This window comes from Acomys minous (assembly GCF_964271855.1).
Source record: "Acomys minous genome assembly, chromosome: 9".
Lineage (NCBI taxonomy): Eukaryota > Metazoa > Chordata > Mammalia > Rodentia > Muridae > Acomys > Acomys minous.
This window is the reverse complement of record NC_140490.1, coordinates 7,922,087-7,975,791: the sequence shown is the minus strand read 5'-3', so window position 1 is coordinate 7,975,791 and position 53,705 is coordinate 7,922,087. Positions and strand designations below refer to the sequence as shown.

Below are 53,705 nucleotides of genomic sequence, written 5' to 3'. Positions count from 1 at the left end.
TGGCTTGCTCCTAATGGCTTGTTTACACTGTTTTCTTATAGAACCCAAGACCACCACCCACAATGGCCTGGGCCCTCCTCCATAAATCACTAATTAAGACAATGTCCTACAGGCTTGCCTACCACCTGGTCTTATGAAGGCATTTGAGGTTCCCTCTTCTCAGATGACTTTAACTTGTATCAAGTTAACATAAATCTATCCAGCATGATTGACCCTTTGTCAACTTGACACACAAACACATCACACTACTTTTTTTATATAACCCAGGGCCACCAGCCCAGGGATGGAACCAGCCACAGTGGGCTGGGCCATCTCCCATCATCAGTAAGCAAATGTCTTACAGGCTGGCCTACAACCTGGTTTTATGGAGGCATTTTCCTCATTGAAGTTCTCACCTCTCAGATGCCTTTAGCTTGTGTCAAATTGACATAGTTTTATTTTTTAAAGATTTATTTATTTATTATGTATACAATGTTGTGTCTGCATGTGTGCTTGCCCATCAGAAGAGGACACCAGATCTCATTATAGATGGTTATGAGCCACCATGTGGTTGCTGGAAATTGAACCCAGGACCTCTGGAAGAACAGCCAGTGTTCTTAACCTCTGAGCCATCTCTCCAGCCCTTGACATAGTTTTTAAAACTCAGCATAAGCTAGGCATGGTGGTGCACATCTGCAATCCAAACACTTGGGAAGCAGAGAATTGAGAAAGCCAATGGTGGATAAGAGGGGCAATCAAATTTAAAGGTCAAACAGTCAGAAGAAAAAAGTACATCTCCCAGCAATACGGACCTTCATCTTCAAGATATGTAGAGCTCTTGATGGCCGGTGCTCATTAGAGCATCAGTAGGTAGGAAGTGACAGTTTGTTGATGACTACCTCAGCATCCTCTCCCTTCCTGGTGACTCAAGGCCTTTGCTCTCCATTCAAGGACCCACAGAAACTGCCCAGGAGTAATCCTAGCCCTTTTTATCTGTGAATATCATGTGCCTGGCTCCTCCACTCAGTGCATCCCATTCCCAGGCCTGGCTGAAGAAGAGGCATGTGTCTAAGCTTCTGGTGGGACAGGGACACATGGACTTTCCTTCCTTGCAGGACCTCTGGATGGCCACTGGCAGAACCCTGGTCAGAGCTAGGAAGAAATTCCAGGGAATGAAGCCAACAGCACTGAGAGGCAGGGCCAGGAAGTGAGAGGGAGAGAGCAAGCTCCAGGACATCAAATGCCGCCTAATGCCCATCTCTGTTAACTGCACTGAACCAAGAAAATTTGCCTTTTCTCCCCTGTTTCTGTCACTTGTGACCAAACACATCCAGATTACTTGTCTCATAAGGGTCTCTGTTGCTGTGATAAGCCATCTTGGCCAAAGCAACTCAAGAAACAGCAAATGGTTTATTTCAGTTTACAACTTTCACACTCCATTACTGAGGGAAGGTAGGGTGGGAACTGAAGCAGAGGCCATGGAGGAATGCTGCTCACCAGCCTGCTCTCCATGGTTTACTCAGTCTGCTTTCTTTTACCATCTGGGACCACTTGCCCAGGTGGGGGCACCACCCACAGTGGACTGCCCTCTCCAACATCAATCATTAGTCAAGGCACTACTATCTCACAGACTTGCCTACAGGACAATCTCTCAAAAACATTCTCTCAATTAAGAACTCCTCTTCCTAAATATATCTATGTTTGTGTCAAGTTGACCAAAGAAAACAAAACAAAGCAAAAACAAAACAAAACAACAACAATGACAATCAGCACACTAATAGAAATGACATAAAGTCCAAATGGATATGGGTCTCCGTGCCACCTGCTCAGCAGTGGTCAGACAGTTGCTTCTGCACATGCCCGTGAGTAGGTAAGGAAAACTCATGGAGCCCAGCCAGACATGTTCCTTTCTCAGAAGCTAAGAAAGCCCCTTTCTCTGACTTCTGCTCTCACTTCCCTGACACTCCTCAGAGACCTAACTCCCCACACGTTCACTGACAGAGTGAGGAAATAGACTTAAATGCCACTTAAACTCTTGGAATTGTCCCAGTATGATCGATGGGCTTGCCTCAGTAGCAAAATGTGTTCTGCACAGGCGTGCCTGAGCCAAGCACTCTTGAGTAGCTTTGGGAGATATCTAGAATGCAGGTGCCTTCCTCCTGGCTTGGATTGAAATAGAACAGAGAGTTTTCTGGCACAATGCCACTATAGTGGAGGAAGAAGGCATGGAGGGCAGGTGTCTTCGCTACTATTCTTTGCTGTGAAGACACATCATGTCCAAGGAAATTTTTATAAAAGAAATCATTTAATTAGGGGCTTGTTTACAGTTGTAGAAGGTTAGCCCATGATCATCAAACCAGGGATCAGATGGCCATGGTGCTGGAATCGTAGCTGAGAGCTTTACATCCTGATCTGAAGGCATCAAGTGAGGGAAGGGGGCCAAGGGAATGGGCCTGGCATGGGCTTATGAAACCTCAAAGCCCACCCCCAGTGACACACCTTCCCCAGCTCCTCCTAACCCTTCCCAAATAGTTCCACAAACTAGGAACCAAACATTCAAACATATGGGCCTAAGACAAGGAGGCCAATCTTGCTAGCCATCAAGGCAGCCACTTCTGTTGTGCTAGGCCAAAATGAGGCCTTCTCTGTGCACACAGAGTAGTTCATACCTCAGCCACAGACAATGCAATCAAAATATCTTGGATAAACCCTGCACTGGCCTCCCACATAGACCCATGGTACAGAGTCCACAGCAGATGAAGTCTCAGCCTCATAAGAGCAGCATTGGCCCAGTGAAGACCCAGGTTCTCTCCATCACGGGGAGACTTAATGATCTGAGCCAAGGGCTTGACTTGGGGGCCTAGAATGCTCAACGTATATTCTATATTATTATATTACTTCCTGAGACCAAGGATAGAGTATGCAGGGCCCTAAATTCAACCCAAAACAACAAACAACAACAATAAACCTAAATTACTTCCTTGTTTCATTGGGGGGTTTGTTTTGCATTTTTTTTCTAATTATATTTGAATAATATTTGACAGCAGCAACGGAAGAGTGAAGTTTGCAAATGCAGATTAAACTACGTGATACTAAGATGGCTGTCCTTCGACTCTCTATCCCACTCAAGACCTAGAGTGTCACCAGTCACTTGTATGCATCTACTCCATCCTCATGCATCCCCTACACAAAGGCATCAAATTCTAAATTTTGTGTGTATCATTCCTTAGTGTTTCTAAGATGCAGCCATTTTTTTTGAAGGCTAAGGCTGATTTCTTTTTATTGCTCTTTGACAAGTTCATGAATGTATATAATATATTTTGGTCATTTTCTGTCCCCATTGCCCTGTCTCACCTCCACTCCCAATCCTGACAAATTCTTCCTCCCCATCAAGTCCCCCTCCTACCTGTTATTGTGTTGTTTAGTCAGGGACCTTTGGGTTTAATTAGGGTTGCCTGCATGACTATTCTTTCATTTTAGTTGCTAAGCATTCTCTTTCCTAATTCCTATATCCATTCACTCGTGGACAGGTATTTGAGTGAGTGGCGGAGTTCTGTGTGGCCTTCTAAGGATGTTGTAATCTCATCTGTACATCTCTCAGTGGTACCCATACATCAGGGGCTCTCAGGTTACCACATCAAGGAATGGCATTGCTGGGCCTTTAGATATTCAAATGTTTGCTTTCTCAAGGTAAGGCCTTTTTGCATCTCCATATTCTCTCTTAAAATATGTAGCTACCTGTATGTTACTCCTTGTTATCATGCTTCAAGCATTAAGAGCACAGATTATCTATCCCTGAACATGCCTGGGGCTTGCAGTATGCCTCCCTGACATGTAGCTCATATTGGTCAGGCGAACATAAAGAAAAGTAACAAATATCTAAGCAGAAACATTAGAAGGAACCCCCCAAGCTTCCACCTGTACTCCCTTTCCCCTCTGCCCTAAATAGGAATTATTTTACCAAGCTGAGTCCTAGGGTGAGGAACTCGGAGCAGAAGCACGGTCAGCAAAAATGACAGCAGATAGAAGCAAGGGATGCATTGAGTTGGGGAGGCATTTGTTACAGAAACACAATAAAATAGCCATATCAAGACGTTTAACAGAGATTTAATATCTTCAACTTGTCAGATGTCAAACTAGTTTTAAGAGTTGCCATTTTAGCTTTCACTGCCCAATGCTGCCGAGAGTGCACATGTGAGGCCTGTCCCCTGGTGCCGACATGCCTTACGCTGCCTCTTACCTGCTGGCCACGAGACAACTCCTCTCTTAGCATCAAAGACATCGAGAAGATTCTAGACAGCACGGACATCAAGGAGGACGATGACCGGCTCAACAAGGTTATCAGTGAGCTGAATAGAAAAAACATTGAGAATGTCATTGCTCAGGTGTTGGCAAGCTCGCCAATGTGCCTGCTGAAGGGGCTGGAGCTGTTTCTGCTGCCCCTGGCTCAGTAGCTCCTGCTGCTGGTTCTGCTCCTGATGCAACAGAGGAGGAGACCAACTAGAAGGAGGAGTCAGATGATGACATGAGATTTGACTTGTTTGATTAAATTCTTGCCCCTCTGCAAATAAAACCTTTCTATGTATCAAAGGAAAAAAAAATTCTGCCTGTCATTTTAGGCAGGATTCACGGCTTTGAGACACTAACCCTCTGGCCAATCAGCAGGTTCCAAAGACTCTAGAGATTTTCTAGTATAGACCCCAGAGGCAAACTTGTCTCTTAGGACCCTGTCAGGAGTAAAGCAGTTAATAAAGAAACAAGGGATTTTTATTGATTCTGTGAAATAAAAAGTCCAGAAATAAAGCTTGAAGCATAAGTTGATCCAGGAGCTCCTCTTCCCTGTATCTTGCCTTTATTTTTCTCCCTAGGACAAAGTGGCCACCAACAGATCAAGCACTCTACAGATCTACAGCTTCCAAGTCCCATCAAAGTGTTGGTTAAGCCTGACACTCAGAGTCACTCTGGGTCACAGGCATTCCTAAACAGTCACTGTGCAGAGAGATAGCATAAACTGACTGACCTGGTGATGGAGTCACTCCATACAAACATAACAGGCAGAGCAGAGGGTACCCCAGGAACAACCAAAGCACTCTACCCAGGATGGGGAGCAGGTACTGAGCAGACATGCCACAAATCACATCAGCATCCTCAGGTCCCTAAGGAACCCCAGAGCTGGCTCTGCCAAACCTCCTGCTCAGGGTCATCCCATCAGCCACAGATGCAGTATTTACACCATGGAAATGGGCAAGTACTTCAAGGCAGGGCTGCAACTGTCCCAGAGAACCAATTGCCATCCACTTACCAGCAGAACCCAGTGCAATTGGCTAAAGTTCCAGAACCTCCTGACTGTGTCACTCAGACACAACCCTGAACCCCAGCCACCTTCATCTTTTGCTACTGTAAAGTGTGAAACTTGGCCTCTTGCCTGCCAAAGTTGTATTCCATCTCTGCCAGTTCGAGATTTTTCAAAGGTGTGTTTACATATGTATGTATACATACACACCCATGCATGCACACTCAAGTTTAAATTTCTCTCTGCATCAGAAATCATAAGTACAGGCACCTACTATAAACTCCGGTGTGATTTGGAGAGCTGTACCTCCCCTCTCTTGGTCTATTAAATCATTTCCCCTCCAAAGGTACACATGTTGTGGCATAAGGAGCAAACTGTTGACAGATGGTGGAGAAACTTCACAGGCCCATAATTGAGACTTATTTTCATACATTCGTGCCAGTTTGAAATCTAATTGCCAATAAAACAATACTGTGATACTGCCACATCTAATACCTCTACCACTCTCCAAAGTTACACTTGAATCCACTAGTAAACCTTAATCTCCCAGAGAAAAATATTCCATGCTCTCCGTCGGAAAAGCAGTGCTATAAATCCGCATACAGTGGTTCATTTTCAAATGCAAACCTCCTTTCCCTGGTCCCCGAAGAGCTCTTACTCAGCTAATGTTAGTGCCTGCCTGAGAGCAGTACATTTTCTTTGTTTACTTGACAGAAGCACAGATGTGGCTGAGCAAGCCTGCGATGGGCTCTTCTGCAGAGAAATGCAGAGGGCGTCTCTGGGCCAGCTGACTCGGCTTGGATCTCTGGTCGTAATCTGTCGCACTAGTGGGAAGTTGGCCAGACACCCATGCACCACCCTCAGAGGGAGGGAGGAGGTAGGAACCCCAGCCTTCTCTTGCTTCTTTGTTTTCACTCTCTTGATGAAAAGGTTTGAGAACAGATCGATCCGGATCAATCTGAAGCCGTAAATAAAAAAAAAAAAAAAAAGGCAAGCTTTCAGTGGGATGATGGAGCTCAGACACTGAGTTTGTTTGTGTGGACTGAAAAAAATGCCACCTGTCACCTCAAACGACAAGCCTGCTAAAAACTAGCAATGGCTATCCTTGCCCAGGCAGAGTCTTATCCACTACAGAGAGTACAGGTGGGCGGTGTCCTGAGATGCTGTCCCCTCTGTCGTAAGTATAGTCCTTGCCTAGATCAACTCTGGAAGCATCCTGGGCAGCAGCGTATTATAAACTGAGGTAAACTGAGGTGGATCTTAAACTGGGCTGGTGTCAGAAAGATTGTAATACACAGAGGGAGTAGACATCCTCAGTGAAACAGTATTTACCAAACCTCACAGGGCCATTGAACGCACAAGCCTGTGCAGCTATAACTGTATGCATGAGACCTGCATAAGATCAAGCCAACCTAAATCTGGGCCAGGATACGGGAGGGGTTCATGAAGACCTGCCCTACCTGAGAAGCTACTGGCAATTGATCGATACTGTAAGAGAGATGACTTGGGGATGTGGTCCCTGAGGGGCTTTTCGTGTTCCAGTAGGTGGCCCCACATCCATGCTCATACAGAGAGCACTAACTGGACTCAGTGGGCTTAAAAATATAGCACATGCCTGGCCTTAGTGGATGAGGATGAGCTCAGTTCTGATGAGACTTCATGCGCTGGAGTGGGTTGTGGTTGTGGGGCTCCCCTTTTCTGAGAAGAAGGGGAGGGTGGGTAGGAGGAAGAGGATGGAAGAGAAAGACTGGGAAGAGAGAAGAGAAGGTGTTACGATCAGGATGTAAAGTGAATATATAAATTTAAAATATTTTTTTTAAAAAAAACAGTGCATAGAGTTGGAGAGGAAATGTGGCAGAGGTTATAGGGGAGGAATTTTAAAGGAAAGAATGAGAGGGTAGACTTGAGCAAAATATAGTATATGCATATAAGAAGTCCATAAACAGCCAGGTGTGGTGGCACACACCTTTAATCCCAGCACTTGGGAGGCAGAGGCAGGCAGATCACTGTGAGTTTGAGGCCAGTCTGGTCTTCAAAGGGAGTTCAGGAGAGCCAAGGCTATACAGAGAAACTTTGTCTCAAAACCCCACACACAACAACAAAAAAAAAAAAAAAGAAAAGAAAAGAAAGAAAGAAAGAAGGAAATCCATAAACAATAAAAAGAAGAAAAATTAACTAAAACAAGAAAATATTTTTCACTAAATACAACTGTCTTCATTTATGACAAAATACTGTGTCAAAAACAATTTACAGAAGAAAGGGTTTATCCTGGCTCACAGTTCAAGGGACCAGTCCGTTGTGATGAGGGAGGAAGTCAAGGAAGTATATGGTACAACCACAGCCACAATCAGGAAGCAGAGAGCAACAAGTGCAGGCTGCCTCTCAGCTCCCTTTCTCCACTCACCCAGGGTAGGGCTCCAGGCAGGGAGTAGTGATGCTCAGCGTGAGCACGTCTTCTCACCTCAACCATGGCATGGTGAGGCATGCCCACATCTCCCAGACAACTGTAGCTTCTGTCAAGCTGAGAACAATAACTCATCATATTAACTTACTTTTTCACTAGACTGTATTTCATTTGAACCACTGAAAATCCAGGGTCTGAACTGAGACATAGGGAAGTAGAAAGCACATACTGGTTTTCAAAACCTAAAAAGAATGGTCGCAGTGGGAAGCCTGGGTAATGGACGCCAAACTATACATACTTGAAAGAAATTAGGTCTAGTGTTCTACAGCACAATGGGGTGACTATAATTTATGGTCACATTATATAATTTATAAAGGACTAGGAAAAAGAATTTCAAAGTTTTCCATTTGAAAGAAATGGCGTTACACTTACACTATATAGATATGCTAATTACCCTGATTTAGTGATTATACATTGGACATGCATCAAATTATACAGTATATCACATAAATATTACAATTATTAAATGTTTATTTTATAAGTGTACATAGAGAGGAAATAATATCCCTTACTAAAAATGTGTTTGTATTGACTATATATTGAAATTACAGTTTGGACATGTTATCTAAAATATACTGCTGGCCATGAGAAAAATGTAAATTATGTGTGTGTTGTAACATTTTGATATGCTGAAATACGTATTTGTTCTTTGATCTTGTCCTAGTATGTAATTACCAAAATCTTTGGACTGTCGCAAGTCTTTGGGGATTATTAGCCTATTCCTTAACCTCCATTTCTTAGGGTTTTATTGCTGTGGAAAGACACCATGACCAAGACAACTCCTTAAAGCATTGAACTGTGGCTGGCTTAAAGTTTCGGATGTTTAGTCCACTGTCATCATGACAGGAAGCATGGCGGCATGCAGGCAGACATGGTGCTGGAGTGCTATGTCTGGATGCACAGGCAGCAGGTTTTCCTGTGGTTGTGAGCCAGTGAGCCTGGGCTTCAGTTTCTGAGACCTCAGTGACCACCCCCAATGACACACTTCCTCCAACAAAGCCACACCTACTCCAACAGTGCCACTCTCTATGGGCCTATGGGGGCCACTTTTATTCAAACCACCACAGGCCACAAAGGAAAAAGAACTTAAGATTCTGGTGGTCACCAATGGCCAGCGATGAAGTCAACCATGCCTTCCTCTCATATCTCTCTCTCTCTCTCTCTCTCTCTCTCTCTCTCTCTCTCTCTCTCTCTCTCTCTCTCTCTCTCCTTCCTTCCCTCTCACTTGTGGACCAAAATGGAAGCTCTCAGCCACCGCTCCAGCACCATGTCAGCCTGCCTGCTACCATGTTCCCTATCACAGGAACCACAGACCTAAATTCTTCCTTTATTAAGTCGCCTTGGCCATGTTTCGTCACGGCAATAGAAAAGCAACTAATATACTTGGGTTCTGTGGACCACTCCAACCACAGGATGAACCTGAGGATGTGGGAGCCCTGCTTCAAAGCTGCCCAGCCAGAAGCCAGGAAAAAGTAATCATGGGCCTGTGACTGGTATGAGAAGACAAGTAGTCTTGAGAACTGAGCTACCCACCTGGGAGATCTGATGTTATTTTCAGACAGCTAGAATCATCTATTTCCATATTAGCTGGTGTTCCCTACAGAATTTGTTGTTTGCTTGATGGGAAACCACACACACTACCAGTGTGTGCGTATTACTGAGTGAGAATACAGGAGAATGGAGTTCGTGTGCTCGGATGGATGGATAGATACAGCTTCATTTGTATTTCTTTCAAGCAGCCATGATATAGATCATGCACCTGCTCTCTTTTTTAGTTTAGGCCAAGTACCAACTTACCTATATCCAAATGGACACAGCTTGAGGTTGTTGGGCCCATATGACTCTGGAGGGTGACTTGCATCCTCAGCAATCCCTTTGTCCATTTTGGAGGACCTGATGTCCATCCAGGGATGCTCTAGCCTCTACAGGCATTATCTAGAAAATTTCTGAACCGGTAGCATTGTGGCAGCAGTAGAGTTTCCCCTTTCCAAACTTACCTAGTTCTTCTATCCCATTCTTCTGCCAGTCAGGACCTCCTTGCGTCTTGGTCCTGTCTTCCTGTACAGCCCTCTCAACTTCACAGCTCCTTCACATTCAGTCAGCTTGCCTCCAAGTCCTGAGTGAAGACAACAATTAGATGGCCCCACATCTAGAACTTCTCTCTGGTGTCTGAATTCTGCATCCTCCAGGTCCTGTCGGTGCCATTTCCTTAAATGGCACTCCTTCTGTCTTTCACTCAAATGTACTCATCCACACCTTGGATGAAATACCATTGCATATGAAACATTCCAGAAGACACAGCTATGGGCACATGTGAGTACACAGCCCCTGGGAAGTGGATTTATATCAGACAATAAGCAAGCACTTGCACGCTGACAAAAATATGAATTGGTTAAAACAGAGTATATGCCCACCTACTGGAATGGCCTGCAGACATTCGTTAATGGTGTTATACAATAGTACATAATGACTTGGAAAATTGCCCCTAGTACATATTTAAGTGCTAAAAGCATATTATAGAACAGTATGTGAAGAGTGATGCTATTTTTGGAGTGTTTATTTATATATTTGGGGAAAGACTGCAAAAAAAAAAACCTCATTGAAATTATCAATATGGCTATGGTGTGTAAACAAACACACCTTGCAGCATACAGACATGTTTTCCTTATTTTGTCTTTGATGCTGTGGACTGGATCCAATGCCTAACACGTGCTAGTCAGGCGTTCCACCAAGGAGCCAAATCCTCAGCCTCACTTTTCCCTCCAGTAGCCACTCCATTTCTCTTCTTCCCTTTTCATCAAAACTCCTTGAAAGAGAATCTCACGAGTGAGTTCAGTGAACGACAGCAATTATTAGGAGTCATGAAAGCCATTAGACATGGTGTGACAATGACCTCCAGGAAGGCTCAGAGTCAGAATCAGTTCGAAATGCCCGGAACATGTTAGCACTGTACAGGACATTCTCAAGGAGAAGAAGAGGAGAGTGTGAGGATGTCAGGAGCAGCTCGGCTCTCATATCTCCCGACTCTCAGCAGATGCCTATGAAAGGTGTGTGATGGAATGCCCGCAATCCAGACCCAGGTCACAGCTATACATTGCAGCAGCCATGGCCCCCCACCAAACAATGAGAATAAAACCTAAACTTACCATGTGTGCAAGTCACAGGATCATCCGTGACCTTTTGGATTCTCCAGGCACCTGTTGCTCGACTTAAACGAAAGTGTGTTGTGGTCTCTGGGTCAGACAGATCTGCATTTGAACCCTGATGGATACTTACTAGCTATGCGACTTTGAGACAAAGCCGTCCAGTTTCTCTGAGTCTTCATTCCTTCTTCATGAGTAAATACCAACAGAGACAGCTAAAGCATGGTGTTAGTAAACTAGGTGCCTAGCACAGGTTCCAGGTTCAGTACTGATTAGGCTACAGATTGAGAAGGCCTGCAATGCCAGAGGTAGCATTCTGCCTCCCAAACAAAGGCCAGATTGTGAGAAGTTTCCCTCTACATACTCGTCCTGCATCATTTGAAGCCTTGCTCCAGGTCATATTGAAGAGCAATAGCCTAGCAGACAATGGGTTGAACTTACTTAAAAAGTTGTCATGGGAAAGTAATAACTGTCAAGATTCCATAGCACAGTTGGAAAGAGTGTAGGGCCTGGTTTCTATGTTCCCTGGCTTATGAGGACCTGGCTGTCTCCCTCCACAAAAGCACAGGTATTCCCAGGGTACCCCACAAGGAAGACTCCTCTGCAGGGCACCCTAGTGATGTACTAGACACAGCCCAGCTGGGCAGCTGCTGATGCCCCTGAGACCACATGGAGGACACAGCCCTTCCTTGGCAAAAACCATCCTGATTCACAGATGATAGACAGGCTTTCTAACTCTTTACTACCACATCCCAAGAAGGGGGCTCCTTCCATCCCTGCCTGCATCTAAGGAGGCAAGAGGTATTGGCTTCAGCCATTCCTGGAGAGGGAATGTTCACCAAGGGTGGGTAAGACACACACACATACACACAGACACACAGACAGACACACACACATACACCCATACACACGTGTACACACACACAAACACACATGCATGCACACACACAAAGATAGAATTATAGATGCTTGTGAGCCACCTTTGGTGGGTACCAGGAATCTCGCCCTAAGCCATCTCTCCAGCCCCTTATTAGGCTTTTACTGGTAAACTCAATGCATGGACAATACACTGACCAGGTGATGGGGTATTTCTGGAGTAATAGTGGATAGCCGGGGACTGACCTGTGCACTCTGGGGGCTTTGTAGATCCCTGAGTTTATACCATTTGGCTTGTGAGGCAAATCTCAACTTTATAGCGCTTTTGACTGGACCTTGTTTCTTAGCTTGAATTTCCTCTTTTGATTCCCTTGCAGTACTGTGCCTGTGCTGTGCTTGAGATATAACTCAAAAATTAATCCTGAAGCTAGGTCATTACGAAGCTTTTTTCACTTATCCTAGCTGCAAGAGCATGGCAAGTTTCATACTAATCTGGTCTCATTGAAATAAAAACATTCAAAATAAAGAAGCACAATACCATTATCTTAAATTTATACTTAAGAGTTTACATGTTTTAATATCATGAATACTCCCTTAACGTTGGTGCCAGCAGGTCCCAGCTCCTGGATTCTTGAGAACAGAGCTTACCTGATCTCCTGCTATACCTCAGAGCACCTGATCCCATAGGCTTTAACCCTTCCCTAAACATCCAGACGGCACCCCCACCCACCCATCTACCTTTACCTCTCTGATCTTCCATCAGCACATTCTCTTGAGCACAGCACATTCCTAAGTGACCATCAACACGTCAGTGCTAGAGACATCCTTGTTTTCTCCCTCATGTGGGAGCTCTGTGCCCTCTCCTGCTTGGTGGAGCATCTGCATAGAAGCTATGTGTCTTAACTTCACGCTCCGTAAACTTAATGCTGAGCACCCCACTTGCTCTCTGCTCGTGTTCTCTATCCTAGTCACCCAACAGCATCCCTCAGTCAACTGCACTCAATATTCCTGTCACTTTGGTCACCTTCTTTGTTACTTACCACATATGCCCATTAGTATACAACCCTGCAATCACTTCTGTCCACTGCTCACCTCTTCCAAGTCCCCTCTCACAATCTAACCTTCCCCAGCTGCATTCCCTGATATAACACTGTCATTCAACAATCTCACTGTCATCTTAGAGTTCCTTAGGTCTGTACAGGACTTGGCATATCTTCTTTAAGGCTCAAAACACAACTTAGGAAGTGGCAGCCCAGTGATTTATTAACCTTTCCCAGGCAGAGGTGAACAAACGTCTACTTAGTTCAGTTAAGAGTGCCAGTAATGTTGAGGTGTGACACACACCTTTAATCCCAGCACTTGGGAGGCAGAGGCAGGCGGATCTCTATAAGTTCATGATCAGCCTGGACTACACAGCAAGTTCTAAGAATTCTAGTGACAGAACAGAGGGTCATTCGATCCAAATCCAGGTAAAGCAATGAGTTTATTGGGTGTACTTATAAGACCTTGGGTGAGGGGTCAGCTGGAGGAGCTGCAGCTCAAAACAGCTGTAAAACGGAAGTCCCACCCAGCATGGATGATGACCTCCCTACAGCTGCAGAGATGGAGGCCTCCCACCAGCTAACCTAACACCCTGATGACCACGTGCAGCAGGACCAGAATTACATCCAGCGAGAATGGGAGTGCGCACAGAAGAGAAGCTCACAGAAGAGTGGAATGCCTCCCACCTCCTTCTATAAGGAAAGGTCAGCAGGCCTGATCCTGAAGGTCTCCTGTGGGTAATCACAGTTACTTTGGTTACGATGGTGATAGCTGCTATGCTAAAGGCATTAATTTAGTTTCCCAAAGATACACCGGAAACGTCATCCAGATCCACCCACCTCCAAGTTGATACTTCCCACTTAAAAGTATAAGTGGCATCATTAGTTACAGATGACAAAGATGACTAAGCTATCATCTTTGCCTCCTGAGAGTTCACCATTTTAATCAGCGACAAGACAAACAAGACAGTCTGTTCTAAAAAAAAGATTTAAATCTCAAAAAAAAAAAAAGTGACAGCAGGAGTCAAGAAAAGAATATGTCTCTCTTTTTATTCCTCATTGTACCAGAAATGGAACAAGAGACATTAAATATTTTCCAAAAGCCTCATGTGTGGCAAATGATGCTACCAGTGTGCTAATTCAGGTGGTCTGACCCCAGAGTCTGTTTGGTCTTGACTAATATACTCTCCTACTCCCCTGCACTGGTCCTTATGCAGTTGCCATGCCTACTCTAAAACTGTTTCCCTGTTTCATATGGACTCAACTTTCTCTCTAGTCATTCCCATGGCAGGAAAGTACAGTATTGAGTGTGACTTTGCACTCTCTAGGGTGAATGAGGTGTCTGATAACACCCCCTAAAATGACAGTGAAGAGATTTGAAAGACATACAACAAAGAGAACAATGTTAAAACATCAACTGAAGACAATTTGACATGTTTCTAGAATACAGACACTGACTGGAAATCGATAAGCCCGAGGGAGATGAGACAGCCCAGAGCCATTTGAGAATGGATTCAACCAATGGAGAAAAAACACGCCATGTGTCCTACCCTGAAAAGGGTGAGACTCGGAGAGAGCAGGAAGTCAGGATGAGGAATAAAAATGTCAAGTCAAAAGCCTTATAAAGAAACATCACTCGTGCCTCTCCAATCAGTGCACCCTAAACTACAGCATGGGCCACCCAAGCAAAAGGAAGAATGCACCCTCTGGAGGTAGGGTGAACTTCATGGGAAGCTCTGTCCCCAAGGCCCTCTCTGGGCAGCAGTAGCCTACTGGCCAGCCACCACAGATGTCACCCAACAAGCTCTCTGTCCTCAGAGCTTCAAACTCACTTCCTTATATGCCAATGAACAGCAAAGCAACAAAAGACATCTGAGGCAAGCCTCCACTATGAAAGTAGGAGACCAAAAAATACAGGAAAATAGATCCATGGACTGGAGAAGAGGCTCATGGCTAAGAGCACTTACTTCTTTTGCATAGAACCAAAATTTGGTTCCCAGCACCCACATGTGGGGACCCACAACCACCTAACTCCAGATCCAGAAGATCTAACCTTCTTCCAGTCTCCACAGAAGCCTGAGCTCACATGTATACAGACACACAGAGACACATACTCAAAAATGAAAAACAAGGGTCTGAGCCAGGCACAGTGGCGCAAGCCTGTAATCCCAGCACTCAGGAGGGAGAAGCAGGCAGATCTGTGTGACTTTGAGGCCAGTCTAGTACACAAAGCAAGTCCAGGATAGGCAAAGCTACACAGGGAAACCCTGTCTTGAAAAAAATCAAAAAAGAAAGAAAGAAAGAAAGAAAGAAAGAAGAAAAATGAGGGTCTAGCGAGACAGGTCAGCAGTTAAGAACACCTTTTCCAGGAGACCTGTGTTGGAGTCCCAGCACTAACTGGGTGTCTCACAACCTGTTTGCAACTCTACTTCCAGAGGATCCAACACCTCTGCAGGTCCCTGCACATACATGGTATACATACGTGTACTCAAGATCACACACAGAGAATAATACATATTTTAAATGAAAATAAATACTTAAAAATCTGTAAGATGGGGGCTGGAGAGATGGCTACATGGATAAGGGCACTGTCTGCTGTTCCAGAGGTCCTGAGTTCAATCCCCAGCAACCACATGTCCCCAGCAACCACATGGTGGTTCACAACCATCTATACTGGAATCTGATGCCCTCTTCTGGCATGCAGATGTATATGCAGATGGAGCACTAATATATAAAATAAATAAATAAAATCTTTTTTAAAAATCTACAAGACGCATTTTTAAAGAAGCATGCCCATATGGCAGTTAAAGGGGTGCATGAGGGAACTTTTTATTTAACACTATTCCATTGGAACACTGTACAAAATTTGGCTCCACTCCAAAGACAGCAGGACCAAGAAAGAGATTTAGAAAAGAATAAGAAGGCCAGTAGATGGAAACTTACCAAAGGGAGGATCCAAGCCCAGGGGAGTTCTGCCTACGACACCCAAACGGGTTTTTGAAGGCCAGCCAGAGTGATCAGATACTAAGAGCTGGTGTCATAATTACTGGTCTATTGCTGTGAAGAAGCACCACGACTAAGGCAACTCTTACTTTTTTTTTTAAAGCTGTTCATTGGGGGCTCACAGTTTTAGAGAGTCCGTTATCATGGCAGGAAATGGACAGGCATGGTGCTAGAGCAGTAGCTAAGAGCTTTGCATCCTGATCTGCAGGAAGCAGGAAGCAGACAAAGATCCAATGAGTCTGGCTCAGTGACACGCCTCCTCCAACAAGGCCACGCCTGCTAATCCTTCCCAAGCAGTTCCACCAACTGGAGACCAAGCATTCAAACATATGAGCCTATGGGATCCATTCTCATTCAAACCGCCACAGCTGGGAAGGAGGAATCTGATCCAATTTGAGTTGTGATCAAGCATCAAGGGGGAGGGATTCTTGCCAAGCTGACTCAGCAGGGCTCATAGACTAAAGCTGTGTTTTATATAGGGAAGTGCAAGTGGGTCCAGGAGAAAGTCCAGAAACCTGATCTAAGTTTGTGTCAGGCAAGGAAATTGTCGGAAGCCATGTTCATTTAGCCAAGAGAAAAGCAGAAAGATTCATTCATGGAGCAAGAAATCTGAAGCACAAAACAAGTTCAACATATAATGAAACAAAATAAAGAATTCTAGGTGTTTACAGTGAAAGTATCAAAATCAAGTCTTCTATAAGAAGGGATTCAAGGAAACTCTCCAGAAAGTAAAATAGCAGAAATGTTGAAAACCTAGTTGAGAGACCACAATGAGAGAACACAAGAGGTCAGACATTGGCTACCCAGAGTTTCGGAGAGAGAAGGAAGATGGAAGCTTTTCCACAGAAGAGTTAAATGAAAAAGGCAGGACACGTAATCCTCAGAGGGACCAGACTGTGAAAAGACACAGAGGCCTGAGAAAGCACAAGCTGTTTTGAAAACTGCAAGCACTTCTGATAGGCAGAAACCAGGGTTCCTGGGAGCAGAGAGGCCAGCCCTTAGCGGTTCTCAACATGTAGGTTGTGACCCTCTTTCGGAGGGGGTCAAATCTCAGATATGCTATCTATCAGATATTTACATTATAACTCATAGGAATAGCCAAATTATAGTTATAAAGGGGAGAGCACTACAACATGAGAAACTGTCTTAAGGAGTCACAGCATTAGAAAGGTTGAGAACTACTGCTGTAGAGGCAGATCCACAAGGTCCTGAGTGGGTCTGGCCTTTTACCGAGCAATTATAAGGATCCTTCTTTCCCTCTTTCCTTCCTTCCTAGCTTATGTTAATATGATGTCTTGATATCTTGACTTTCAACCAATGACCCTTAACTATACCTGGAGATCTTCTCCCACCAATAGGATAATTAAGTATTGCTTCCCCCCTCTTATGATAGAGCTGTTTTGTTACATTGTAGATCAAATATCCCTGGGACCCCTAACCCCATTGAATCAAACACATTCACCCTCAAAAACCTCTTCCACTCCCCAAAGTTTATAATGTCCCTGATTCACAAAAATAAAGGCTTGCTCTCTCGCTACACTCCTCCACCATGGCCACCTGCAATTCATCACTTATTCTGGGGAAGGAAAGGCTCCCCTCTTCCCTGGGCCCGCCCAGTTGTCTCATGCTTGAGCTGTTCACCAGGCATGCAGAACTGCCTTGGCAGCCATTGACCTGCATCCTTAGGAACTGTATCTCACTGGACCTGCCATTCCATCAGGTTTGGACTTTCACCCACACCCCTGCCATTAATATAGCAGCGTAACTGACAGGCTGTAACACTGCAGTGTCATCACAGGCTTCTGGAACACCCAAGTTTCCACTGATGTCTGGTACCAGCAATCTCATTTGTTTGTTTTAGATTTTATTTTATTTTTAGTGTATACATTTATATTGTATACATGTATACATAATACATTTATATTATTGCACGTAAGTGGAAAAATTACATACATCAAGAAGAACCACGGGGGAAAAAAAGAGCTAGTTGTAACACTCTCCCTGAGAGCTCTAAGCCAATCCTAAGAGATAAATCTTTTTGAGGGGTGGGGGTCAAAAACCATATTTTTAAAATTTGAATAAGAGGGTGGATGGTTTTGCTGTTATCGTTCTTTTTTTCTTTTTTTTACATATAAATTTATATTATTACATATATATAATAAAGTACCTACAGCAAGAAGAACCATAAAACAATCAGGAATTATATAAATATTACATTCATAGTGTTTTGCCTATTTGTATTTGACAACCTTGAAGAAAATATCTTTCCTATCTTGGTGTGTCTAAAATTCTGACTGTAAATCAATATCTATCATATCTTATCTCCTTTGATCTCAAGGTTCTTCTGTTCCCATCTGGAAGCAAACAGCTCCTGAATCAGCCCACTGGACTCAGAACCCAGGCTATCACTGGATTCAAAACAATATTTCCTTCCTCCTTCCTTCTTTGTTTCCTTCTTCCTTCCTTCTTAAGCAGACAAGTTCTTGCAATATCATCCATGATCGCCTTGAATTTCTGAGCTCAAGCAATCCTCCCAGCTTGACCATTTTTAGGTTCACACTCCTGCGCCAGCTAGTTGAGGAAATTTTATTTTATTCTCATTAATTAATTAATTAATTTACATCCCAATCACAGTACCCTCCCTTCTCTCCTCCCAATCACACATCCCCACGCTCTTCCCTGATTGCCTCTCCATTTTCCTCAGAAAAGGGGAGTCCATCCCATACCAACACATCCTGGCACATCCAGTTGCATCAGGGCCAAGCACATCCTCTTCCACTGAGGCCAGACAAGGCAGCCCAGCTGAGGGAAAGTCATCCAAAAGCAGGCAACAGAATCCATGTCTGAGACAGCCTCTCTCCAATTGCTACCTACATGAAGACCAAGCTGCCCATCAGCTACGTATGTGTAGGGGGCCTAGGTCTAGTCCATGCATGCTTTTTGGTTGGTGGTTTAGCCTCTGTGAGCCCCTATGGGCCAAGGTTAGCTGACTCTGTTGGTTTTCTTGTAGAGTTCTTACCTCTTCTGGATCCCTCTACTCTTCCTCCAACCTTCTGCAAGACTCCCCAAACTCTGCCTAATGTTTGGCTGTGGGTCTCTGCATCTGTCTCAATCCACTGCTGGGTGCAGTTCTCAGAGGGCAGTTATACTAGACTCATATGAGCAAGCATAGTAGTGTTAGGAGTAGGCTCTCTCCCATGGGTCTCAAGTTGGGCCAGTCATTAGTTGGCCATTCCCTAAATCTACTCCATCTCTATTCCTGTACTTACTTCTTGTAGGCAAGACATATTTTGGGTAGAACGTTTTATGGGAAGTCCTGCCTGGCTATAGGAGGGGGTCATTTCAGTCTCCCTATCTCCCACTGTTAGGAGTCTCAGCTAGAGTCACCCCCATATCCTTGCAGGAGCCTACCCCAACACAGGTCTCCAGTTCGTCCCAGAGATCCACCCCATCATTTTCGCTTCTCTCTCCCATTCAAATGGCAAGTTAGATGATCAGATTTCCAAAGATGGACATTTAAGAGTCAGTGCTATGTGACAAATGTCCACAAACTGAGTGGCTTAACCTGCAGCAGCCTGACTTTGACTTGAAAATCTGCAGTTTGAACAGGTCTCAGTAGGGACAGCTGTCTCTGTTCCATGCGGCCTGAGCTGAGAAGGTCCAAAGACTGAGACTGTTTTGATGGCCGAGGGGCTAGAGTCGCAAAGGACAGCCTGCAAGGTGGTTCGGCTGTAGTCAGTCTCTGGTTCTCAGGATGCCAAAGTAAAAGGCTGGGGTGAAATTTTCAGAAGTAAAGGATACATACATTAAGCTAGGAATTCAAGGCCAGCCTAGGGTACATAGCCAGATCCTCATCAAACAATGCCAAACTGCACAATACAACCAAAATGGCCGCTGCAGCTTCTGCCACACATGTTCTTTGGGGACACTGATAGAGTGGCTTTTCCTAAATTCCCAGCAAATGTCTTACTGAGTCTCATAATATATAATTGGGCCACACCTACCCATTCCTGAACCAATCCCTGTGGCCCAGGAAATGCAGTTCAGGGATTGGCAAAGCCTTGGTCACGTGACGATCTCACACACACACACACACACACACACACACACACACACACACACACACACACGCTGGAGAGGAATTCCACTCTAGCACAGCCTGAAAGTAGCAAAATGGAGCAGCCTCAGAAACAGAGGAGGAAGTGGGAAAGATGCTGGGAAAAACAAGCCCCAAGCATGCACACACACCTCTGCTTCCTAGCTCCAGCCTCCCTTCCCCCTCTGCCTGTTCTCTTCCCTGGCAGGAAGCTGCCGGCTCCCTTGGCTAGGTGGAAGGAATGCTAATTCTTCTAACTGGAGAGCTCTGTCCTCAGAAGGGCCATTTACACTCCGCTCAATACGACTGATGGAGCGTAAACTAATTAATTCTCAGAATGAGAGCATCTCTATCAGGTTTGTCCCAACTAGTAATGAATCATTACCAGCCAAGACCTTAGCATCTGCTCACTCAATCAATCCCCCCTCCAGCCGCATGCTATGAATGTCATGGGTGCTGCTGCCCAACTGCCAGGCAGCCTGTATCCCCTGGCCCCCAGAGACCCATTAGTTTTCTGAACAGCAGAAGACCTCAGGCCTGGAAGGATGACGATGTTTTGAGCACATGAGGGGGGCAGCTTGTTGGGGGGGGGGTGGCTGTGGACAGGATGGAAGGAAGTGACCTATTTCCAACTTTTCTCATCATAAAACTTCAAGGCTGAGGGGATCTTAAAAGCCAAATAGATCCCAACCTCTTCTTACACACCCCTGATGACAGAGAGATCATGACCTCACATTACACTGTTTTGTATACCTGCTTGTTAGAATGAAGTGACTAATCATACTTAAACATGAGGCAGTTTGACTGAAGACATCCAATAAAAAGAGACAACGTGAAAAGCAAATAGACCAAAGGACAGGAAAATAATTCAGCAAGGGGTAGAGGTACAAATAAAGCTCCTTTAGAGCCAAAAGGAAAAGGAAGCCATGACCATGTCCAAATTCACAGCACCAGTAAGAGTAAAAGACAGAGGAGTAAATACATACATACACACAGATATACACAAGTGGACACATTGTGCCATGATTTGGAGAGGGTCTGGCATGTCTCCCAGAGGTTGCTGTGTTGGGAGATTGGTCCTTGTGTAAGGGCACAAAGAGGGAGTGTACCCTTTAAAATAACAGGACCTAGTCAGATTTACTTAGGTCAGCAAAGTACCTGCCTCAAAAGAGAATGCTACCAGATGTGGTAGTACACCTTTAGTCCCAGGTCTCAAAGGCAAAAGCAGGTGATCTCTGTGAGGTCAAGTCTAGCCTAGACTACATAATGAGTTCCAGGATACCTAGGGTTATAGACACACACACATACACACACACACACACAAACACACACACACACACACACACAAATAAACAAGAGAATACTGATCTTATGGAGTAAGTTCTTTTCAGATTCGTGATATGAATCTTAAATGTCCTTCAAATACCTTGTGATAAAGGTTTGATTACTACAGTATGGTGCAATTGAAAGGTGATAGACACTTCAAGTAATGGGGTCTAACAGGGATAAAGTTAGATCATTGGTGAAGCGTACAATTGATGGGGATATTGAAACCTTTACCCTTTCCTCCAACTTTCTCCATTTCTTCCAGCCACCATGAGATAAGTAGCTTTGCCCTACCACAGATCCAAAAACAATGGAGCCAAACAATCATGAGCTGAAGCCTGAGACAAAACAAACTTGTTTTTTTCTCTTCAAGTTGATTGTCTCAGGCGTTTTGTCACAGTGATGGAAATCTCACTAACAAAGTACATATTGTAAGAGTGTGCCTGGTCCACAAATTACTCCTGGCTTCCTGTTCTGAAGGGTGATCTTTCTCCCCATGCCTCCACTATTTCACCATTAAGTTATTAGCAGCCAATCAGTGGAGCTACCTTATCTTGAAACTTGAACTTCCAGCACTCTCTCTCAAGTTCTCTCTCTCTCTCAAGTTCTCTCTCTCTCCTTCCCCCCCTGCCCCCCCCCCTCTCTCTCTCCCCAAGGGGTCTCCATGTATCCATGGCTGTCTTAGAACTCACTATGTAGACCAGACTGGCCTTGAGCTCAGAGACCTATCTGCCTCTCCCTTCCAAGTGCTGAGATTAAAGGCATGCACCACCACCACCACCATCTGGTTTCTTTTTTTAAAGGCAGTGTTAGCCTGCCTTTGGTATTACATTATAGCATGAAAAAATAGGCTAGTACACATAGGGGTGTGTGTGTGTACATAAATATACAATTTGCAACAATGAAAAGGGTTATTAAATAACTTCTTACCAGAACCTGCTTTTCTGAAAGCTCACACTTAGCATATATATATATATATATATATATATATATATATATATATATGCCTCCTAAATTCTTTTTTGTTTGACTGTTTGGCTTATTGGCAAGTTGACTGGCAGGCTGACTAGCTAGTTGGCTGGTTGCCTGGATGGATAGATGGATGGATGGAGATAGATAGATAGATAGATAGATAGACAGACAGACAGACAGATAGAAATTGGTTGACTAACTGGTTTGTTGGTCAGCTGCTTGGTTGGCTAGTTGCTTGGTTGGCTACCTGGTTGGCTGGGTGCTTGGTTGGTTGGTTTGGTTGATTGGTTGGCTGGCTGGCTCGCTGCATAGCTAGCTTGTTGATTGGTCAGTTGGCTGGTTGGTTGATTGGCCTTAGACAGAGTCTAACACTAAAAGAAAAGCTGGAATTCACAATGATGTATACACCAGGCTAGCCTTATACTCACAGAACTTTTCTTGTCTCAGCCCTCCAAATGTTGCATGAGTCATCACACCCAGCTGTCCCTCTAATTTCCATATATCAATTCAATCAGAAAATATTTACAAAAGCCCCAGAGGGAAAGGAAGAAAATCAACCAGGGGGAGACATGGGGCACAGGGAAGACAGTAGATTAGAATAAAGCATAATGATACTGTCATAGGGTGGTGCTGTAATGAAACACCATGACCAAATCAACTTGGGGAGGAAGGGGATAATTACGTATATGCTTCCATATCACAGTTCATCCTCCAAAGCAGTCAGGGAAGGAACCTGGAGGCAGGCACTAATGCAGACGTCATGGAGAAGTGCTGCTTACTGCCTTGTTCCTTATGGTTTGCTCAGCCTATAGAGTTCAGTACCACCAGCCAAGGAATGTTCCAATCCATGACAGGCTGAGCACTCCCTCGGCAATCACTAATAAGAAGATGCCCTACAAAATGTGTCAGATATAAATCTAGACACCTATGGACACCTGATTTTTTTTTGTAAAGAAGTCAGAACAATACAATGGAAAAAAAAAAAAGAATCTTTAACAAATGGTTTAACTGGATATCTACATGTAGAAGAATGCAAATAGGTCCATATTAATCATCCTAAACAAAACTCAAGTCCAAGTGGATCAAAGACCTCAACATAAAACTAGATTCACTGAACCTGATAGAAGAGAAAGAGGAGAAGAGCCTTGAACACTGGCACAGACAGCAACTTCCTGAACAAAACACCAACAGCTTGGGCACTAAGATCAATAATTAATAAATAGGACCTCATGAAACTGAAAACCTTCTGTAAGGCAAAGGACACTGTCAATAGGACAAAACAGCAGCTTACAAAATGGGGAAATATTTTCACCAACTCCACAAATAATAGAAGGCTAATGTCCAAAATATATAAAGAATTCAAGAAACTAGACATCAACAAACCAAATAACCCAATTTTAAAATGGGGCACAAAGCCAGACATGGAGGCACATGCCTTTAAGCCTAGCAATCAGGAAACAGAGACAGGCAGATCTTCATGAGTTCAAGGCCAGCCTGGTCTACAAAGAAGTCCAGGATAGCCAGGGCTATTACACAGAGAAACCTTGTCTTGAAAAACAAAAAACAAAACCAAAAATATAGTTAAAAAATAAATAGGGTTCAGGGGCTAGAGAGATGGCTCAGAGGTTAAGAGCACTGGCTGTTCTTCCAAAGGTCCTGAGTTCAACTCCCAGCAACCACATGGTGGTTCACAACTATCTATGAGATCTAGTGCCCTCTTTTGGCATGCAGGTAGAACACTGTATACAGAATAAATAAATCTTTTTTTTAATGGGGTACAGAGCTAAACAAAGAATTCTCAATAGAGGAATCTCAAATAACTGAGAAACACTTAAAAATGTTCAATAGCCTTAACCACCAAGGAAATGCAAATCAAAACAACCTTGATATTTCCTCTTATTCCTGTCAGAATGGCTAATATCAATAACACAAATGACAGCTCACGCTGGTGAGAATGTAGAGCAATGGGAACACTCATCCATGCTGGTGGGAGTGCAAACTTGCACAACTACTAAGGAAATCAGTATTTTGATCCCTCAGAAAACCTAGGAATTGATCGACCTCAAGATCCAACTATACCACTCTTGGGCATATGTCCAAAGGACACTCCATCCTACCACAAAGACATTTGCCTCAAATATGTTCATAGCACTTTTATTTATAGCAGCCAGAAACTGGAAACAACCTAGATGTCCCTCAACAAAAGAATGGATAAATAAAATGTGGTACATTTATACAACGGAGTATTACTCAGCTGTTTAAAAAATGGCACCACGAAACTTACAGGCAAGTGGATGGAACTAGAGACAATCATCCTGGGTGAGGTAACTTAGAGCCAGAAAGACAACCATGGTGTGTACTCACTTATACATGGATATTATCCACAAAGTACAGGATAACCATGCTACAATCCACAGACCCAGAGAGGCTAAGTAATGAGGGCTTGAAGGGTGACACATGCATCTTCGTGGAAAGGAGAAATAGAATAAACTTTGCAGGTGGACTGGGGGGGGGGGAATGGGAATAGGATGGATCGGGTTGGGGAGAGAGATGGAGGGAGAAACTACAGAGAGAATTGGAGGGCATTGGGGAAGGGAGCAACGTGGAAACCTGGTACAGTAGAAACTCCCAGCATTCTGTGAGGGCGACCCTAGGAAGGACTCCAAGTGATAGAGGATTCAGAGCCTGAACCAGGCATCTTCCATAACCAGGCAACTTCCAGTGGTGGAACTGGGACAGCAACCCAGACACAAAACCTTCTACCTACAATCTGTCCTGCCCGCAAGAGGTGCTGGGGCAACGGAGGCTCAGGACTTGTGGAAGAAGGCAACCAATGGCTGCTCTAATTTTAGGCTCACACATGACCTCTACAGCTTAGTTGTATTTATCAGAGCCCAGAGTCTCCAGTTTGCATCCCGACTAGCTCCCAGACTAGGACACCTACCTAGAAATGCCTAATTATTAATGTTCATCCTAAACCTACATTTCTAGCCAGACATGGTAGGTCACATCTATAAGCACAGCCAGGATGGCATGTCAGGCCTAGCCAGGACGAATACCACAATTTCAATGCCAGCATGCTTTACATAGTGGGCATAACCAAGTAATTAACTGACTAGTTACTACACTTAAATGTCTCAAGAAGTTAAAAAAAATTTTTTTTAATTCAATTCCCAAGACAAATCAACCAAAAATATAAGTGAGGGAATTCTCTTGAGGGAATTAGTGATATTATTGAACCTCTATTGGTCCAAAGGGATTCACGGGCATCAGATACAAACCAAGAGCCAGAAATGCTGACATCAGACCTGAGGACCCAGTGAGCACAGATCCATCTCTTCGGTGACTGATCTCAGGTGATCAGTGTCTGTCGCCCACTTTTGTTATGAATGCTGAGGCATTCCTGCAAATCAAACAAACCTCAGTATATTCATAGGCACTGCAGGCTTCACATAGATCCTAAGAGGCACTCTCTAAGGACTAACAAATTCCAAATATCAGAAGAAGACATTAAGTTGGTAGTTTTAACAGAAGACTCTGAAAACTTGTCTTTTTTTTTTTTTTTAATTCTGCATAGATGTATCTTTCTGCATGTGAGTCTATGCATCTGAATTCAGGTACCCTCCTCAGACACCTCAGGAGCCAGAGATATAGGCAGTTATGAAGCTACCCATCACTTTTCCACCACCATCCCCCACCCCACCCCCCACCCCCCCACCCCGTCTCCCTCTCTCTCTCTCTCTCTCCTTTTTTTTTTTTTTTTTTTTTTTTTTTTTTTTTTGAGACAGAGTCTCTCTGTGTAGCCTTGGCTACCCTGGACTCGCTTTGTAGACCAGGCTGGCCTTGAACTCACAATGATCTGTCTGCCTCTGCACACCTGTGGGATTAAAGGTGTGTACCACCACACCCAGCTCCACCACCCCTTTTTGAGACAGGCCTACTCTCTGAACCTGGAGCTTCCCACTTCAACTGACCTGAGAGCTCGTGAAGGTGCCCTGGAGGGTTTGGTTTATTGGTTGCTGTGCTTGGAACAAAAGGATGCGGGTTTGTTTGTTTGTTTGTTTGTTTGTTTGTTTTGGGGTTTTTTTTTCTGTCTCCTAAGGAAAAGTCATGAAACACATTTCTCTCCCTGAACTGATCACTAGCCAGGAAAATGGGATAATCCGATTGGCTAGGCCCAGCTTCTCTGTCTATCTCAGAAATACATAAGAGATTCCACGCCTTAAAACCACATGGTCTGGGATAGTGTTGCTTTTATTTGGGAGGGGTAAGAGTTGAAATAGGGTATCGGGTAGCACAAGCTAGCCTCAAACTCACTATCAGAGGATGGCGGCCTTGAACTCTTGACCCTCTTGATCCTCCTACCTGTACCTCCCAATCATTAAGATGGCTAGTGTGCACCACCATGCCCAGCAAAGAGACTGCTGTCTCTTAAGTTGAGCCAGGACTTCAATCTCTTCTTACTCCAGGGGTTACATAAAAAAATGTGGATAAAAGGAGAGAAAGCTGGGGTGAGGCCAGTGAGTTGCACCTTTTGTCTCCCTACAGTCTCACCTCAAATAGATGTACTAGATTGAAGGAAAAATCAAGGCCATACAAATGAACTAGAGGTGCACTTCCAGTGTCTACCAGCAGGAGTCCCCAAGCCTCTAGGAAAAGCCCCCCTTCTCCCCATCCTCCGTCAGCAGCTCATAGTCTGAAAGACCAGAGAAGGCCCATTGCTCCTTGGGGGATAGGCAGGACTAGCCCCAGGATGTAGAAAACTATGCAGATGACACCTCTTTCGTTCTTTGCTTTCTTCAGAGTGCAGTTAGGGTCACCGAGGCCCAGGCCCCACCCTGGAGAGGAAAGACGGAAACTCTGAAAAGTGAGCGTTTGTGTGAAGAGACATGGAGGACTCTCAAAGGATTTCTTCAACCAATCCTGATTGGAGGCCATAAACATGAGCAGGAGATGGCTCCGAGGGTAACAGCAGCTGTAGACCTGAGTTTGATCCCTGGAATTCACCTGATGGAAGGAAAGAACCAACAACTCCTAAAAGCTATCCTCTGACCTCTATCTCTGTCTCTGTCTCTGCCTCTCTGTCCGTCTGTCCGTCCGTGTCTCTCTCTCTCTCTCTCTCTCTCTCTCTCTCTCTCTCACACACACACACACACACACACACACACACTACTTTTAAGCTGAAGAGTAGGAAGGTTTTAGCTCTAAGGCAACATGTCTGTTGGAATGTTAAGTAAGTACCTCCCTATAGGGAGGAACTGGTGGAGGAGGCTGGTAAAGCCTGGCATGAGGAAACTTATGGCTTCCATAGAGATCTCAGAGGAATTTTGTTGCTATTGTTTGTCTGTTTCATGCTCGTGTACATGTCAGAAAAGCAGAGTCATGTGCCCAGTATCCCAAAGATGCTGAGAGGGAAGCGGAGACCTGGGCAAGGTTTGCAAGTACCTACCCTGCATTCTCTCTGCTGCCCTGAGCCCCACCCCCACCCTTTGCTCTGCTGCATTAGAAACCTTCCCCTGTCATCTCCCAGAGCGCAACCATGCCTTTTCCTTGATGGATGTTTCTGACCAACTGAGGTCTTTCCTGCTTTCCACTTGCTAAGACAATATTGTCTTTCAGAGCCCCCAAAGCCCAGCACCTATCAGGACTCAGTGGCAGCCTCGGTTGCCCCAGTCTCCCAGCTTCCTATGCTCCCCCACCAGCATGCCAGACCTCACTCCAAATGGCCTCCCAGGGCCTGAGGGAACAAAGCCAAACTCCTCAGCTTGGCATTCCAAACACTCCCCATCTGGCGCCCACCTGCCTTTCCTCTCACCCCCACTGTTCCTACATTCTTGGTGCCAATCAGACAAGCTTATTCTTTCTTCCCGAACTCCTTCTATGAAACTCCACCTGCCCACACTTCCACCTCACCCCTAACTGCTCCGTGTCCACTTCTCCACTCAATGTATCCAAGCCCGTTGAGCACCAAGCTGGACTGGAGGGAGTGAGGCTTGGCCAGGGAGGGTGGGGATAGCTCTAGATCTTGGTCAGTGGTGAGTACATGAGAAAAAGCCTTCTCGGGAGACAGTGTCAGTGAGGCAGCTCATTTAATTGAGGGAAACAAAGTCTACTTAAACCTTTGGGGAGTGGAGAAAGGCTTTAGGGGTGAGTGTATAACATTGGCTGGGGCCAAGGTGCTAGGAATGCCTTGTTTTCATGAAGAGGAATTCCAAGTGCTTGCTAGACATGACCTTATAGGGAGAGAGGAAGTTTAACCTGTAACCTGGCAACCAGATTATGTGACCACCTCAAAGGTGGTGGAAGTGGGGGGCCATAAAGCTGCATGCACAGGGACATGCAGGTCCAGGGAAGGGAGAAAATGTTCCTACTCCTGCCAGTCTCAAGATGAGATTTTCGGTATTTAGGCATGCCTTGGCCTCACTCTTGTTTCAGGCCAACTCCTGCAATTACACAGCTCCCCAGCCCCATATCCCTTCACTCCGGAGGCCCCCAGGAACAGTGATTTCATCCTACAGTGATCTCCAAATCCTCCAAAGTTCCTTCACTGGGAAATTGCTGCTACATGGGGAGTTTTGAAAAGCAGACCAAATTGAGTTCAGGTATTGCCTCCTAATTGATTGGCATTAAGCAAGTCCCATTGCCTGGGATGCCTTGGGGTTACCTGCAAAATTGGCATGGAATCGCTTACCTGAAAGATTTTCCAAAAGAATTAAACGAGATGATGCACATTGGGTCTCTAGTAGGACCTGATACTAAGAGGGTACCCCAGAAATGCTGCTTCCCTTTATGTTATGGTTGAATCTGAAATGTCCTGCAAAGGTTAAAGGCTTGGCTGCACATTGCCTGACTTCTATTTGTATTGCTGTGATAAAATTCTCTGATAAAAGCAACTTCAGGGAGAAAGGGTTTACCTTGGTTTATAGTGCATTCCAGCAAGGGGCACAGTTTCTCGTGGCAGATAAGGCACGGCACTAGGAGCACAAAGCCAGCACAGCACATCACCCAGCACCAGCAAGCCAAAAGCAGAAAGAAAACGGAAGTGAGATCAAATCATAAAACCTCAAGGCCTGACTCCCACATGACACACTTCCTCCAGTAGGCCTCCACCTTCCTAAACAGCACCATCTGCTGGAGCCTATGGGGGACATTTCACATTCAGGCAATACCAACTGATGGGACTTTGAGGAAATGACTAAATGGTAAGGGCGTGGCCCTCATCAGTATACTAAGCCGTTGGTGGTTTCATGATTTGACTCATTACTGGGAGGTGATAGAGACTTAGGAGGCAGAGCCTAGTAGGATGAAGTATCTTATCCTTGGCTCTTTCCTGTTTATTTCTCTCTGCTTCCTGAGAACCATGAAGTAAGCACCTTTGATCAGCCATGCCCTTCTTCCATGAGGTTCTGCCTTACCACAGTGTAGTTAGAAAAAAAAAAATGCTGCCAGCCAACCATGAACTGAATTGTCTGAACCCATGACCCCAGATAAACCTTCTCTCTTTAAAGCTGCAACTCCTCCCTCATGTTATCTCAGGAGCATTTTAAAGTGACTAATGCACTTTAGCTGTATTCATAAGATCTTTCTAATGTTACCCTCTAGCCCACAAAGGCAAAAGGCATTTCTGTATACACATCTCTCCTTGTCTGCTCCAGAAGGGTCATTTGTATAATGCTAATGGCACCATAAAGCAAGGATAGCTTTTTAAAGTCTCTACTTGGAGCCAGATAAATTTGAGGCTGGATCCTGATGAACTGCTTGATCTATGCTCCACCAGATACATTACTTAACCTCTCCCTGAGCCTCAGTTTTGTCATGTATAAAGTGGGGGTGATAGCAGTGACTACTTGAAGGCATCGTTCTGAAGGCTAAATGCACAGACAGTTAGTTTAATAGAGTCTGATTAGAAAATTACACATGAACACTAACTTTCTGCTTTCCTAAGCTCTGGCTTCATCCATGCCTCAATGAATCCCCAGTCCTAGTTCGTAAACACATTATAGGAAAAAGCAGCCAGCTTTTGTTCTTAATATTTAAACTGAAAGTCCAGTCTGCTCTCAAAATCATAATTACGTATCTAACGTCATACTCTGCTTCCTCATTTGTTGGCTAGGTGTCTGTGATAATTAATATTGATTGTCAATTTGACCAGGATCTAGATTCACCTAAGAAACAAGCCTCTGGGCATGCCTGTGAGGGAGCTTGGAACATGCACCCTGGATGTAGGTGGCACTATCTTGTGGGCTGGGAGCCAGGACTGAATGACAGGGAGAAAGAAAGCCAACCAGCAGCTTTATCTCTGTTTCCTGCCTGTGGGTTTGTGGCCAGTCACCTCACCCTTCTGGTACCATACCTTTCCCACCATGGTATCCCCTAGAACTGTGAGCCAAAATAGTCCCCTGTTCATTTGAATTGTTTGCTGTCAGATATTTTGTCACAACAATGAAGGGTAACTAAGACAGAAAATATTATCCAATTAGCCAAATGGTGGTGGTGCACGCCTTTAATCCAAACACTCACAAGGCAGAGGCAGGAGGATCTCTGAGTTCAAGGCCAGTCTGTTCTACAGAGTAAGTTCTTCCAGGACAGCCAGGGTTACACAGAGAAACAAAAACAAACAAACAAACAAAAATCACCCCAATTATCTAGTAGAGAGCAACATGGCCTTTTCTTTTGCCTTTCTCTTCTGGGAAATTTCTCCTCCAGTGCAAACAAGGATACAACGGGTGGAAATATGGATTTATAGATATTAGTACTGGTCTATAAATATACCCAGTTCTAGACTCTTTTGAGTATATAATGGGTTGTTTTTCTGTTGCCTTGAAGGCTGCTAGAGTCATGTGACTCAACTTAGTTCATATCATATAGATTCCAACTAGGTTGAGTTGAGACAAACAGAGAATTACGGTGAATATATTCACTATCATAAGTCACTATGATTTAGGAACTGATTGTTACTAAGCATAACGTAACCTATCTAACTCTTACATAAACTCTTACATGGCCATCTCCTCACCATCTCTGTTACCAGAGTCTGTGGTAAGTTCAAAAGCTCATCCTAGAAGCAGTGAATGAGCTCTTCAGAAGACCTCTCAAAGCTAGGTGTGGTGGTGCACGCCTTTAATCCCAGCACTTGGGAGGCAGAGGCAACCAGATCAGATGTGAGTTTAAGGCCAACCTGGTCTACAGAGTGAGTCCAGGACAGCCAAGGCTATACAGAGAAACTGTGTATCAAGAAGAAGAAGAAGAAGAAGAAGAAGAAGAAGAAGAAGAAGAAGAAGAAGAAGAAGAGGAGGAGGAGGAGGAGGAGGAGGAGGAGGAGGAGGAGGAGGAGGAGGAGGAGGAGGAGGAGGAGGAGGAGGAGAGAGGAGGAGGAGGAGGAGGAGGAAGAGGAGGAGGAGGAGGAGGAGGAGGAGGAGGAGGAGAAGGAGCCTCTCAAAAAATGGGGACTATCTGCTTCCCAAAGAGCTGCTCAACTGGGCCTCCTCTAATTCTACTCATTTACTGCCCTTGGTCGTTTATCTTAAAACCTTCTTGGAGCCAATCACTTGAATAGGCCTTGACAGAATGGCTCAAGTGATGCCTCCCAAAATATCCATTCAAACCATGAGTAGCTCACACAAGGCTGCAGTGTCCTCTCTATAATTCACTATCTCTGTATTAGTTTCTTTTTTTTTCTGTTTCTATATTAGTTTCTTATTGCTGATGTAACAAATTACCCCAAACGTGATGGCTTAAACAATACAAACTATCATGAAGTTACTACAAGGATGAAGCACTATGCTGGGTGGATCAGGGCCCAGGGCTTCTGCTCGATCTAAGGCACCAGCCAAGGACAATACGTGCAGTCATCATCAAACCCCTACCCAGACCTAGCCAAGGGACAGAACATGCTCCACAGTTAAGTGGAGACTGGGGACTGACTTTCACACGATTTCTGGTGCCCCAGATTTGGCCACGTCCCCTTGTTGGGGAGGCCCAATGGCACTCGGAGGAAGGATAGCAGACTACCAAGAAGAGACTTGATACCCTAGCACCATATTCAGGGGGAAGGGTTCCCCTCAGTCACAGTCATAGGGAAGGGGGATATGGGGTGAAAGCGGGAGGGAGGGAGGAATGGGAGGATGCACGGGATGGGATAGCAAATGCACGAGATGTAATATGAATGATTTCATTTATCAATAAAAATGTGTTTTAAAAAAATGAAGTTTGGGAAGATTTGGACATATGTGGTCAGATGTAGCCCTCCCTTTTACTTTCTTGCAAAGGAGTAGTATATTTTGTTGAACATTTACTGTGGTTAGGGCCAGGCCTGGGCCCTGTAGGGAGAACATGCTCACTGGGTCCGACTTCGGGTCTCTGATCCATTTCTCTGTCAGTCTTAGCTTTCAACAGTCATCTGCATTTCTTAGAACACAGCTCGCTTCCTCTATCACAAAAACTTGGAGATCACATACTTCCAGCACATCCAATTTCTCCTAATTCTTCATCTTCCCAGCCCTGATCTCTGATCATAGCCAAGAAAGGCTTAAAGGTCTTAGATTTGTAGTTAGAGTAGGCCTAGCTGGATAATCCAATATACTCTCCCCACCTCAAGCTCCTTAATTTAATCAGATTTAACAAGTCCTTTTGTCCATACTACATATGGTAATATATACAGATATACATATATATATATATGTATACACACACACACACACACACACACACACACACACACACACACACATCCACAGGGTGCCAGGATGAGTACACAAGAGGGATCATTATTCTCTTACCATCCCTCCTACTACCTTTTGCCCTTTTGCATATGTTCAACTAAACACAAAAAGGCCATTCCCTGTCTAAGAAATTAAATAAGAAATAGCATGCTAATTTTCTTTTGCCCAGAATTTTTCCCCTGTGGCTGATTTTCTAGGAGTTTTTTTTTTCCGTTTGTTTTGTTTTTGCTTTTGTTTTTTGTTTTTTAAGTTTTTCAAGACAACGTTTCTCTGTGTAGTCCTGAACTTGCTTTTTAGACCAAACTGGCCTCTAACTCACAGCAATCCACCTTCCTCTGCCTCATGAGTGTTGGGAAGGCATGTGCCACCACCACCAAGGTTTTCTTGTAATTCTTGACATGAGATCAGAAACAAACTGCTTTCTAGCCTCCCCAAAAGAAATAAAAGGAAAAAGTTTCATTGTGACTTCCCAAGGTTCTCTGCTCCATGAGCTAAATTTCTTGAATATCTAAAACTGCATAGTCTAATAGGAAGAGCATACAACATACATATGCAAATTTTAATTTTTAGTAGTCACATGAAACAAGTTTTTAAAAAATAAAGCCTTTAAAAAATAAATTCTGGAGCTCAGAGGACTTTTCATAAATAAAATATTAGCTTTTTGTCTTAAAAAAAATAAAGCCAACTCAAGTTTTATGTTTATTTAACTATATATAAAATATAATTGACAAAATATTATGATAAGAGACTCCACATTCTTCTGTTGTACTAAATGTTTATTTTATATTTATATCACATTCCAAAATAGGCCAACCATATCTAAATGTTCAATGACCACCTTGAGCTGGCAGCACTATACTGGACAGGTCTGTCATGATCCCCAAATTGGAGACAGAATCTAGAAGGAAAGCTTTTGACCATATCTCTTGACTCCTCTCTTCCCCAAGCCAGGACACTGCTTCTCTTCTGCTCTCAAAGCCATAGGAAGCATTTTTGAATCTTTATTTTGAACTTGGTTTGATTTCAGGCTGCGTTCTGTCTGTGTCCTGAACATGTGAGTTAGACTGAATTTAAAAGCAAAGGACTAATTTGTTTGGTGGAGGAAGTTTCAAGACAACAGAACATTCATGCTATGGTATGATTATTGTGAGAGAGATTAGGAAGTGGAGCAGAAAGATGTGGGAACATACAGTTCAGCAAGGAAAGGCATGTTAGCTCTATTAAAGTGACGGTAAGGGAAAACACTGTGACTTTAATTGTTAAAGTGACTGGTTGCCTGTTTTGTGATAATTTTTTCCTGGGAAGATGCAAGACAGACATCTACTCACCTCAGAAAAATAAACCACAGATTAAAAAAAAAATACAGACTCATATCAAACTTCAATTTGATGAACCAATGTGTTTTTATTGGGCTTACTAACAGGAAAGAGGGCGAAAGGTTACTTATAGGAGTAGTGATGACTCAAAAGCAGCCATAGCACTGAAAAGCCCAACCCAACAGGAATGGTGACTTATGAAAGCTGCGGTTCTGGAGCTCTTTGCACAAGTTAACGCACAGCTTGACAGTCTGAGAACCCCTTCTTGAGCTTTCAGCTGGTCTGAGTCCCTTCCAACAGCAGCTGTTTAGCCCTTCTTATACTGCTGGGGAGGGACTGTGGAGAATTGCTTTTGTCCTCCCAACATATCATCTTTTGTTTACGCCTGAGTCTCTTGGGCCTCCCAATCCCTTGCTGAGGAAAAAGTTCAAATCTGAGGAAACTGACTAACAGTTCCAAAAGGGCTGCTGAGGCTAGACAGTGTGTGGTAGATCTGGATTCCTTATACAGAGCACCCGAACAGGGTACCCAGAAATATTTGAAGATAAAGCATAAGTCACAGTAGGGGCCCCCAAAATATTGGAGATACAAGGTGTGTGGTATGACCAACAAGGAACACTAGGGGCACCTAGTGAAACCAGCTCAGAAAGAAGCCACAGATGCTATAGGCAACTGAGCTAGAAAAACAGGACCACTTAACCACAGTGGAGTACAGATGATGCCACCATGAGCCCCAAATGCCAGACATGGAACTCCCTTGCTTGGTGTTTGTTTTGCTAGGTTTTCCTTGCTAGAACCCCATTCTTCCCTTTTGCAATGGGAATGTTTACTCTGTCACTACATATCGCACGTATGTCAAGTTTTGGTGGTGGTGGTGGTGGTGGTAGTAATGGTTTTTGTTTGCTTTTTTTTTTTTCAAGGGCTTGGAGTGAAGAAATTACCTTGAGTCTCAGAACAAACTCCGTACTTTGATTTTTAAGTGATATTAGAACTGTTTAGACTTTGAAGAATCTTAGAGATGGACTAAATGTGTTTTGCAGTTTGAAATAAATATACGACTTTTGAGTCCAGGCTGCAAAGTATTATGGCTTAAAGGGAAGTATTTGGATGTCAAGTTGAAAAGGGCTCAACAGCTAATCTTCAGCTTGACTGGTGTTAGAATCACCTAAGAGCGAGCCTGTGAGCACGGTTACAGAGAGGTTTAATTGAGGAGAGAAAGGACATTCTAAGCATGATGCCATTCCATGGGCTGGAGAGCCAAAAAGTATAAATGCCTACCAAGTGCCAGTGCTGTTCCACCTCTGCTCTGGGGCTCCAGGTGCAATATGATTAGCATATTCCTCCCTCCAGGCCTTCTCCATCATGGTAGACCACATCCCATGCAACCCTGAGCCCAAATGCATCCTTCCTCCTATAAGTGGCCTCTTGTAAGATATCAGGTCACAGCAAGGAGGATAGTAATTAGAATGCCACACACGTGAGACACCAAGAGTCTTCTGTCAAGACGGCTAAAGGTCCCTCAGATCTTCTAGCTCAGGCCTCACTTTGCAGGTGGCAAAACTAAGGTGCAGAGATGTGACAGGATCATCCAGCAAGTTACTGTCAGAGTCTCACTTAGAACCCAGACTACAGGGCCTTTTCGTAAGTAGAAAGCAGCAATCTCCCAGGGTCACAATACCTACTTCCTCTGTATTCCGACTCTTTGCTTCTGACCTTTCAGGCAAAGTGATCGCCCAACTCTGAAGGCGGAAGACGAAAAAGAGGTTCTCAGAAGAAGCATGAGAAAATAGGAGCAGTTGGCTGACTTTTCTAAGGAGGGCTCTGACATCATGAGGGATTAGTGGAGCGGTTCTCAACATTCCTAACGCTGTGACCCTTTACCACCGATCCTCATGTTGTGGTGAACTTCAACCACAAAATTATTTTCATTGCTACTTCATGACTGTAATTTTGTGCTGTTATGGGTAATAATGTAAATTCTAAGCTTTTTGATGGTCTCAGGTGACCCCTGTAAAAGGGTCATTTGACCCCACCCGAAAGAGGTCTTGATTCATAGATTGTGAACCGCTGGGCTAGGAGAAGGAATGTGAATCCCAGGGCCAGGTGAGACCAGCGTGAGAGCCAACAATCAGACAGAGAGAAACATGGAAATGAAATGCAGCTAAGAAGAAGAAATGCAGAGACCTAAGGCTGATTCCGTCCAGTGTACACTCACACACACACACACACACACACACACACACACACACACACAGAGGCAGGCAGACAGAAAGGGCCGCCGCAGCCTTGCATCCCACGTCATTCAATCCCCCTGAGTGTTCTAAACCCAGATGATCAGATAATAAGAGGTAGCGTGGTATGCATAACATCAAGTTGATTAAATTTGTTTACTGATAATTCTTTCAGGTCCCCATGAACATTGTGTAATTTCCTTGCCGTATTTCAAACAGATTTGGGCTAATGCATTATTGACAGCACCCTTGCAGACCATCTCCACAATGTCATTCAGGATAATTATTTCACAACAGATTTCCAGGGCCTCTGGTTCCTGTTGGGATTCACTTGGGCATAAATTACAGAGCCGAATATTTAATCAGTGTCCCCATTAGAACCCCGTGGCTTATTTTTAGGAGCTGAGGAAGGAGAGTGGGCGAGGGAGTGGATATTTGTATTAATATGGCACGAATACATTTCTTCCATGCGGGATGGGTTGTTGTCTCTCTCTCTCTTTTTTTTTTTTCCCCAAAGCTCAACCAAGCTGAAAAGCAGCCTGAAGCATTTTTGCCTTTTTATTTTTTTTTTTTAAGAAATAAACACAAGCATTAATCTTTTGACTGCATTAAATTAAATATTAATGTCAACGGATCACATAATGTGAAGTTAAAAAAAATGATTACCATCAACACCACATTCTCTCTTCGTGAGGTTTCCACTATATAAATTAGTTCAGATATAAGCATTGTCACTTCAGAAGATGGGGCCCAGGGAACAGAAACCAGGTGGTAGTTTGGGGACATTTCTAAAAAAAAAAAAAACTGTAGGGAAAAGTGTTGCATGGACAGTGGCTGACCCCATTTGCCTCCTGAACAGATATTTCAGCAGTGACTCAAATAGGACCAAGATGCTCCTCACAAGCATTCACCTCGTGACTAATTAGCGATTCCAAGCAGTACTGTTTGCATTTCAGGTCATTTGTGCTTTGAGAGACAGTCAATAGAGTAACTGGGGATGTGCTGGGTACCCACTCTCCAGCCCATCACAGCGTACTGTCTCTTACTACAGTCGGTTGCCATCACCCACACACTCCAAATAATATTCAACCCAAGCTGCCTCTTGACTGACCCCAGTGACTTCCAGAGCCTTCAGACCAGCTACCTGAGATCTGTGAAGGGGGCCAGGAACACCCTGTTTTTAAAGGGAAGACTTGGTTCCTAGGTATCTTCTGTCTACTTCCCCTTTTCTACTTGCAATTCTGTATTCCTCACTGTCTGGCCTGTGAGAGGCCTCCCAGGGCTTTTAGGACTCTAGACTTTTCCTGCACCAAACTCAAAGGGTCCTTATCCACTCTGCAAGCATCCCCTAAGCCATCTGTGTTCCTTGATTGTCCCCTACCCTAGATATTGGCTATACCTGCAGCCCAGGCTTCCCAACTGATCACTGCTGAGAAAAGCACTTCACAACACATCTGGATTTACCTGCCCATGGCTCCTGCAGGACAAAGTCTCCTTTAACCAGCCCTGACTCTGAAACATTGTCCAGTCATGGGCCACTTGCTGCCCTGACCCTATCAAGAGAGAGATGAAGGTCGGGGACCTCCCTTCAGTGTTCCCTGACATCGCCCTTCTGCTACCATTTGTCTTGGAAGACTGATCTCTGAGTCTTGACCCCTGCTCTCTAGAGGGAGACATTTGTGTTTCTCTCTGCCTAGGGTTCTAGCTGGGCAAGAGCAGAGATCCAGCCCATTGGATTTGAAAGAAGGCGCATTTGAACCAGGCCAAAGGGACGAGGGGAGGGGGGCAGGTGGAGGTCTCAAAGGCAAGGGATAGCAGTACAGTCATTTGTTTGACCTGACTGGCATTTGGTAATGTGAAGAGGGTATTGGGACCAGATGGGGGAAGATCACCTCCCAGGGTTCCAGAAGCATCTTCCTCTTTCCTTACAAGGAGGCAGCAGGGGAGTTCCTAAGAATGATCAGTTCTGACAACCCTCCACCTCCCATCCTACCCCAACCCCATCTTAAATCCTTGACCCTGAACTCTGCCAGCTGAGCAACGCAAGGAAAGCTCTCTGAGCCCTAAAAGGAGAAGGCACAGGCACAGGCAATTAGCAACCAATCACGTTCTTCCACTGTCCACTGGGTTGACAGCCAGTATACTGGGTCCTACAATCCTGACTTCTTGGCTTGGCTCACCAGTAATGTGATCTTGGGAAGAGTCTAGGAGAAATTAGCCGCCCCCATTTCTTCATGTGCAGAAAGGGATTAGCATGACATGCCCCCTCCCCCCAGGGATGCTATAAGTCTCATAGAGAGAAGGGGCTGGGATGGGAAGCCCCATTGATGAGGACCAAATTGCCCTTGGGCATGTGTATTACTTTTCTCATTGCTGTGACCGAATGCCTGACCATGATAGGCTTACAGGAAAAATGGTTTATCTGAGCTGGCAGTTTAAGAAGGAGCTAGTCTACCTCAGCAAGGGCAGCATGATGTCATGAGTGGGAGGTGGCAGTCAGAAAGCAGAGAGATGGCTGCTGGTGCTCAGCCTGCTTTGTCCTTCTCAGCTCAGAACTCCAGCCCATGGAGCCCTGCTGCCCACAATCAGGTGCCGCACCAGCCAGCCACCCACAGAAAGCATCCCCTGGCCGCCTCTACTGAAGCCCCACTCACTGCCAGGCAAACACAGCTTTGCCCCCAGGACCCACTCAGCGCTCTCTCTGCATCCCCATAGCTTCCTTTTCCTGTTCAAGGTTCAGAGAGAGGCAAGAAAAGCCAGGCCCTCTGTGAGGGTATCATGAGTGGGCATCCCACATACCTGACTCAAACCTGGAGACTTCTTTCTGTCTGACCTCTGGTCTCTCAACAGGACCCTGCATAGTCTATACAACACTCTTTTTTTTTTTTTTTAATTTAACACAGGATCTTGCTTAGTTGCTCAGGCTGGCCTTGAATATTAAGTAGCTGGGCGTGTCCTATTATGCCTGGTGAGCAAATGTCTTTACTGCTCACATCACCTACAGTCGATTCCTGCTGCTATTAAGAGTGAACTTAGGCTATATATACTTCACCCCACTGTCACGGAGCCCTGTGAAATGGGAGTTGGGGAGCCCCCTGATGCAGCTTGGATATGACTTTTCTCCATCCTTCATATAAAGGCCTGGTTCCCAATAAAACGTCTTGAGAGGCATCCGTTCGTCGACAAGATGGTTGGGGCCTTGAGACGTCATCCTAACAGAGGAGGGGTAAGGGTTTTGGAGGGGCCAGGTGTTATAAATTGAGTCCATTCCTTTGTCGCTTCTCATCTTCTCTATTCATCTATTTCCTCTACACTTTTCCTCCATTCATGGAGCAGCATGGTGCTCTCACCAGTTGCTAAGCATACTGTAAAACCCAAGTAAACCTCCTTTCTATATAAATGTCCTAGCCTGGAGTATCCTGTTATAGCAACAGAAAAGGACTAAGACATTATTCCTAGAGGATTGGGGGGGTGGGAGGGGGTGGACTGTAATCCAGCTTATTGGTAATGATCATCCCTCCCATCTAACTGTCACTACCCATTTTTTTTTAAAGCTAGACGCCTCCTTGTGACACCCTCAGGTGACCTAGGTAGGACCAGTAATTGTTAGCAGAAGTTGGTAGTCACAAAAAGAGAGTGAAATGAAGCAAATTTGGGGCTCTTGAGGACAATATCATTATTGCTTTTAACCATGCAATTAAAGGCCAGCATGCCGGGAGCAGGCTAACTTACATGTACTGCACTAGTACTTTGTATCCAGCATGCAATACCTCAGTGTACACGCATCGATCTCCGTTCTTACAAGAAAGCAAGTTCAGAAAGGGAGCTTGAGTCCAGTTCCATCTGCCTCCAAACCTAGGGTTTTCACCCATCATATAATAAAGGGCCACTTACTAGTGGCCACTGCCTCACCCTCTACACTCACCTCAGAAGCCCTCCAAGCCCCATGGTCACACCTTTGACCGGAGATGGCTGCAGCTGAGAGCCGCCAGGCCACAGAGAATGAGATCCTTCTGGGGGGAGGCTCTCCTGAACCCAGCTCTCGTGGGAAAGGGAAGTAAACTAGGGCAAAAGTCGCCAGTACCAAGGCCGATCGGACTGAGTCACGTTCTGTCCGACGTGGAGCCCTCACTTGAACCTCCTCGTTGGCAAGTCCTAAACTTCTGCTCTTTGGGCTGTCTCTGAGGCAAGGAGGGTGGCTGGCTGGTGTGGAGGTGCTGCGGAGGTGCATCGTCATAACCCTTAACTTGAATACAGACTCACTTGGCCTCCAGTGAGAAGGGTTCTAATTGCAAAGCCCCACAAGCAAGCCCTGAGGAGTGGCTGCACCTGACCCTTGTATTGCCCTGGAGGCAGTGCAGAGTGTAGAGGGGTTAAACCAAGAGAAGGCCAGTCTGCGAAAGGCGGGGCGGAAAAGGAACAGCCAGGAGGAGAGCTTGGCTGGGAGGCAGCCTAGGCTGTGCGCCCAAACTGCTGACTCTGCCCTTTCCCAGGGCTAGGAGGAGGAGGCGAAGCCACGCCCACATGCAGCCCAGTGGGACCAATTAGAGCATTTACAAGCAAACACTGGAGGGGTTTGCCTCCTCAGCTTCGTCTTGCAGGTTGCTATAATCAAGAAGCACCTATGACACTACCCAGATTAATACTCCACTGAGCAAATTAATCCTTGGGATTTCACTCACTACCTGTGACTTATCAATTTTAATTGGTTCTAAACTGCCACCTGAATTGATGTGAAAGTGTAGGGGACGCCAGAACCGGCACAAGCCGCAAACACTCATGGGCATAACTTATAGAAAAGGGTGGCTGGGGTCGGGGGCTATTATAGAAGCCAAGGGGTGAATGAAGAGCACAAACTTCCGGTTCCCATCTCAGTATTCCCATCACCATTGAGGAAGCAGGAAGAAGAGTGTGGAGCCTATCCTCGGGGACCTGTGCCTCCTTCCCCTGCCTCTCCTACCCAGGATTCCGGTTCCCCCATTAACTGGGCAACTCCGCAAGCTGTGACGAACACTTGGTGTGTGTCGGTACTGTGGCAGGAGGTGGGTGGCAGGCGTCTCTGCATTGGATTGCTGCGTTGGAGGAAACAGAAGCCCACTCACAGTATTCCGTGTATAAACAGAGGCAGCAGGGCTGTGACGACACCAGAGTGGAAGCGGAAAGGAAGCCTCGTAGTGACTAAGTTCTCTCTATTTCTGCCGCAGAACACACAGGCTTTGTTCCCCTCTCTCTTCATAGGCGGGTTAATGAAGCTTCTGTAGCCGAGGAAATCAGTGGCCTTAGTTGCTGATACGCTTGTAGCTCAGCTCCACCCAAAGCCTGTCCGGGAAGATGAAGTGAGAAGTGCAGTTCCCCTTGGACGGCCTGCCGTGGTGGCAAAGGTCTGTACTGCGCCACCCAGTGGTGGCACCTACTGCTTGTATCAACACAGCCCTTGAAAGGCGGCTGCCTCCCCAGAACTGACTCCTATTTCTTTCAACACTTTTCTCTTCTGGTCTCTCTGCCTTGCCAGACTTCCTCTGTCATTCCACCCTCACTCGACAGCAAGATTTTTAAAATTTTTATTGAGCTTACTTACTTGTGTGCATGTGTGTAGAGGTAAGAGAACATCTTGCAGGCGTCGACCCTGTCCTTCCATCATGTGGATTTTACTCAGGTCATGAGATTTGGAGGCAAGTTCCTTTACTCACCAGCTCGTTAATTTTTTTTTTTACCGTATTATTTTTGTATATGGGTGTTTCTGTTTGCATGTGTATCTTGCACCTCAGAGGCCAGAAAAAGGCATGGAATTCCCTGGGACAATTCCTGCATCATTCTCTCTGGCTGTAAAATGTCAAGTAAGCCAGCTGACTCTCTCTCTCTAATCCTAGCACTCCAGAGACAGAGGCAGGAGGATCACACACTTGAGAAATCCTAGGCTACGTATCCAGAGCCTGTCTCAAAAATAAAGAAGGCTGTGGAGAGAACTTAATCAGCAACTTGTACGTCATGCAGACACGCGGACCTGACTTTGGTCTCTAGAACCCATGGTAAGAAGATGGGTATGGGGGGTGCAGGAGGGGGGAGCCATACGGGAGGATTCAGTTCATCTGGACACGGCAGCGAGTGTGGGATGGAAAACAACTGGAGCAGGCAGTCTTTGCCTTTTGGAGAGGTGAAAAAAGTAGGGTGTGTTCACAGAGCACAGAGATGCTGTGTGAGAGAGGACAGAAGGAGGAATGGGGGAGAGGAAGCCTGATTACCAAATCCTGGCAGGCTGAGCCTTCACTCTGTGTAAGTAGCATGATTAACCCCTGTCACCTGACTACCCTGTGACCTTCTTCTCTCTGCCAGTTGGCTATGCCACCCTCAGGGGCTCAGATTCACGGTCTAGACCTACAAAGGGCAGACTCGGTGCTGTGAGGCTTAATAGAAGGTTGACATCCAATATTGAGATTAGTCTATGTCGGTGGTTCTCAACCTGTGGGGTCACAACCCCCATGGGGTCACAGCGGATGTCCTGAATATCAGATATTTACATTAGGAGTCATAACAGTAGGGAAAGTGCAATTAGGAAGTAGCAACAAAATAATTTTATGGTTGACATCACCACAACATGAACTGCATTAAAGGATCACAGCATTAGGAAGGTTGAGAACCCCTGTTCTTTGTGGTTGTGTACAAGAGCCCACAGGACCTCCAAGTATAAGCATCCCCAGAGGCCTCAGAAAGCACAATCTTCATTATTTTGCAGGAGTGTGGGTGTGGCTCTCCTGGAAAGCTGATATGCAGAGATAACATCACTCTTGCATCGTGAGCCTAGCCAGTCATTCAACATCTGCATCTCCGCACATGTGTGTTGCTGTGAATAAAAACATAGCTAATGAAGTTTTTTGTTTTTGTTTGTTTGTTTGAGAGAGGGTTTCTATGTGTAGCCTTGGGACCAAAATAATAACAATCAAATATAAAGCACCACATCACGCTGTTACACACATGCACTATTCTCTAGCCATTATTTATAACAAAGTGACTTTTCTGATGGGGAAAGAAACTCTGAGAGAGGGATCCTCTTGTGCCAACCAAACATAGCCCTGGTACACCACATAGAGTCAAATAAACCAGGACAGTGCCAGCATAGAACCTCCTATATCCCAGGAGTCAACAGCATCAGGTTTCAAAGACTGGAGCATCAGTACCCTGAGACCCTGAGAACCACAGTGTGTGTGTGTGTGTGTGTGTGTGTGTGTGTGTGTGTGTGTGTTGCACACCATGGCATGCATGTGGAAAATAGAAAACAGCTTTCTAGGGTTGGATCTCTCCTTCCACCTTTGGGTGAGCTCCAGGAATCAGACTCAGATTGTCAGGCTTGTCCATCAAATGCCTTTACCTGCTGAGCCACGCCCAGGCATAATGGCCTGCATCTCCAGGAACCCCACCAGTGGTTCTGATGGCCCAGTCTGCAGTCAGCCCACCATATACAAACACTCCACACCCAATGATTCAATTAACCTTGTACAGAAAATATTTAAAGGGAAAGAGTAGCTGTGCCGGCCGGGAACAGGCTTCTCCCACTTTGTCATCCCTAAACAACGCACTAGAACCACAATGTCCTCTGTGTCTGCCCTGGGTTGTGCATCTTGGGGGAAGAGTGTGGCTTATCAAAAACACTATACTGTCTTTTGCAAGGAAGTTGAGACTCCTCGGAATTTAGCATACAAGGAAGGGTATGGAACCAGTTCTCCCAGAGCGGAAAGGCTCGGCTATATTGATGGACTATGGCAGTCCCTGCAGGCAGAGGCCCTGCCATCTCTCAGCTTTGTGTACCCAGCTGTAGCCCAGAACCCTGGTACAGTGGGAGCTTACAGGTCTATAGGTATGTACCGAATAAGTGTATAACTATAAGCACAAGTCAATGAAGGAACTTAGCAAGCAGAAGAGAAATTAGGCACTGGATGGATCTAAAGGAAACGCCTAGAGGTTGTCATGATGTCATTCTGACTCCAATGCAATAAGGAAGAGGAGGGAAGGGAAGATCAGTGCAGGTGTGGGGATACCCACTGAGATGTCATCTCCCCCTCCCCCACCCGGGCACAGAGTCCTGAGTGACACCCCTTTACCATGTAACCACTCCAACCTGAATCCCAGATGAAACGCCAGTCCAAACTGCTTCCCCAGATGCGAAAGCAAGAGATCCCTTGGTCCTAAGTGGCCTGTGTAAGACCCCATAAGTTAATTGCTTAATATCGTTTACAGAGGGCCAGTCGATCTTGGGGTGAATGGGGCTAATGCTGTTCTTGGCATCCAGCTGAAAGATTCAAGGCGCCAGAAATACAAAGGAAGGCTTCTTTCAACTTCCAGACTAGACTGTTGAATAAAACTGGAAAGATGAGGAAGGGGCTGCCTGCGTGGGTGGGGGCTATTCAGAGAAAGAACAAAGGTTCTTTTGGTAAAGAAATATTAATCGCAATATTCACATTGCGTTAAAATATATGTTTGAGATCTCCAGAATGAGATGTTCATAAATAGATAAGCTTTAAGTGGATGATTTTTTAGCCTGGGTTTTCCTGTACTGAAATATAATTAACACTTCCTGAAACCAGCTAGCTTGGAATAATTTAGTTCAATTGTAAGTATGCAAAACACTTAACAATTAGCTCCGTGAAATGAGACCAGCAAGCACTGAGCTGAGTTCATTAATGCCCTGAGTGCACATGCCCCATTATGAGAGCTTTCAGAAATACTGTATGAATCTGAAATGCCCTCATAGAATGCAACCGGGAGGGAGTTCCCGATTATTTCCATTCATTTGAAAGCTACATCTCATAACGCAGCCGTCTGAAAGATGATGGCAATTGGTTTTAATATTTTTACAGCCTCTTCTGAGGTGGTTAAGAAAAAAAAAAGAAAAAGAAAGAGACCAAAGTGTAATGAGGTCTTTAAAGCCAGTGTGATTTCAGTTTGCCACTAAGAGAGGTAACCTGGGCAGAGTGAAGCTCACTGGCTCTTGGAGTCAGGGGATATATACACACGGCCTTCATCCACCTGTGTTTTCTCACCCGTACAACAGAAATAACCAGAAGTACTGATCAAACCCGGGGCCCTGAGAACTGGTCCTGACCACTCAGGATGTATGCTGGCAGTAAGCATCCTCTCATCCTTGAGTTTTCTGGAGCCAGAATAACTGTCCCTCCCTCGGAGGCCTGGTGAGCACTTCCCCTGAGATATTGACTGACAGGGCCTCAGAGTCAGAGGTGGAAGAGTGGGAGAGTGATGGGGGTAGTGAGATTTGAATTAAAATGCAGGCAGGAGGCAAAGGCTTCCTAAGATGGAGAACACCTCTGGGGTTGGAGAGACAGCTCAGCAGCCGCTAGAGCGACATGTCTTTCAAGTATGAGGCTGAGGCTGATCCCAGGACCCATGTTTTTTAAAACCCTTCAGTGGTGGTGGCCAGCCTAGTCTAAGCCTGCAAGTTCCAGGAAAGACACACCTGAAGTTATTCTCCGGCCTCTACATGCACATGCTCTCATTAACCTACACTCATGAACACACACATGCTCCCCTGTGCCTACACACATGAACACACACATGTTCACATGCACCTACACACATGAACATATACATACTTAGATGCACCTACACATATGAACATACACATACTTATATACACCTACACCCACATGAACGTACACGTACTTACATGTGCCTACACATATGAACACACACATGTTCTCCTGCACCTACACACATGAACATGCACCTGCTCCCCTGCACCTACACACATGAACATACACATACTTACATGCACCTATACACATGAACATGCACCTGCTCACCTGCACCTGCTCACCTGCACCTGCACACATGAATATACACATACTTACATGCACCTATACACACAAACATGCACCTGCTCACCTGCACCTACACACATGAACATGCACACACATATTAAAAATTAAACAACCAACTCTGATTATGTAAGAGCTCTGAGGAGGCAAACAGAAACAAGGAGGATGACAATAACAAGAAAAATGTAGAGTTCTTACTCTGTACAGTTGCAAAAATGCAGCTTTAACTCACTGCCTCAAATAAAGCCTACAAGTTGGAAGCCTTCTACCTCATGAGGCTTGTGTGGGTGCCTGCCCAACTGACACATGGAGACAGAGTGGGGACAGACATAACCCAGAGTATCCCACAATAAATAAGGTCCAAAGAGGTAATTCCAACTCCTGAAAATCAGTCCAAATGAGGAGTCGTTCCTCGGCTTCCTCAGCATTCTGTCCTTGCTGCCACAGGACAAGATGGCTGCCCCAAAGAGAACCCCTGAGAGAGTGTGACCTGCTTCTTCCGGGTGGAAGGGCTCTCCTAGGGAGGAGAGTGGAGGGGCTATCACAGGGGAGGTGAGCTAAGCAGCAGCTTGGACTGAGCACCGAGACAATCAACTTCTTTCCCTGTAGTCTACTGCCCAGTTTAGAAAAAAAAGGAAACTGAGGCTCAGAGATCTGGGATGGCTGGCTCAAGGCCAAGAGACAATAGCACTGCAAGCTGGCTTCCTGCTCAGTATTCTAAATCAAAGCTCCCACCGTCTGAGTCCTCCCATTGCTGCGTTGCACCAGTGGAAATGCCCAAAGGTAGAACCTAGCACAGCAATAAACACTCTGGAATCTGCATGGGAAACAGCAGGAAGGGATTGCGTTTCTGCTGGGCAGCAGGAAGGCTGGGCATGTTAACTCACACTGGAAAGCCCAGAACTTAGGGAGCTGAGGCAGGAGGATCATCCAGAGTTGGAAGCTAGCCTGGGCTACTTAGTAAGACCGCATCTAACACATACACACATCAGGAAGTCCTTTTGATAGAGACAGCAACACAAAATTTAGGACCAGGACATTTTAGGGAGACACAGACCTTAACAAATGAAGTCATAACAGCCATGCCTTCTTGAGTTAGGGCAAATGTAATTCCAGATTTCTTAGCAGTAGTCTCAATATCCAATAGTGGCACTCTACCAGTGATAGTAACCATAGGGTGATGGCTATCTACATGATTGATATCATGAACTTTTTCGGAGAATTGTGTCATTTCATTGTACCTTTAAAAGTGCTGGTTCCTGGCTGAACCCACTCTTTGCCAGTCGGTGGTGGCACATGCCTTTAATTCCAGCATTCGGGAGGCAGAAGCAGGAGGATCACTGTGAGTTCGAGGCCAGCCTGGTCTACAAAGAAAGACCAGAACAGCCAAGGCTACACAGAGAAATCCTGTTTCAAAAACAAAACAAAAGTGCCTCCATAGGGCTGAGGTGATAGTTGGTAGGGAAAGTGCTTGCCTGGTGTGTGTGAGGCCCCAGATTCAACCTCCAGTGCTGCACACACTGAGCATTATGCTGCATGCCTCCAACAATCAGGAGGCAGAGGCAAGAGGGTCAGGAGTTCAAAGTTATTCTTAGCTACATAGAGAACTTGAGACCAGCCAGTGCTGTGCAAGCTGGGGATATACCTGCAAGTCCAGCACTTGGGAAGCTAAACAGTAGGATAGTGTTTGGAAACAGCCTCGGATACATGGTAAGACCCCATCTCAAGAAGAAGAAGAAGAAGAAGAAGAAGAAGAAGAAGAAGAAGAAGAAGAAGAAGAAGAAGAAGAAGAAGAAGAAGAAGAAGAAGAAGAAGAAAATTTCTCCTGTGGGCTGGAAAGATATTCAGTGATTAAAAGCACTTACTTCTTCAAAGGACCCAGGTTCAATCCCCAGCACCTATATGGGGGCTGATAATCATCTGCAACTCCAGTTTCAGAGGATTCAATGCCCTCTTCTAGCCTATTTGGGCACCAGGGACACATGCGTTTCACGGACATATATGCAGGCAAAACACCCATACACATAAAATAAATTAAAATTTACTTAAGACTGGAAAAAAATCTTTTTTCTTGTGAAGGCTAGGGTATGACTCAGTGGTAGAATGTTTTCCTAGCTTGCCCAAGGACATGGTCTCAGTTCCCAGAAATAAACAGAACAAAACAAAACAAAACCCTTTCACTCACACTTTATTGTTCCCGGCGTGCATGGTGGGAAGTGAGGCTCCCCCTTATGCCGAAGCTGTTCAAGGCAGCCAGGAGAGGCTGGATTTGAACCTGAGCCATCAACAGTTTAACTAGGCATCTAATGAGGAGTCACAGACTCAGAAGGTGTTGCCACCAGAGAAACACTCTACGCATGGAAAGGGGGTTCCTCTAGAAGACACAACATTAGTCTCAAGTATTTAAAGGAAGCACAAAGGGACTGGGAGGCAGGGCTTGCTGAAAGACCATGCACCTAAGATGCACCCAGCAATGCAAAAACTAACAGATAAAACTCAAACTAATAGAAGGTAGCACAATTCATAAAGCACTTGAGTTGCAAGCATGAAGTCCTTAGTTCCTCCAGAAAAGCAGGCTTGGAATCCCAGCACTGGGGAGGCACAGACAGGGGGGACCCTGAGGTTCTTTGGCCAGTTAACCTAGCTTCCTTAGTGAGTTCCAGGTCAGTGAAAGACCCTGTCTCACAAACAAAACAAAAAGTTGCACAGCACCTGAAAGTTAACCTCTGGCCCCTATACACACTCACACATGTACAGATGCACCTGCACATGTGTACACACACACACACACAGACACACACACACACAGACACACACACACACACACACACACACACACACACACACACACACACACACGAATTAACTTAAATAGATAAAACAGTAAGGGTAATAATATAGAAAGAATCATCTGGGACCAAATAAGTCCTGTCACTTTGGCCTCAGTTTTCCCATCTGTAAATTGAAATTAATAACACCCACTTGTCTGGATTCAGGTGAAGATTCAAATAAGATAACCCATGCTGTGCTCTGTAACATGGTTCCAAAAGGCTAGGTATTGGCTGAAAATCTCAGTGCTCAGACTAATGCTGGTTGACCCTCCTGTCAAATAAGAGACCTCTCCAGTGTCCAGGAAAAAAAAATGGACTAGTTACTGTCTGAGTCTCTTCCCATTCTGACTGCTTAGGGAAAGACCTGATCAGCCTCCTCTGACTCTTAGCAAAGACCAGCTTCCTGTCACTGCCGGTGTTCTCCAGTCCCGGGCGGGCAGCAAGGATTGATGGGATGTGTAAAAAGGTCTTCTAGAATCTTGCTCAGTACCACTTTCCGCAGATACCCTTCAAGCCTCTGCAGCAGACTCGTTTATCAGGCTTGTGAAAACATGGCAGCGAACCACCAGGTCTGCAGCCCAGTCCCCAGCTGTGCCCCACACAGGAGATTGATGACTGGAGTGATGGAGACAGAAAGGCTGGCTAGGGCAGCGCCTTTGTCCATGCAGAAGAGAAGCCTCAGCCTCCCCGACTGGCTCTCAGCCTGGCTGCAGGGCCCAAATGGGACAGACGGAATAGGCTGCTTCCAGAAGATCTGCGACTCACTCACTAGCCAAGGAGCCCAGAGGCCTGTTTAGGATCACATGGAAGGGCTGTGTGCAGTCAAGCAGCTCTGTGACCTTGAACACGTTACCCGCCCTCTCTGTGCCTTCATTGAATCAATTCTAAGCTCAAGGAAATAATGTAAATCTTTTACGGGGCTGTTGAGCACATTAAGTGGGTTCAGACCTATACAGCACCCAGAGGACTGCCTGGACACTCCAAGGCCTCTATTTTCTTAGCCACTACCCTGTTTGAAATTGGCTCCTTGGTCTTTACTTCCGGAGTCCTCTGACTCCCATATTAGTACTCTTCCCAGGACATGAGAGCTACCTCCTACTGCCCAGTTACTGCTTCAGCGGTGGGGTGCCTTCACTCCCTGTCCACAGGGACCCAAGGGTTTTTCTTATTCTTCCAGTTCATCCCAAATAGGCCCGACAGCCCCACCAGCATGCTCGCTGGGAGCATCTCTTCTGGATTAGCCCTAACGTCAAGTGTTAGTTCCAGAGGCCTATGATCTCTTTCCGAGCAGCCTAAGTCCCTGTTCTGGGCAAGGATGAAAGTCACAGGATGGAAAGAGCTGTTGTCACCCAGACCAAAAGCTTCCCAGTCGGTACTGGCTGCCAGGTCAGTCTCCTCTGGAGGGTCTGGGGAAGCTGACCCTTGCTCTTCAGGTGCCTGGTGCCTCTGCACACTGACAGGTGTTCCCAATGGCCCCCAAAACATGTCCTCCAAGGAAGCAAGAGGCTTGCATACATGCATCTGGATATGGGAGGCTGTTGTGTTAGCCAAACTTCTCATGCTGAGGGCTAGGCGAGATGGCACGGTAGGGATATGGCACTTGCCATGAACCTGGTGGCTTGAGCTTGATTCTTAAAACCCTCATAAAGGTGAAAGATAGAATTGACTCCACAAAAATATCTTGTGACCTCCATACTAATACCATGAAACAAGTGCACACACATGCACATCCACATGCACATGCACACATGTGCACACACACCCTTTCTGCAGAGATGTGAACACAGACACGTAAGGGTGATCCACAGGAGCTCAGGAGAAATGTCCGGCACAGGAAGCTGCAGACAAATGCAGTTCTGCCCCATCTGGGCGTTGAGCTCCCAGACACAAACACCGTCAGTGTGGAAACCGGGAGTCTTAGGACCATCAAGTGGGTCACACCAAGGGGGTGGGGACAGCACTAAGGCTGGAAGGCAGAACTGACAGCTTATGGATGAAGGAGGGTGACAGGGGCACTCCAGGACTCTGTTCCCAACCAGCTGGGCCAAGGGAAACAAAGAAAAAAAGAAAAAAAAACTTACTTTGCAGGATACCCTTTGTCCATTGAAGATACACCTTAGTATGAACGCACCAACATACACCTGAAGGCCCAGCTACTCCAGAAGCTGAGGCAGGAGGATTCTTTGATCTTAAGAGTTTGAAGTCAGCATGAACAATGTAGCAAGATCCTATGAAAGAAAAGGAAGAAAGAAAGGAGGAAGGGGGAAAGGAGGGAGGGAGGGAGGGAGGGAGGGGGAGGGAGGACTTAAAGATGTATTTTCATTCAGAACTTTGAGGTTTTTGTTTGTTTGTTTGCTTGCTTGCTTGAAACAGTCTCATGCAACCCAGGCTGACATCAAACTTACTATGTAGACAGGATGAGCAGCATTTACTGCAAGGTCATCAGCCACGTCCTGGGTAAGCTGGAAGCCTTGGTAAGCTCCAGGACACCAAGGATGCCCACATGCTCTCCATGTTCACTCCCATCCACTCTTAAGAGCAAAATGGGTGGCTCATAGTTAACCATGGGCCCATGATCCCAGCACTCAGGAAGCTGAGCAGGAGGATGGTGAGTTCTGGCCAAGCATGGTCTACAGAGTGATACCCTGACTCAAATCAACATCAAGACAAGACCAGGTGAAGGGCTATGTCCTTGGCTAGGAAGCACGGGACCTACAAAAGGGGATGCCATTGACTCTGCTCCTCCATCCCCTGAGGAAGCGAGCAAGAAGACAACCTCCCCACCTGCTCCAACCACTCTTTCCCCTATTTTTTTCCCTCTGTTTTTGACTCCTTTTTCCTCCCTCAGTTCCAGTGGGGAGAGAGGTAATCTCAGGACTTCCCATTCCAAGCTTGTGTTGTTAAAGTTGTCAGGAATGGACCTGTTCCTCTACGACTAGATATCTCATCTGAATTTTAGCCATTTTATGTGGGAAAGGAGAACTTGTATCTGGAGGAGCATTCACTTCTCCTGCTAGGGACCTCAGGCTTGCCCCAGCTGGATTCTTTGTTTTTAAGTTTTTGTTTTATTTATTATTTTATTTTTCTTTTAATTATGTATAGGAGGTATGTACATAGGTAAGCGCAGGTTCCCCTTGGAGTCCAGAAGAGGGAATCATATTCCTTGGAGCTCGAGTTACAAGTGGCTATAAGCCACGTAGTATGGATGCTCGGAAACAAATGGTGGTCCTCTGTAAGAGCAGTCCATGCTCTCCAGCCCTCCTGCTCAAGTATAACTTAACCAAAGTCCTACTGTTTACAGGGAGTATCCTGCCCATCCCATGACATCCTAGCAGCTCCAAAAGGAACTAAAGGCAAAGTACAAGGAACATGAGGTGCCACCATTTCTGGAGACCTCAAGCCATCTCTTCATTTTTTGTAGCCTTAATCAAAACTGAAAGTTAAGAGTGAGGATGTAGTTTGGTTAGTAGAGTGCTAGCCTAGTATACCTGAAGTCAGTGTTATTGTTGAAATCTGAAATGTTCCACGCAGGCTTATGTTTTGAATAGTTTTCCAAGTTGGTGGTGCCACTTAGGGTGGTTTTGGAACCTTTAGAAGATGGGGCATCACTGACAGAAGTAAGTCACTAGCATAGGTAACTCTTACCCTTGATTTTGGCCTTGCTCTCTCTACTTATGGGTCCACCAAGTTGTAAGTAGCCACGGTGTCATGTTTCCATTAGCATGGGTTAGAGCCACTCTGCAATGCCTTCTTTGGACTGAAATGCCCTAAAATCATAAGCCAAATTAAAGCTTTTCCCTCAAATTGATCATATTCATACTCCTTGTTACCCTCTCAGATATTTTAGTCATAAAGACACAAGGGTCTAGTCACCCATCCCAGGAGAGCTGAACACTGGAGACAGAGAAAAGAGAAAGAAGCCATCTTGCTCTCTGGTGGCCTCTGAAATCTGGTTCCCATGAGCCTTGCCAGTCCTGCTTTCCAGTTGAAAGTCCTCCTCCTCCTCCTCTTCCTCCTCCTCCTCTTCCTCCTCCTCCTCCTCCTCCTCCACTTCCTCCACCTCCTCCTTCAATAACAGTATTCTTCCCGATCCCTGGTACATGAGCTCACTCCAGTAGGCAGTGTTCAATGGTCAATGATTTCACTAGCAGCAATGGACTGGTGTCGTCCTTGGAGCACCTGTGTAGGGGCAGCTGCATCAATCAAGACCTCTTGGTCCTATTACAAGGGACAATACACCATGGTGTCTGAATATCCCTTTAAAGAGTCCAAGACCCACATGCTTACAGAGATTTCCCAAAATCCTCCAGTTAACTCTGCAGGTTAGGCTCCTACAAACAGCCTGGTTATGTATGGAGAATAGAGAAGAAACCTGAACTACTCCCACCATTACTGACATTCATTTCATGTCCAGCCATGACATGAAGGATTGCTTGTTTTGATTGCCTGGAACTGACAAAGTTATAACCCTGCCAGGCCACTGCATCATTAGCAGGCAAGCTGCTCAGAGTCGAAAGACTTGAGTTTAAATGATGGTTCTGCTGCTGAGTAACTCTATGACCTCAGGAAAATTTTCTAACTTCTCTG

At 45.4% G+C, this 53,705-nt stretch overlaps 1 long non-coding RNA gene and 1 pseudogene across 2 annotated transcripts; both read left to right on the top strand.

The window, feature by feature from the left end:
* Positions 1-4,198: 4,198 nt before the first annotated feature.
* On the top strand, positions 4,199-4,528 carry LOC311605601 (annotated as a pseudogene). Its single transcript has one exon. The product of its transcript is annotated as an uncharacterized misc_RNA (transcript).
* A 36,564-nt stretch (positions 4,529-41,092) lies between these two features.
* Positions 41,093-43,182, top strand: LOC311604512. The gene is made up of 3 exons (XR_014781529.1): positions 41,093-41,841; positions 42,331-42,489; positions 42,641-43,182. It is a non-coding gene; the product is annotated as an uncharacterized lncRNA (long non-coding RNA).
* Positions 43,183-53,705: the final 10,523 nt, after the last annotated feature.